Source organism: Sinohyriopsis cumingii, chromosome 15 (genome assembly GCF_028554795.1).
Source record: "Sinohyriopsis cumingii isolate HCF-2022 chromosome 15, ASM2855479v2, whole genome shotgun sequence".
Taxonomy (NCBI): Eukaryota; Metazoa; Mollusca; class Bivalvia; order Unionida; family Unionidae; genus Sinohyriopsis; species Sinohyriopsis cumingii.
The window spans coordinates 33024343-33096431 of record NC_142975.1 but is presented as its reverse complement, the minus strand read 5'-3'; the positions used below and the strand labels follow the sequence as shown (position 1 = coordinate 33096431).

At 36.2% G+C, this 72089-nt stretch overlaps 2 protein-coding genes across 2 annotated transcripts; both read right to left on the bottom strand.

Moving 5' to 3' along the window:
- Window positions 1-27079: 27079 nt before the first annotated feature.
- Window positions 27080-29168, bottom strand: LOC149781525 (uncharacterized). The gene has a single exon (XM_089934760.1). It carries the CDS (start codon window positions 28784-28786, stop codon window positions 27599-27601), a length of 1188 nt encoding a protein of 395 aa, XP_089790886.1. The 5' UTR covers window positions 28787-29168; the 3' UTR covers window positions 27080-27598.
- A 12762-nt stretch (window positions 29169-41930) lies between these two features.
- On the bottom strand, window positions 41931-51426 carry LOC149781524 (uncharacterized; the record flags this gene model as incomplete). Its single annotated transcript, XM_089934981.1, has 1 exon — window positions 41931-51426. A coding segment is annotated over one exon (897 nt), but the record flags the coding sequence as incomplete, so codon positions are not given.
- Window positions 51427-72089: the final 20663 nt, after the last annotated feature.

Here is a 72089-nt window from a genome sequence, read left to right as displayed (position 1 = left end):
TTGCGATAGTTGTATCAAGTTCAAACAGCAAGTAGATACTATGTAAGATATATATAATTTAAGTTGAACAAAAAATTTTGACAATTTTTAATGGTTGTAAAATAGAATAGGTTTTAGGGAGAAAAAAAATGAGCAAATCTTTTTAACAAACTAAAATTTCTAGATTTTCTTTAAAAGAAAATGGTCATACTTCATATATATATATATATATATATATATATATATATATATATATATATATATATATATATATATATAATGGTCATACTTCGTATATATATATATATATATATATATATATATATATATATATATATATATATATATATATATATATATATATTGCGCATTCTAATTAAAATACTATTATACATCACTGATATTCGTTCTCACTTTGAAAAACAAAATAAGTACTACATAAGGAAAAGGTGACCTCAGTAGTAAATGGGGCAACCCTAGGGACAATGGGAATTACCATTAAAAACACCCCTGGGCCACTCTAGGGACAATGGAAATTTAACATGGGGAAAATTGCTGGGCCACTCTAGGGACAATGGGAATTTAACATGGGGAATAGAGTTTGGGCTTGTCTAGGGACAAGGGGAATTGAACATGGGGAATAGAGTTTGGGCTTGTCTAGGGACAAGGGGAATTGAACATGGGAATAGAGTTTGGGCTTGTCTAGGGACAAGGGGAATTGAACATGGGGAATAGAGTTTGGGTCTGTCTAGGGACAAGGGGAATTGAACATATGGAAATTGAACATGGTGGGTCTGTATAGCGTCAAGGGGAATTGAACATGGTGGGATTGTCTAGAGACAATGATGGTAGAGGGTCAAACACAACAGAGACAGAAACATGCATACACTAGTACAAGCGTGAGATTTATATATAAAGCATTACCAAGACCTGAAATCTTGCTGGGGTGTTCAAAAATTTGCATAATTGTAATGATGCTGTAAATAGCTATAATCAAGGAAATGCTCAACGACAAAATGGATGTGACTAAAAGTAACGCTAAAATGACGAAATTGTCCCAGAATTTAAAGGAAAATAAACATATCCCCGAAAATTAAGTTACAATGGTTTAGACTAAAATGGATAAAATTAGTAACTACTTACAATATCAACTTCTGTGACGATCGTGAATAAATACCTATGTATCTATAATCAGCTGAAATTCCTATGAAATCCCACTATCTATTTATAGCTCCAACTTGTGGGTTTTTCCTTTGGAAAATCCCACTATCTTTTTATAGCCTCAGCTTGAGTGACGTTCCTGTTTATGAATTCTAGTATATATGTATAGCTACAAAATGTGGAAATCCCCAAGTCGATATTTATAGTCTCAAAATTTCCAGCGTCAGTGACGTCACTGTACTGAACACTAGGGGATAAATGTCAACAGTGTTGCAAGTGGCTGACCTGAATACACGCTACTGCAGGTAGGTAGGTAGAGTGTATCTGATAGGGATAAAGTGAGTTTTTATAGAGACAAACAGAGACCAATACACACACACACACACACAACGTACGCGCGCAGACATACGCACACACATACATACACACACACACACAGACACACACAGAGGGAAGAGGAAAAAACAAACCCCAAATATAATATCAATACAGAAGGGAGATAACACAAACCCCAAATAAACTATCAACACAAACGTACGCGAACGCATACAAACCCCAAATATACTATTCACACAACGTCGCTAACGCATACAAACCCCAAATATGCTATCCACACTCGGGAGGAAGAAGAAAAAACAACCAAATATACGATCTACACAACGTACGCGAACAAACACACACACACACATACACACACACAGAGGGAAGAGTAAAAAACAAACCCCAAATATACTATCAACACAGAAGGGAGATAATACAAACCCCAAATAAACTATCAACACAAACGTACGCGAACGCATACAAACCCCAAATATACTATTCACACAACGTCGCTAACGCATACAAACCCCAAATATGCTATCCACACTCGGGAGGAAGAAGAAAAAAACAACCAAATATACGATCTACACAACGTACGCGAACAAACACACACACACACACATACACACACACAGAGGGAAGAGGCAAAAACAAACCCCAAATATACTATCAACACAGAAGGGAGATAATACAAACCCCAAATAAACTATCCACACAAACGTACGCGAACGCATACAAACCCCAAATATACTATCAACACAGAGTGAAGAAGAGAAAGTTTTTTGAAAGCACCTAAGCCCTCACCTGCAATGACCAACTCTGCCAAACACCTACACCCCACCCCCACTCCCAACACTACAAAACCCATTTAACCCGTTATTTTATGGCATCAGTGTGTGATTTAGGAAACATCAAGACACAAAATGATGGATGAATAGACTGACTATTGTTTACCGACTTGCATGCCTAAAGAGCGTGCGTGAAGGAAAACATCCTTCCATTTCAATTCTAACTAAAACATGATCCAGAGGGATAGAGAGAGGTGAAAGAGCACAATTTCATAAAGTGTGAGTAAAAACAAAACACGCCATCCTTATTATACAATGTCAAGACCAAGAGACACTTACGTTTTCTTTCTGGTCTATTCTCTTTTAGAAGGTAGTATGAAATTTCACATCAGGGCCAACGCATCGGCTCACATTGTCAATTTTTCCATTTCCATGTCTTTACTGGCACAAGTTCTTCATCATCTTCAATTTCTTCTTCTTCTGAATCCCTCTTCTCTGTTTCGTCTTGTTTTTGTTTCTTCTCTTTTCTCGTAGGGCACTCTGAATTCCAGTGTCCTTTCTCCTGACAACGATATTAGGTATCTTGACTTTTGTCTCTCTTTCTTAGACGAAGCAGGTATTCTGGAGACAAATACCCATTTACCTTTGCAGATATAGCAAACTTCATTAGCACTTACACACTTTCGTATGACTCTCATCAAATCAACGATCAAAAGAGTAAGTTTTGTTGCCACTTTCGCATGTGAATTATGCTTTCGTATGACTTTTAGCAAATATTTGACCAGCAGGTCGATCTGTGCTGACTCTTCCATCTTCTTGATCGTTTGAGAGCGGAATGAATACTCTGACGCTAAGACACTCTCCTTATATACAGGGACCTGCTGCGTATGAAACCTAGTCAAATGTAATTTTGCAATAAGATGAAACGATTTCATTGAGGAAGTAAAAAGCAATGATGTACCGTATCGCCTCACACAAAACCTGAAGTGTTAGTTCAAATCCGTGTCAGCGATTTCGAAGACGACATAACTGAGCTTTAATCAATGCTCTCCAATTATGCCACAAAACCATGAGTCCTGATTCACGCCAAAAGAAATTATGTTCGGTCCATAAAAAATAGTATCATATCTGAGAAACGCAAAAAGGAGCTTCCAGAAAACTGAGAAAGACGGCTTACACCTACAACGTAAAAGTATGAGTTCAAGTAGTGCGTAAAACTTAGTCAAATTAAATTTTTATAGTCAAGACGAAACGATCTCTTTTCGAACAAGAAAGCAGACACCAAGCGACAATGACGATCCGTGTCACACAACACTTTTCAAAATGTATATTATCAGAGGTTTGTTCTAGCGATCTGCACGGTTAAATTAAATGTTGATGTATTTTGCAATAAGACGGACACAATTTCCATGGGATCGCCCATGGTACGAATGTTCGTGCATTAGTTTAATTTTTAAAAATATTTTTTTATATAAATCGCCTATAGGATAGACCCAGTAAAGCATGGCCATTCTCGTCACTGTCTGAATAGCTACTCAAGTCAATTCGAAGCGAACGCGGTAAGAAAATAAGTATAGCCAATGAAATGGCTTACAACGGGTGATGCATTGTTTTGTTCTAGGACTGTGTGGCATAATAATCCCTATGTTCTTGCGTTGTTACCATTACAGTGCAGACAGACTGAAATGTGAACTTACAAGCCCTCTTTGTGTGTGTTGTACCATTTCTTCTTACCACATCAAAATACTGAGCGTCACAGTATTGGTTCGCGTTTTCAAACTGACCATTTTTTTTATATCTCACTTAAACATTTCGACATAAACACTCACACTCACATCGGTAGAGTCAGAACAGACGTGTTACAGTATTGAGGGGCATGTTATCTTTTCGTTTTCAAACTAATAAATTTGGGGCTTGTATGAAGTAAAGAACCGAAAGTACAGTGAAACTCAAAGATGATGACCCAATCTGTCTGTCTATTGATGCGTGTATTTACTTAAGAAGAAATATGACCTCTAAAACACAAAGAGATACGGCAAGCATGATTAGATCAAACACAACGATGTTTTCCTTCACGCCCGTGTAATTTAGAGTTTCAATCATCTTTGAAGACAAACTTGGTCTCCTTTTGTAGGGCTTGAAATAATAAAAGAAACTGAAAAATCTTAAGCACTTTGCTATAGATAATTTCATCAACAGACTAAACAACATAAATACCGTTACAACAATAGAAAGCCTTAAATCTTCTATCAAAAAGAAATGCATGAAAAAAATTAAAGATTAACGATAACTAACCAATGAAACCGAATTTAACAAAGGCAATGACATGTGAAGAAATGCCTCTCACTTTGGAAAGGTAGGCGAATGTACTCTGTCATGAACCATCAACTTGAAAAAAATTATAAACAGAGAGAAACCTGAATTCAAAATTCAGTTGTTTCTTTTTCTTCAAAATTGTTTCGTTTCTTTTTTCTTTTTTTTTGGAACAAATCTAAGCACTAATATAGAGTGGAAAAGGGAAAATGCACATACAAGCTTTGATATTTCTGAAAAAATGAGGGGATATTCCTAACGTTCATAACCACCTATATATGCTTGGACTTGTCTGTGACTTATCCACAAAACAAGATGTACATATTTCTGGTCAAGCTGCAAGTGTGTGCGTGTTTTTGAAAATGGTAAAAATGGGATATACAATTTTCTCGTGACACTTATAAAGTGAAGAGTCTGTGCAAGTGTCAAAAGCCAAAGTCATATAAGTTTTGTATTTTGTACGGCTTGTAAAGATTTCCACTTTAGAAAATGTGAAGTATCACAAGTTATTATCACAAACAGAAGTGGAACATAGGGGCTTGCAAGAAAGAAAATAACCCAGACAGTTGGTGTCATCAAGAGTGCTAGAGACGGTACCCGAACTTGCTTGCTTGCTTACTTGAATTAAAGTGATTTTCGCTCTAATGGAGCATGTATCACTGGTTTAATAACGCACCGCGTGATTTTTAATTACTCCTGGGGAAGGAAAGAGAGCCTCATCCCCCCAGGCTTTTATGTACTCACAGACTACTTTTAAATTTAGCCAATCAGGTGTAGGACTAACTAGTCCTTAACAACCTGACTGAAAGGCGATCGCCATAGCTTCAAGTTCCCCAAAAAAATTGCACAGACTCTTCACTTTATAAGTGTCACGAGAAAATTGTATATCCCATTTTTACCATTTTCAAAAACACGCACACACTTGCAGCTTGACCAGAAATATGTACATCTTGTTTTGTGGATAAGTCACAGACAAGTCCAAGCATATATAGGTGGTTATGAACGTTAGGAATATCCCCTCATTTTTTCAGAAATATCAAAGCTTGTATGTGCATTTTCCCTTTTCCACTCTATATTAGTGCTTAGATTTGTTCCAAAAAAAAAAGAAAAAAGAAACGAAACAATTTTGAAGAAAAAGAAACAACTGAATTTTGAATTCAGGTTTCTCTCTGTTTATAATTTTTTTCAAGTTGATGGTTCATGACAGAGTACATTCGCCTACCTTTCCAAAGTGAGAGGCATTTCTTCACATGTCATTGCCTTTGTTAAATTCGGTTTCATTGGTTAGTTATCGTTAATCTTTAATTTTTTTCATGCATTTCTTTTTGATAGAAGATTTAAGGCTTTCTATTGTTGTAACGGTATTTATGTTGTTTAGTCTGTTGATGAAATTATCTATAGCAAAGTGCTTAAGATTTTTCAGTTTCTTTTATTATTTCAAGCCCTACAAAAGGAGACCAAGTTTGTCTTCAAAGATGATTGAAACTCTAAATTACACGGGTGTGAAGGAAAACATCGTTGTGTTTGATCTAATCATGCTTGCCGTATCTCTTTGTGTTTTAGAGGTCATATTTCTTCTTAAGTAAATACACGCATCAATAGACAGACAGATTGGGTCATCATCTTTGAGTTTCACTGTACTTTCGGTTCTTTACTTCATACAAGCCCCAAATTTATTAGTTTGAAAACGAAAAGATAACATGCCCCTCAATACTGTAACACGTCTGTTCTGACTCTACCGATGTGAGTGTGAGTGTTTATGTCGAAATGTTTAAGTGAGATATAAAAAAAATGGTCAGTTTGAAAACGCGAACCAATACTGTGACGCTCAGTATTTTGATGTGGTAAGAAGAAATGGTACAACACACACAAAGAGGGCTTGTAAGTTCACATTTCAGTCTGTCTGCACTGTAATGGTAACAACGCAAGAACATAGGGATTATTATGCCACACAGTCCTAGAACAAAACAATGCATCACCCGTTGTAAGCCATTTCATTGGCTATACTTATTTTCTTACCGCGTTCGCTTCGAATTGACTTGAGTAGCTATTCAGACAGTGACGAGAATGGCCATGCTTTACTGGGTCTATCCTATAGGCGATTTATATAAAAAAATATTTTTAAAAATTAAACTAATGCACGAACATTCGTACCATGGGCGATCCCATGGAAATTGTGTCCGTCTTATTGCAAAATACATCAACATTTAATTTAACCGTGCAGATCGCTAGAACAAACCTCTGATAATATACATTTTGAAAAGTGTTGTGTGACACGGATCGCCATTGTCGCTTGGTGTCTGCTTTCTTGTTCGAAAAGAGATCGTTTCGTCTTGACTATAAAAATTTAATTTGACTAAGTTTTACGCACTACTTGAACTCATACTTTTACGTTGTAGGTGTAAGCCGTCTTTCTCAGTTTTCTGGAAGTTCCTTTTTGCGTTTCTCAGATATGATACTATTTTTTATGGACCGAACATAATTTCTTTTGGCGTGAATCAGGACTCATGGTTTTGTGGCATAATTGGAGAGCATTGATTAAAGCTCAGTTATGTCGTCTTCGAAATCGCTGACACGGATTTGAACTAACACTTCAGGTTTTGTGTGAGGCGATACGGTACATCATTGCTTTTTACTTCCTCAATGAAATCGTTTCATCTTATTGCAAAATTACATTTGACTAGGTTTCATACGCAGCAGGTCCCTGTATATAAGGAGAGTGTCTTAGCGTCAGAGTATTCATTCCGCTCTCAAACGATCAAGAAGATGGAAGAGTCAGCACAGATCGACCTGCTGGTCAAATATTTGCTAAAAGTCATACGAAAGCATAATTCACATGCGAAAGTGGCAACAAAACTTACTCTTTTGATCGTTGATTTGATGAGAGTCATACGAAAGTGTGTAAGTGCTAATGAAGTTTGCTATATCTGCAAAGGTAAATGGGTATTTGTCTCCAGAATACCTGCTTCGTCTAAGAAAGAGAGACAAAAGTCAAGATACCTAATATCGTTGTCAGGAGAAAGGACACTGGAATTCAGAGTGCCCTACGAGAAAAGAGAAGAAACAAAAACAAGACGAAACAGAGAAGAGGGATTCAGAAGAAGAAGAAATTGAAGATGATGAAGAACTTGTGCCAGTAAAGACATGGAAATGGAAAAATTGACAATGTGAGCCGATGCGTTGGCCCTGATGTGAAATTTCATACTACCTTCTAAAAGAGAATAGACCAGAAAGAAAACGTAAGTGTCTCTTGGTCTTGACATTGTATAATAAGGATGGCGTGTTTTGTTTTTACTCACACTTTATGAAATTGTGCTCTTTCACCTCTCTCTATCCCTCTGGATCATGTTTTAGTTAGAATTGAAATGGAAGGATGTTTTCCTTCACGCACGCTCTTTAGGCATGCAAGTCGGTAAACAATAGTCAGTCTATTCATCCATCATTTTGTGTCTTGATGTTTCCTAAATCACACACTGATGCCATAAAATAACGGGTTAAATGGGTTTTGTAGTGTTGGGAGTGGGGGTGGGGTGTAGGTGTTTGGCAGAGTTGGTCATTGCAGGTGAGGGCTTAGGTGCTTTCAAAAAACTTTCTCTTCTTCACTCTGTGTTGATAGTATATTTGGGGTTTGTATGCGTTCGCGTACGTTTGTGTGGATAGTTTATTTGGGGTTTGTATTATCTCCCTTCTGTGCTGATAGTATATTTGGGGTTTGTTTTTTCCTCTTCCCTCTGTGTGTGCGTGTGTGTGTGTGTGTGTGTGTGTGTGTTCGCGTACGTTGTGTAGATCGTATATTTGGTTGTTTTTTCTTCTTCCTCCCGAGTGTGGATAGCATATTTGGGGTTTGTATGCGTTAGCGACGTTGTGTGAATAGTATATTTGGGGTTTGTATGCGTTCGCGTACGTTTGTGTTGATAGTTTATTTGGGGTTTGTGTTATCTCCCTTCTGTATTGATAGTATATTTGGGGTTTGTTTTTTCCTCTTCCCTCTGTGTGTGTGTGTGTGTGTGTGTGTGTGTGTGTGTGTGTGCGTATGTCTGCGCGCGTACGTTGTGTGTGTGTGTGTGTGTGTGTGTGTGTGTGTGTGTGTGTGTGTGTGTGTGTGTATTGGTCTCTGTTTGTCCCTATAAAAACTCACTTTATCCCTATCAGATACACTCTACCTACCTACCTGCAGTAGCGTGTATTCAGGTCAGCCACTTGCAACACTGTTGACATTTATCCCCTAGTGTTCAGTACAGTGACGTCACTGACGCTGGAAATTTTGAGACTATAAATATCGACTTGGGGATTTCCACATTTTGTAGCTATACATATATACTAGAATTCATAAACAGGAACGTCACTCAAGCTGAGGCTATAAAAAGATAGTGGGATTTTCCAAAGGAAAAACCCACAAGTTGGAGCTATAAATAGATAGTGGGATTTCATAGGAATTTCAGCTGATTATAGATACATAGGTATTTATTCACGATCGTCACAGAAGTTGATATTGTAAGTAGTTACTAATTTTATCCATTTTAGTCTAAACCATTGTAACTTAATTTTCGGGGATATGTTTATTTTCCTTTAAATTCTGGGACAATTTCGTCATTTTAGCGTTACTTTTAGTCACATCCATTTTGTCGTTGAGCATTACCTTGATTATAGCTATTTATAGCATCATTACAATTATGCAAATTTTTGAACACCCCAGCAAGATTTCAGGTCTTGGTAATGCTTTATATATAAATCTCACGCTTGTACTAGTGTATGTATGTTTCTGTCTCTGTTGTGTTTGACCCTCTACCATCATTGTCCCTAGATAATCCCACCATGTTCAATTCCCCTTGACACTATACAGACCCACCATGTTCAATTTCCATATGTTCAATTCCCCTTGTCCCTAGACAAGCCCAAACTCTATTCCCATGTTCAATTCCCCTTGTCCCTAGACAAGCCCAAACTCTATTCCCCATGTTCAATTCCCCTTGTCCCTAGACAAGCCCAAACTCTATTCCCCATGTTAAATTCCCATTGTCCCTAGAGTGGCCCAGCAATTTTCCCCATGTTAAATTTCCATTGTCCCTAGAGTGGCCCAGGGGTGTTTTTAATGGTAATTCCCATTGTCTCTAGGGTGGCCCCATTTACTACTGACCTCCCTTTATTTCATATATTACACTTATTATATTCAAAAAGAAAAGAAAAATAAGTAAGTTACCTAAAGCAAGGATTTTGAACCATACGGTAAAAAACATTGTATAAGAATTGTAAAAAATATTTTGTCTTAGTTAACTTACGCATATACAAGTTATAAATTACTGAGTATTTCTTACTGAGTATTTCCTTTTAAAAATAAATACTTGTTAAAACTATTGTCAGTTGTATTATAAAGTTGGGCCGCTTTGTCTTATAGTTTGGGCCGAATTGTCTTATTTTCGGTCCAAGTTGGGCCGAATTGTCCAATAGCCCTTTTATCTGATGATTGATTGTTGATTTAGTGTGAGGCGAGATGGCTAACGAAACATGCTAATTTTCTTGTGTTTTTCGCAGGAAGCTTTCGGGGACAGAACTACCGGGTAGTTAAGTCCCGAGTCTCAGAGAGGGTAGACAGGATATAACGAGGCAGTAGGCAGAGAACAAGCCTAGTCGAGAGAGAGAGAGAGAGAGAGAGAGAGAAAGAGAGGAGGGGAAGATTATAGGAAGAATCGTAGTACAGAGAACGCCGGAAGAGGAAAGGAATTGGCAGAGTAGAACACAGATGAGTAGAAACCAAGTACTGGGGAAAGCCATCTCACACTATAACCACGCGATGAAACAGGTTGTTACATGGTCGAGAGGAAGACGATTGGTTGAGAAATTAATATCGTTTAAATTGTATTAAATTGTTATTCTTTTGAATTTCACCTTTGTGTTCTTAATAATTTAATTGTCGGCATTGCTGACTGGAGGCTCGGAGCTTTACCTCTCTCTATCACTAATTTCACTTCCTACAAAAACCAGCCAGGGTGGGAGTTCCATAGTAATTTAAATATTGGGAGCACCCCACCCCAACTCATAGCAGACGTCATAGAACGCCACAGTGACCTTTTGTTTGTGCCCCCCTCTACCGATTGCAATAACGAAAATCTTTAATGTTATAAAAAGTGCACGGAGCTTAGTCAATTCATTCATTGATTTATAATTTCTAATATGAATGTGAACCAGAATGGCCCTAAAACTGGTATTCTCTGAGCCTTTCGTGCTTAACGGACTTTCCATACTCACGGTGCCATGTTGCGTACACTATGGACAAATTGGCACATGTATATATAAATTACATCGCTTGTCATTATTTTCCTTTGATTAGACATTGCAACTATCGGAAGCAGATGACCTAGTGTTTCCCTTCCATGTTCACGCATGTGTAGTTGTGCTTACACCCCTTCGCTGAAAATGGATTTGTCCAGAAACTGGCGATGACTGGCAAATACGTCTTCTTTTGCACTGAAAATTTCCCATGTGGAATGAAACGCCCAGACGATAACGGTGTTAGGGTCTCACCTGGGAATAATCAGGTTGAGTTATAAAGCAGCAAGTGAACTAAGTGCTGTGCATCTTTCATCTCATTTGTGCTTTTCGTTTTTTAAATTGGTAGGGGGTACAACCAAGCGAGGATGTATTGTAATAAATTTTGGAGTATGCGTATTTGTTTATAGCGCTCCTTTTTAAAAAATTCTTAGATTTTTGTAATTAGTTGTTTGCTTCTGGGAACTCGGTCCTGGGGAGATATTCATTAGACCTAAATAAGTAGCAAATTACTAGGGCAAACGTCACAGAGTGAAGTGTTACAGTGAGTTTCCATGTTACCATTATTTACTTTTGGTTAATTCAGGTCAGAGCCGCACGAGTGACCATAGAGTTCAGGAGTCCCTATTAAAATCTAGTTGTATACATCGGTTGTGTAACTCCTGGTGCAGTACTCATGATTTGAGACTTGTTAATTGCACACTGGGATAAACGAGAAGGTACTCTAACGCCTTCGGCAGGTACCATTTATGTTGCCATGTGGCAAACTTGAAATGTGGCAAAGTCACAGGCGAAATGTGGCTTCAGACCACGATTTGACTGGCCTACGGTGGCATAGTAGAAATAGACCCCTGCATAAGGGGATTTGTCTAGTTTTACTGTGTGAAATGCTGATTTTTTTAATTATTTTTTTGACTAATGAGTCTGTTGAGGAGAGCAGACGTGTTTTTTGTGTGCTCTTAACCAAGCAAACATCTAGGAAATCCACCGGATAAGTAAGCATTCTTTTCAGCTCTTACACCTTTATTTTCATTTTCCTTTTTTCTTTTCACATTTTTCAAATTTATTTCATTTCTTTTTTGTGCTTAGAAGGGGATGTTTTAGCCTTTTGAATTTTCATTTTCAGTTTTGACAATTTGCTATTTGCATTCTTACCTAGTCTGGGATTAGAAGAGAGTTAAATGCTTGTGTAGTTTTTTCATATATTATTCATATATTAAATAAATCATATACATTTACAGAAGCCCTGAAAAGTGACCCTGAAAATGAAAATGACGAAAATGACGAAAATGATAATGACGATGATGAAGATGAAGAACTGGAACTAATCAAATGCAAATTAAGTATGACGGAATTGGACAAAGAAACGGACATGGAAACCGAACAGGAAACTGAAACTGATTTTACAGAAAACAAAGCGGCTTTAGTTTGTAGAGTTTCTTCTTGTCGTTGTTGTTGGTGCTGTTGACATTGTTGATTTGGAAATTGACAGTTTTGCAGTTTTATTGTTGGTTGCTGTTCTTGCATTTTTATTGTCTTTGGATTGTCTTTGGATTGTCCCTTTCTCCGTTCTAGTTGTTGTTGTTGTAGTAGCTTCCCTTGTTTGGGGTTTTGTTCTTTTATTTACTCATCTTGTTGTCTTTGTTGTACTTTTTGCCTTTGATTTGAAGTTGGGTTTTCTTGCTGCTGTTGGTTTTGTACTGTCTGTTCCGTGTGGATTCGTTCCTCTTCTCGTTGTTTGCTTTGTTGTTGTTGTACTATTGGTTGTATTTCTACTCTTTCTTCATCTACTGATACTTGTTGTTGTTGTCGTCGTCTTTGTATTCCCCTTGTTGTCTCTTGTATTTTTGGGGCATCTGTGTGTTGTATGTCCGCTCTGTTGACATCTACTGCACTTTCTGTGATATATACACCCTCTGTTCCACGATTTGGTCAAAAGATCATGTAGGAAGAACGCTCTTTTTACTTCCATTAGCTTAATTTTCTCTATTTCCAGAATTCTATTGCCGTTGTATATGGATGTCGAAGGTATTGTTTCCAGTCGTGATAAGATAACTTTTATCTTCGATTTCTCTTCAAATTTTTGGACTGTAGCCTCCAAAGGTATTTCTAATGGAATGTCAGACAGGTGTAACTCTCCAGTTTGCTTTTTTATCTTTCGCAGAATTGGTGTTGGTAATTTGATTAACGCTCTTTCTCCAGCAGTCTGAAATTCTCCGTACGGTAGTACTGGTTTTGTCTACTTTGGGCGCACAATAAACCCTTGATATCCCTTCTGGTTTATTGAGTAGATTTTGTTCAAGCAGTCTGGGTATTGGACTTTAATTGCTATCATAACTGAGGCTACTCCCTTTACTCTATCTCTCGATAATCCTAACATGTCTATCTCTTGGGCTCCGTTTTTGTACGTACATTCCAAAAAAGATCCATCATTTGTTTCTATCGGTATAGTGTTCAAGTATTTTTCTAATTCCCTTATCTCTTTGCTCGCTCTGTGTGTCGCCATTTGTCCTCGTGCGTCTTGTGCTTGTGAAGATATTTCCATTGTATATGTTCAATTTCTTTCTTCTCAATTTGTAAATTTTCTCATCGGTGTGATTCTTGAGTCTTCTGTTGAAGCATTTGTGCAATGATTTGCAGGAATCTGTCTTAAAGCAGTTGACCGTTCAACTCTAACTTTCTCAGTTACAGCGAACTTCAAAACGTACACCCCACACTGTGTTTTGACGCGGCCATTTTCTACTACTTTCACATCGTCTTCTTAGTTTCCGTCATGTTTGAAAACTGTGTCGCATGGATTCCAGAATTGTGAATTAAATCCAAAATAGAATTAAAAGTTTTATCACAAGCCCAAATGTATAATGTTCTGGTTTTATATCCGTGAAGGTATTAAAATGTTTCATAATTGGTTATTGACTCGGAATACTGTTGTTATTATGTGTGCGATCATGTTCAACCAACACCTTTTGTCGGCTCATCTCCGCAGGACTGGCTAAAGGAATTTGTAGATTTATTATGAGGAGATATCTGATGATAGCCGGGCACTTGATTCGACGCTGAGGGTGTTAGGAAGTTAATCAGACTGCAGTCAGATAAGATTCAATGTGAGATGCGTAAGGTAATTCCAGAAACAACAAATGACGCTTTTTGGAATTTGTGCTTCGTGTTAAGCATTTTTCAGTAGTATAACGTTCGACACCTGCTGCTTCGGCGAGTTTACTAATCGCTGCTCTACCTTTCCGATATCCTCTTGGGCTATAATAAATCGACTCCATTATAATAATAATCGGTTGATTAATTACCAGCTCCTAATACAAGCTTATTTTTCATCACAGATCTCGCCAACCAATTAGCTAATGATTCTTTAAAATATTTATTTTTTATGGAATTTAACGCATGAATACTTATATACTTTCATACACTCAACATTTGACAAATTTACGAATTTACAGACAAACCATCGTGTCCGTCCGCTTTCACCGTTACATGAGTAAAATGTTTGATTCCGCTTTACAAAAAAAAAATCAAAAACGTTGCACACGACATTCCGTTTGCATATGGCACACTTGCTATCCGATTGTCAAAAGCCAGTCCAGTTTTACAGTTGATCAGAATGCTTGCTAGGGATGTCCGTAAGGGTGTTACATGACTATTACGTGAACCTGTAAGTTATGATAAGTGACAAAATAAGATAATTCTTTAAACGGGTAGAAAAATGATTTAACATCAACTGTTTATCTTTAATTACAAATACGTGTTTTCTACGTGTTTCCAGTATTTTCTAAGCAGTCTTGCGGTGGTCATTTATTATTGACACCAAAACGAGCCCACGGAACATATACGGACCGGAAATGTTCGTCCATGTCATGTTGTTGTGCACGAACAGCTGTAATTTATGTCAACATAACTGAAAGTCTACACATATTTATCCCAATGATGTGTATGTTAGTAGCTTTAATATAGCAGCAGAGAGGGTGAGCAGACCACTTGCAGGAAAGACCATTTTTGAAAAATAAAGCTTTCTACCAAAATGAAAATATAATGTCAATAACGCCAAACCGAAGCCTCTAACTGACCGAGAGTTTCTCTAATTGGGTTGTTTCTTTTGTTACTTAATTGTTGTCGTTTGTGTTTTTTTAAATTTTTCTTTACCTGTCGGGACACTTATTTGTGGTCGCACCCTCTCTGCTGCTATAGATGTGTGAGTAATCAAATCATTATTATATCAGTAATGGACTCTTATACTAGTAGGTTAGCTAGAGAAAGATTAGAAGCAATTAGAAGATATATTCCTGTTCGTGATGCTCTCAAAGAAAAACTGCAGGAACAACAAGAAGCACAAGTCGAATATGCAGAAGATAAAGAACTATTTTTTGAACCTGTTACAAAGGTTACTGAAAGAGTTGCAGAAACTACTGAAGATCTTTTTCCATCAGTAAGACAAACTGCTGAGCAAACTGCAAAAATAGCAAGAAGAACCAAACAGACGAAAGAATTTTAAGAGGTCTTCCTGGTAAAATAGTTCCGCTCAACTGCCTAGCAAGGAAGAAGAGATATTTGAAGGTATTGGTGAAATAAATAAAAAGAGATACTGAACCAAAGCTAAAACCTAAAGTAGGAAAATAAAATATTGTATTGATTAAAAATTTAGAGAAGGTGATGTTGAAGAATTTAGAAAGGTTAAGGAGAAAGATGAACCTGATGCTGCAATGCTAGGTTTTCTTTAAAAAAAATAATCTTTTAAAACCTAAGTATGCTGATGTAAGTGTTGATACATTTTGTAATGGGTATATAGCATATATTACAACAAAGGACAGATTGGATACTATGGAGACTATGTTCTGTATGTTCTACATCATCGATATATTACAGAGATAATTAGATTGTATGCAGAGTCACAAAAACAACAACCTCCTCAACCACCTAAACCTGAACATAAAATATAAAATAAAACCTAAACCTGAAGAGATAAATTGAATATTAAGCTTTTAATGCTATCGAGAATGCAAAAGTAGAAGATGCTTATGATATTCTGCAAATTATGATAATAAAGGGAAATATGTAAGAACCAAACATATTAAATCTTGGGGAAAAGATGCTTGAGTTAGAGATGTATATGTCTCACTCATGCGACAGAGATATCTGCTTGTTTTGCTAACCTTACTTTTCCTGTCTCAATCTAGTCATCTCAGACCAATCGTCTCAGTCAAGGTGTCCACGCGCTCAGAACTACTTTTAAAAAAGAAACCCTTCTTGTCTTCTGCTGTGCCTGACGTAGTTGTACGAAAATCAAACAACAACAACAACAACAGCAACAGATATATAACAAAAATATAGTAACTTAAGTTAAATCCATGTTTGAGAACACACCTTACAAAAACATTTAGAGAGAGAGACAAAGACTAACGCATATGATGTCGAGCTTTTTGGTATTGTGCTTGTTCGTTCCACACAGCATGGTCAGTTCTATCCTATATGCAGTCCTAGCTCAGTACAGTTTTAAATCAGCGTCATTAAATGTAGCTAAAGCTACCTAACTAATTTTAAATACTTCGTGTGAAACAAAGTATGTACTGTTAGCTACATTTAATGACGCTGACATGAAAATGACTGTGCTACAGATAGGATAAAATTCTCAATGCTGTGTGAAATGAACAATATAATAGGAAACACTGCTCCATGCATATAGACTATAGACCTATACACTTCATAGCCTCTCAACTCTCTTAACAACTACGGAAAACTTAGTAACAGCCAGAAAAGTGTTAAATAAAACATTTTTTTTTCTTCCTAATTTTACTAAGCATCTCCATTGTGCCCCGGTTGAATCAAAAAGGTACCTACAATATTTAATGACAAATAATACACTTACCAGCCAGAAGGAATCATTTATCCGTCAGCACATAATTTCATAAGCAAATTTCACTGTTGCACTTGTCATATTTCCAGGACAGAAAAATAAATCTTCAAAGAATTCGTGAACTTGAACGTTTAGCACATGGTTATCCGCTAGAGCCCGTTTTTGGAGGGTCTATTATTATACACAGAGGTAACTTTACAATCAATATTTAGGACAACACAAGTATGTCACACACAGTTTCACCTACTCCAAAGAAAAGAATAGTTATATACGATAGTTTCCCATGAATAATCTAAGGAAAGATGTTACTCTTCGTAACAGCTTGTACCAAGTATAACTAGAGTAGAGCTGAGTAGCCAATATCGTTTTATTATTTACAATATAACTTTTCAAAATTGGAACTGATGAAAATAAAAGTTTCTTGTAATAAATATTAATTATTTATTGTCAATTTCAAATAACATCAATATATTAAATGTGATAATACGTCATTATTATGCGACGATTTATGTTTTCATTTTTCTTTGCTCACGCGTATAAACTGTGTACTTCGGACGCAACGGTCACACCACAGCCCTCATTAAAATATTTATATTAATGCGCCGCATATAAACATTGGACGTGAACACAAGTGCAGAATTCTTTTTACTTTGAAGGAAAATATTGGGTGAAAAAAATAATCTACGTTGAGATTTGGACCGATACAAGGAAATCTCAGTCGCGGGTTTATATTATGTGTCTCCCCACTCGGACAAGCCTCGTGGAGAGACATATAATATAAAAACCCTTGACTGAGATTTCCTTGTCTCTGCCCAAACCCCAACATAGATTCTATATCTCACCTTTACTAAACAAAGATCTCTCAAAGCTGATGATCCTGATTTTCAAAAATGTAAAGACGAAGTAAGAAAAAGAGAACAACCTCGACCTCAACCACAACAACCACAACAATATCTAAAACATGAACAACAACGACGACAAAACTACAACAATTAACTGAAGTTAAATGTAACTTTACACCTGCGGGTTTATAAACTACTAAAAAAGCGAAATCATATAATAAACTAATATGCTGTAAAAAAAATGATAATTATTTAAATCCTGAATATAGATTTTTGTCAGAAGAAGGTTGGATTAAAATATATATTTTGCCAATACTGGTATTAATCCTGTTGAACATAGCAAAGTAAAAAGATGTTTCAACTATTTCAAGATAAAATAAATGAAATAAAAGAATAATTTAAATGAGAAGAAGAAGATCCTCTTAGCTGGATAGAACCTCCTGAACAAAAAACCGAAGTGGTTTAGGAATTTGTCCTGACAGTGTTCTTGCCGATGTTGACCGTCTAGAAATTCTGATCGGAGGAAAACGCGCAGGAAATAATTCTCCAGAGATTATTAATGGAATATCTGATACTTGCCGAAGATTATTTACAGGCGGTGTTATGGATCGTAACAATTATCACTCTCTCATTAATGAGATTGTTAATGATTATAGCGACTGAAAAACGATTATTTAATCAACATGTAATTTAAAAAATAATTATACACAATGCTCAACGTAGGCATGTAATAGTTAGGGTAGTAAACTCACGATTGCCAACGTACAAAGCGATTTACGGAGATGGACTTGGTGATGTTGTTCAAGGTTTATTTACGACAATAGCTTCAAAAGCAATACCGACTGCAAAACAATTAGGAATGAAAGCTCTTTGACGCTATTCGCAATAAAAGTATCATTGCTGTTGGTAATGTTGCCGGTAAAGCATTTTTAGCAATCAAAGAAAGATTAGCTCGATTAGTACGAAGAAAACCAGAGCCAGTAAAATTACCCAGTACTGAAATTACGCCTGCAAATATCAGTAAAATAATAAATCAAGCTGCAATTCAAAAACTAACAGAGTTAGCTAATATACCCCAGTCAGAACAAGAAAAAAGAAAGCAGCAAGTTTAACAGCAGTAAATGGTCTTCGTGTTAGACGATAAGAATTATAATAAAATGTTTAAGCGTATATCCGATCAAGCGTTTGATATGGACAAACCAGTTCTCAAAGATGAATCTGTTCGTGATTATAAGTATTATGCTTATGGCGCACGACAACCGGATCAACGTGGTCGAATTGTACTACAAGTTTAAGATACAAGCAGACATTTTCTCTGACCAGCTTAAGCGTTTATTGAAGTAAAGGTAGAATTTTGCAAGATGATGGTACATGCGTTGCAGTTGGTGATGTTAACAATGGCAATATGGCCTTGTTTGACAGCGCTGCGTACATGATTGACGGAATATTGAAACAATTGAAAAAGACGTTGGTGTTGCTACAGCAATACTTGGTCTTGCAAAATGTTCAGATCATTATTCAAGATCAGCCAGCCCATCAATGATGTTTGCTAAAGATGCATCTAATCATCCAGAACACAGAAACGCAAAATTAAATGCAGCCCGAGTTATATCGATGAACGCAAATTTAGCTTAGGCTTTGCTACACGTCGATCAATGTTAAATGACGAAGAAGCTTTTTCATGCGCAATTCCACTATCGCATATATTTGGATTCTGTAGAAATGTCAGAAAAGATATATTTGGAGTTAAACGTACAGTTGTACTTGTAAGAAAAGCCATTGACAATGAAGCAATCTGGCGTCCTGCTTCTGTTGCCAAGTGTATGGTAAGACTAACAAAACTTTCACAGTTGATGCCAGTAATGATGTCAACAATTGCTGAAGAATAAACGTTAATCAGTTTTATGAATTCAGGTGGAAAATCATTGTTATCATGGTTGACAATGACCACAGATAGCGTTCAAAGTAATGTTGCTGGGTTATTTACATGGCATATTGCATCATAACATGGAGTTTCTGCGCCAATACATATATTTATTGCTTTACAACATGTTAATCGACTAAACTCACAAGAACGCAGTCATGTGATATTTGACGCATTTGCAATTAGTGGAGTATCTTTACGGATAAATAGACATCAATTACCATCTGAAGATATATTGTTACATTTTGACCGAAATCATGTAACACGTGCATACTTTCTTTTTAATGACATTTACGGGGCGTGATCAAAATATACGGTAGATACTGGTTTACAACTATCTCAGCGAGTTTTACAACACTATATCTGATCTATCATTTTTCTTTGGAGCATTTAGATTTATTAAAACACTCTGTTGTTGATATCAATTTTCGAGCTCGAATAGGTGTATTACCCGCTGCTGGTCTTGGGTTTAGAGCAATTGCAGTATTACTCAGCGATAAAGCGATGTAGCTTGACGGTACTGGTGGACGAATGCGAGTTTTTGAAGCACCAGTAGAAAATATATAATTAAATCGCTCATCATTTTATAATGTCATATCGCCATGTTAATGTCAGTCTCACTCCTGGTCAGATTAGAAAGCTTCAATCAAATTTAGCAAAGAACTGTGGAATAAAAATATCACTAAAAAACGATCAGATCACATGTGGTCAAAATAAACTAACATTGTCAGGACGTCAACTCAGACATTTCAATAGCGACAAATAATCAAAAGAAGGCGTTAAACTCAATCTTTCTGCTGCTGCGGTTAAAGACTCGATTAAAGCAGGCGGTATATTAACACTTCTTGCAGCAATACCATCGTTAATAGCCGCTGCAGCCCTAGCTTTTGCAAAAGCAGCTGCATTTGGTGCTGTTTGAATTGCTGCTCAGATAGCATTAATGAGAGCAACAGGACAAGGATTTTAAGAAAAGGGGAAATGTGTAAGATTACCAGGAACTCCTTATCGATACGGAAAAGGTCTGAGACTTCCAGTAAGACTTCGTTAATCTTTCAAATGTGAAATTCTGATTTACTTGATGCTGATAAAAAAAAAAATATCCAAACTTTCAAAGGTGTTATAATGCATAATCAATTACCAAAACAACCAAACAATATTGAAACAGGTATCATTAATCTTGATAAAAGTTCCGGTCCTGGTACTCATTGGGTTGCAAACGCGATTGATCAGCGTGGAATTATTTATTTTGATTCTAATGGGTAGCCTCCACCAAAAGAATTTTAAAAACCGTAAACACAATAAAAACTCCAGTCCGTTATTCAACATTACCAACAGAAGCAATAACCGATCCGCCAATATACGGGCGTGAAGCAATTTCCGAATTCGATGCTGCGTCATCATCAACATTACCACTTCATAACGTCGTACATGAGTGTACAAGTAGCCGTTAATCGTTTTAAACAGATTGTTGTTCTTGTTGTTGATGTGGGGTGCAACGCCATTTTCAGCACAAGATAGGCTACATATGACGGCCAGTATAAATGGTGGAGGAAGAACCCGGATAAAGCCCGGAAAGAACCACCGACCCACGAGAAGCTACTGGCAAGTACTCCCACGTACCCACAATGGCCGAGTCTGAGACCACACAGACAGAGGTGACATAGCAGTGATCCGTAACGGTGAGCGCTTTAGACCACACGGCCACTCAGGTACCCCGTTTTAAACAGATCTTAAAGTATAATGGCTGATATTGTGTTTGATAATAACGAAAAAATTAAACCCGGTGTTATTATGTCAACGACATTGATAGTATTCATGATTGAGTACAAAAATCAGGTGATACAATGACTGGTTCTCTCAATATTCTAATAATAAATTACTCGTCTTGGAGAACCAGAATCAGACAATGACGCTGTAACGAAGAAATATATCGATAATAAAATCCTTCCAATGATGAACTCGTTAGTTTCAGTTAATAATGAAACGGCTTCATTTAAAACTGATTATCCTACTCAAGTGAACATATCTGTGAACTATCGCAAAAACATAAATGGATCTACTGATGAGTTGTTTGAAAAACCAGCATTTGTTGATATTAAACTCTCCAAAAACAAAACAATTAACGAGAATGTGGTATATACAGTAGTGTCTGGAAAAGCATTATGGTCACCACTTAATAAATCTATCAAACCGGTATATGCAGGCTCTCAGTACTTGGTGTTACAACATTTATAACATCTACCACAATTTCAGGGCGTTATCCACTAAATGGAAACTCTGGATTTATGTTAGTGATGTTGGAGCAAACCGATGAGGAAACGTTTACTGTGGAACCCAAAGAAAAAAACTCGGCTTGATTTATTATTGATCAGTCGATAAATTCCCACCTAAGTAAAATATAATGAACATTCTGATCAACGTGCAACATTATATATACAATCAAGCACGTGAATGGCAAACAAAACTAAAAAATATTGTTGACGAATATACAGTAAAAGTTAAAACATATCGCAGACGTGTAGTTGCTGTTGACATAATTTGTATTCGGCGTCTGCTGTTATCGCTTGCACCGGCGTATTACAATCAACAATAACACCATCGCAAGTAATGGCACCAGCAGCTGTACCAGTTTGTGTTTCAGCTGCAACAATTGCCGGTATTCTTAATATCATCACAAAACAATATGCACGTGTACAAACACAAAATTGCATGATTATATAATAAAATTACATACCGCGACGCTATAATACTCCAAATTATCCTCGTTATTATCAATAAAAAATTTGGTGATGGAATAATATCAGATTTTGAGTTTACAGATATGATTAAAATCTACAAAGAAGCAATGACTGTGATAGAATCCGCTCCTGATTGCGAAAATCTGGATTTAAATAATGTCAACGCCGAACGAATTACTACAAAAAATTGTCGTTAACACAAGTCCGACAAAAACAACGATGATATCGGTAGGTTTAACTAATCCTGAATTTAATGTTAATTTGCCAACTGCAATTCCAGCGAAAGAAATAGCGCTAGCACATTTACGAGTATATTACAGCTGACCAAATGTCAGATCAAGATCATTCGGTTGATTACGAGCAAATAATTCGCTTGTATTTGCAAATAAAAATAAAGATGTTGGAACACCCTATTGGCAAGTTGTCAGAATTCCAACAAGTAATTATCAGATTTGAGAAAATCAACAATGAATTCCAGCACAGAATCAAATCTATAACTAAAAATGCTATCACTGTTCACGAACCATCATTATCAGCTGTGATAGAAATCTATTCGCAAGATTATGTTGTAGATATTTATCAATTGTCAATCCGGTATGTTGGCCAGAAATTCCACCATAGTATAAAAAAAACATGAGAGCCAAACTTAACTGAATTCCTCACAAATGAAAAAAAAAAAATGCAACTCCAAAATGAAGATAAAAAGAATCTCCATTATATCTTAATCTTCAGTATTTATATTTTGCTAGTATCAGTAGAATGATTTTATGCTGTTAATGAAGAAATATTCAAATAATTAAATAATACAATTAGAAATATAGATATAAATATATCTACATCATTAGTAAATCAATTTTAAAATTATATTCTGGAGTATCCTAATGATGATCTAAAAACAAAAATCATTGAAACAATAGAACATTTAAATCAAGTCGTATCGGACCTTGACTATATTAAACAAAAAAAGTATTGAGCATATAACTAAGGCAGAGATTTACAATACCACAATATAATAGAAAAGAAACTTATAAAGATATATTTCTCAATTATTATAGATTAACCAAAACAGAATTACCAACGTTTGTAATACCAGTACTTGAAACTGATGGACTAAAAACAAAACTCAACATCATTATCAATGAATATTTTCCAAAAATTGTTGAGTCATGTAAAAAAAACACCTCCACCATCAAAAATTCTCAAACATAACAATGATCCATATGGTTGAGGCAAACATATTTTACCAGGAATTGTTAATATAACTTCAAGAATTGCAATCAATCTTGTATATGATGCAATTGATGGCAGCTATCAAATAGATCTCGAAAAATCTAGTCAGGCTCAGCAGGGATATTTTTTTTAGCTACATTTACACCTCAAGTACCGCCTGAATATTTGATCGAACAAGAACTGATTAATCCTGTTTATCTACATTGTTATAATTCGTTATTATCAAGGATACATTTCAAAATTACTGACCAATATGGACACTTAATTGATTTAAGAAATGAAAATCTGAATATAAATCTCTATGTAAAATCTTAATGATTTCATGGGTATATTCGAATTACTGAAACAAAATTGCACAAGCAAATTATTTTTTTGATTTTGTTTCTCAGGTAAAATAAAGTCAGAGGATAATTAACCAAGACCCTCATTGCCATAATTTTCATTTTCATCAGTAACATTCTCACTACTTTCACTTTTGTCATTGTTATCTGACAAAAAATTCAACTGTCTCAACTGTCAATATTTGTTTTTGTTTCGTATTCCTGAGCTAATTCTGATCTAATTTTCTCAATCACGTTTGAGAGAGGTACAAATTTTTAACTTCTGTATCTTTCACAGTAGCCAAAGATCAGAACATACAAAATTTAATCTTATTTGCTGTCCGAGCACTTGTCTTATTTGTACAATAGTTTATATATATATATATATATATATATATATATATATATATATATATATATATATATATATACCAATGAAACAAATACAGTTTGAAATATGTTCTAAAAAATTGTCTTTGTGTATTATTAACCCCATTTCTGCAACTATCCTATATCCCAAACTCTTCCTCCAATAGTTTATGAAATAATGTCCATTTGCTTGAAAGCATACATTAGCCAACCAGATGTGTACTATGTACTGTTAGCTTCTACATTTGTAGCATTAACCAGTAATGGAAATCAATAATGAATACATAACTACTCTGAATCATGCGGAATCATACTTTTGGGTGATCTAAATTTAATTTTTTTTCTCCAATCTGTCCGTATCATCAGTAGAGCAATTATTCCAGTCTTGATAAACATATTCTAAAATTTGACGTATAAATAATATATATATATATATATATATATATATATATATATATATATATATAAGTTGACTAAAGCTTCCAGCGAACAGAATTTGTAGTCACGTACAACATAGATATTTCTATGTGTTCTGAATAATCATACAAATATGATCAGTTCATTTAGCGTCAGTGGATAATGTTAGTTCAAATGTCTATGACTCAGGCCGGGAAACATTTGCATATTGTCAAAAGAGAACTTCAGATACAACAAGTTTGTCTGCCTGTTTGCAATTAATGTCCATGTTTGAGGTGTTAAACAAAAAAAGAATGTCGTTTGTCCATGCAGTCAACTTAACCTGATTTAGGCTTTCCTAGCTTTCAAAGCGTTCGAGCCAACTAATATGTAGGCCAATGAAACTTGAAAACAGGCCCACTTCTTTTGTGAGAATTTGTATTAGAGAAAATGCATCAGGGTAAGCAAAGTCTGACAAAAACATTATAACTTTACTTAGTAGAAAAGTGTCGTTATTGGTTGCCAGTTGTGTGTGATATTTCTGAAAATTTTACTTTCTTTATACTGTTAGTCAGCAAAAAACATGACACAGCGGCATTAGTTAGGCAGTATCATCCCCCAGAACAAAACTATCGGGTGAAGTGTCTTACGTTGTAGAACAACTGTCATGGTGGATATGGTACGGTTAGCTTAAACATTACAATATAACATAGCTGATCTATGTTTAATAATTTTATCGTTGACCAATGTCAAAAAAAACAAAACATAAATTAGGTAATAGATTTTAAGTACATTCATCTTTTGGTCCTTGACAATAGTTTTATTTGGCACACTGTAAGCTATAGTATCAGATAGCCACTCCGAATGAACCTTCCATCATGTAAAAGGTTTCTTTCCAGTATGTATCCTCAAGTGCCTCTTCAGATGTCCACTCCCACTGAACGTTTCATCACATACTTCACACTAAAAAGGTTTCTCTCCAGTATGTATACACACGTGCTGCTTTAGACTTCCATGTCAATTAAACAAATTTATCACACACTTCGCACTTAAATGGTTTCTCTCCAGTATGTAGCCTTATGTACCTCTTTAGACACCCTTGCAGGTACACTAAACATTTTATAACATAATTTATACTTAAATGGCCTATCTCCAGACTGCATCCATTGTGCTCGGTGCATAGAAACACCAAAATGCACCAAAATGCAATAAAAACACCAAAACACCAGAACGCAATAAAAACACCGAAACGCACTTCAATTATATCGGATGCATATTGTCAAAAGAGAACTTCTGATACGACAATTCAGTCTGCCTCTTTACGATTAATGTCCAAGTTTGAAGTGTTAAACGAGAAAAGAATGTCATTTGTCTATGCAGTAAGTTTTTTCAAGATCATTGTTTATAATCCTTTGTACTTGTGACAGGTCTGTAAAAGAAGGCGCAACTGAAGTAATAAGTATCATGAGCAAAATAGTACTGCTTGTGAGTTGAATTAGTCTGCTTTATCACAGGCATAAAAAAATAGTAAAGGCTCTGGCACAGAACTTTGGGGAACCCCAGTTACTTGATATTTTGATTATACTTATGTTCTGTGAAAAAGAGCTCCAGGTGTTAATAATAACAGTCCCTATACCCCTTTCCTACCTTTATGTTATCGTTTTATGCACAAATTAATAAAATAATTATTCTAGTTAGAACCATGAGAAACACCTATGTGTGTGTGTTTGTGTTTCTATATGTGTATGTACGTGTCTGTGTGTACAAGTATGTAAGTATGTATGTATGTATGTATGCATGTATGTATGTATGCATGTGCAATCAAGCTGGGAAGTTTTGTGAATATGGACTCGTATGCATTTTGTTCTGTTTCACTTTCTCCCTTTCTATAATTTATTTTGTTCTTCATATGACAGAAAGAAAGAGAGAGACTTGCACACACGGACACACTCCATCAAACATACATAGTCAATTTCAGATTTATAAATCTATTAATAATATCAACAATTACTGACAATACATGAATATTACATTCTAATATAAAATTCTACACAAATACCTTACATTTACACTACAACAATATTTCCCATCATGCTGTCAAATAAAGTTAACAGTACAATACAGTATGCCATTCTAGAATAACAGCTGCCAACTAACACCAAACTATACAAACATGCATAAATAGGATTAGGTATTCGCTTTTCAACAAGAAACCTTACACCACAACAAAATTGCACCCAATCACTGTCAAAGTTAATAGTACCAATCCTAGGATAGCAGCAACAGATAAACACCATACTTTAAAAACATGCATACTATAAGAACATCTATATATAAATATTCATTTTTCAACAAAAAACCTTATGAAACAACAAAATTGTACACAATGGCTGTCAAAGTTATCAATTCAATTTAGGATGCATTCCTAGAATAACAGCACACATTTATTCATAATTTCCATGCCTTTGTTTTCCTAGTGTAGATCACAAGACATACAAGAGCTGGATAGAAATGACTGTTGAACACAGTGTTACAACTTGTGATTAAATATGTGGCATTCAGAAAGTCTCATAAGAACAGGCAATTTTACTGGACATTCAAGACAAGAAAACAATCACATATAAATCTTAAATTCATGCTTGAAGACAAGTCCAATTAAGGAACTGTATGTGTGATGCAAAGTTCAAACAATTTGATATAATACTACATATAGGGTCAAATGTAGTTATTTCAGTTTGCTGTAATTTTATATTGTATTGACAACTGTTACATGGATGTTTAGTGCAACTGAACTTCTGTAAGAAAATTACATGAAAGCAATTGAGCTTCTCTCCACTCTTGGTCCAAAGAAGCTTAAGTTATTAGACACATAAGTAATTGCCTTTGACAGAAGATGTATTTTATTTAAATGACTTGATGGATGAACATTTCAAAGACTTGAGAGGTCTATTAATAGGGACTGGTGAATACTGCCTCGCTGACAGTCAGTCATATTTCAGAGATGGAATGGGTGGCACAAACTACCGAACAAAGTAAAAAACTGTACAAAAAGTAAGGTATATGTAACAAAGAGCAAAAAAATGACACTTTTTACTGAATTAGTCCATTCTGAATTCCCAGAGTTCCACTGTCACTAAGCATTTTATTACATGCTTCAGACTTAAATGGTTTCTCTCCAGTATGTATCTTCATGTGCACCTTCAGAGATTTACTCTGACTAAACACTCTATTACATACTTCACACTTGAATGGCTTTTCTCCAGAATGAATCCTCATGTGGTTCTTTAGATTTCCACGTACACTAAACATTTTATCACATATTTCACATCTAAATGGGGTTTCTCCAGTATGAATCCTCATGTGCACCTTCATACAGTCACTCTGAGTGAACATTTTATCACATACTTCACATTTGAATGGTTTTTCTCCGGTATGAGTCCTCATGTGCAACCGCAGATAGTCACTCCGACTAAACATTTTATCACATACTTCACACTTGAATGGTTTCTCTCCAGAATGAATCCTCATGTGGTTCTTTAGATTTCCATGTACACTAAACATTTTATCACATACTACACATTTAAATGGATTTTCTCCAGTATGAATCCTCATGTGAACCTTCATATATTCACTCTGAGTGAACATTTTATCACACACTTTACATTTGAATGGTTTTTCTCCAGTATGTGTCCTCATGTGCACCTTCAAATATTCACTCCGACTAAACATTTTATTACACGTTTCACACCTGAATGGTTTATCTCCAGTATGAATCCTCATATGGTTCTTTCGACTCTTATTACAAGTAAACATTTTATCACACACTTCACACGTAAATGGTTTTTCTCCAGAATGCAATCTCATATGCAGTTTTAGTGTTCCCTTCCGAGTAAACCTTTCATTACATACTTCACACTTAAATGGTTTTTCTCCAGTATGAATCTTCATATGCAATTTCTGATTGTCCCTACGACTGAACATTTTATCACATACTTCACATTTGAATGGTTTTTCTCCAGTATGTGTCCTCATGTGCACCTTTAGATATCCACTCTGAATGAACAGTTTATCACATACTTCACACTTGAATGGTTTCTCTCCAGTATGTATCATCATGTGTGTCTTTTGTCTATTATTGCAAGTGAACATTTTTTCACATACTTCACACTTGAAAGGTTTTTCTCCGGTGTGTGTCCTCATGTGCACCTTCAGATATCCACTATGAATAAACATTTTATCACATACTTCACAATTAAATGGTTTTTCTCCAGTATGCATTCTCGTATGTAGTTTTAATTTCCCCTCCCATTAAACATTTCATTAGATAATTCTACATAACGATATGTCATTTCTGTAAACATTGGATCACATGTTGTTTTTGGTCGAAAACCCAATTTGTATCTAGAAATGACGAACGTACGATAATAAAGGATTTTCATAAAGAGTACAAAAATATCTTACATAGCCATTCTAAATGCATATGAAAATGTGATTTCTAAATGTCATCACGAACAACCACTCCGTGACCGACTTAAACCCGTAACCCAGAAACAACCTATTTAATATGTATCTTTTAGAATAATAAAAATTAGAATAATAAAAATAAATACATTATTTAAATGTTTACCTTAGAACAACACTGCATCTTAATCCAAGTGTCTAATTTGCAAAGTTGTCCAACACTTATTCTATAGCCTGCAATCCAACTTGTCAACTTGACGCTCGAACGGATCTCAAAAAATTCCCGGGGGGGGGGGGGGTGGGAGCGGGAGGGTGCTTATCCTGTTTGATCTTTCCAGACCAGTTATGGAAGCTCTCCTGTCCTATTTTTAAGTGTTGTGCTATATTATATGTGATGTTATTCTGTATGTTTTTGCAATTGAAAACGCATATATATATATATAATAAAATAAACAACACCAACACGCAGTGTGTGTGTGTGTGTGTGTGTGTGTATATATATATATATATATATATATATATATATATATATATATATATATATATATATATATAATTCTAAACATTTGTCATTTTGCAAGAGGTATTCTTCAGCCATCCTCTCGTCTTCTTCTCTTTGCCGTCTTCTTTTTTCTCCTGTTTCTGTCTCTTTCTATTTTGTCTTCTATTCCCTTTGTTGACAAGTCAGCTGTTTTTGTCCCTGTTGTTGTTGATGTCTTGGGTATTTGTTTGTCCTTGTTTGTTCGCCTTGTGGAGTTCTTTCCTGTTCTTTCTTTTGCTTCGGCTTAATTGTTACTTCTCTGTTCTCTCTTAACAGTTTGTTCTGCTGTTGTTTCTATTTTAATTGTTGCTGGTGGGTTCCCTGCTGTTGTTTGTTTCTGGTTATTTCCTGCTTGGGTTGATACTGTTGGTTCTAATTGTGAATATTATGGTTTTTTTTACGAACCCTGTTGTTGTTGATGGCGTTTGTACTTTCTGGCTATGATTCATTTTCCCTTGTTGAGAGATTTCTTTTGTTTGTTTCTATATAGGTTCTTTTTGCTGTTGCTTTTGTTGTTCTTTTTTGTTGTTGTTGTTGGACTTTTGTTCCTGTCTAACTTGTGTTCGCTAATCTTTCTGCTGTTGCTTTGGAGTTTGCATTTCTTCATCTAGCTGCTTCTTTCCGGGTACTTCTTGTTGTTGTTGTCGTTGTTTCTCTTTCGGTATTCTCGGTTTTCTCTGTTCATTATCTTCTGTTGGTGTCTCTTGTTTTTTTAAAACTTTTATTAGTTGTGTGTGTCCGGTCTGTTGACATCTATTGCATTTTCTGTGGTAAATACACCCCTTATACCACGATTTGGCCAATAACCCGTGTAATAAAGAAAGCTCTTTTCACTTCTGTTAATTTACTCTTTTCTATCTCCAAGATTCTTGTCCTATTGTAGATGGATGTCATGGGGATTGTTGCTAGTCTTGATGAAATGACCTTGATTTTCAACTTTGCCTCGAACTTTTCGACCGTTGCTTCCAGAGGTATCTCCAGCGGTATATCAGAAAGGTGTAATTCTCCAGCTTGTTTCTTTATTTTGCGCAAAATGGGTATAAATTGTTTATCTGTTACTGTTTCCCCTGCAATATTTAGTTCTCGAAATGGTAGTACAGGTTGAGTTCCTTTAAGGCGTACAATGTAACCGTGATACCCCTTTGAGTTGATTGAATATATTCGTTGCAAGTATTCGGGTTTTTAACTTTTATTGCCACCATCACTGATGTTGTTCCTGGTACTATTTCTCTGGGTATCCCTGACATGTCAAGCTCATGTGTTCCTTTTCTGTTAGTACATTCCAGGAATGATCCCTCGTTAGTTTAAATTCGTCTTGTCTGACAGTACTTTTATAATTCTCTGACTTCTCTATTTGCTCTGTTGGCCGCCATTTTTCTCACTAGTCTCGTGAAGCTTGTGAATAGTTTTCCATGTTGAAATCTTGTGATTTATCTTCTTAATATTGTAGTTATTTTGTTTATTATATGATTCTTAACTCATCTTTTGAGGTGTCTTCGAAAGTGACTTGCATGGTTTATACTTCAAAATCTGGTGGACTTTCTCGTTGTTTGCTTTGTACGTGCCATTGCCAATGATAAAGTAAGACTTTACTTCTCTAGATGGAGGATCAACTTTTATAGTCTGTTTCTACATTCTTTAGTGATGTTTTCCCTTAAACGAGACGTTGTAAACACATTACATTCTATTCATTGTTGTTTGTCTTCAACATACTAGTTTATTTTTTTTTATAAAATGTCGAACCTTTACTATAGCCTGACAATACCTCCCCGTTTGTTTGTGCCCCACTCTATCGATTGCAATAACGGAAATATTTAATGTTATAAAAAAAATGCACAGAACTTAGTCAATTCATTGTTTTATAATTTATAATATGAATGTTACCAGAGTGGCCATAACACTGGTATTCTCTGGGCCTTTCATGCTGAACAAACTTTCCATACTCACGGTGATATGTTTCGTACACTATGGGCAAATTGATTTCTTCAGACAATATTGTGACGTAGTTTATCCTATTCGGTAACTACCGGATAATTTCGTAAATTACCGTAAAGTTGAGAGTTTACAGTTATATCATTTGCACACACGTACATATAAATTACATCGCTTGTTAAATCTGCTTGAAATGCAAACTGGTACTTGTCATTATTTTCCTTTGATTGATTAGACATTGCAACTATCAGAAGCAGACGACATAGGTTTTTTCCTTCTATGTACAGGCATATGTAGTCGTGCTTACACCCCATCGCTTAAAATGGACTTGTCCAGAAACTGGTAATGACTGGCAAATAGGTCTTCTTTTGCACTGATAATTTCCGTTTGGAATGAAACGCACAGATGATAACGGTGTTAGGGTCTCACCTGGGAATAATCAGGTTGAGTTATAAAGCAGCAAATGAACTAAGTGCTGTGCATCTTTCATCTCATTTGTGCTTTTCGTCTTTTAAATCGGTAGGGGGTACAACCAAGCAAGGACGTATTGTAATAAATTTGGAGTATGCGCATTTGTTTATATCACTCCTTTTTAAGGAATTCTTAGATTTTTGTAATTAGTTGTTTGATTATGGGAACCCGGTCCTGGGGAGATATTCATCAGACCTAAATAATTCGCCCATTGCTAGAGCAAACGTCACGGAGTGAAGTGTTTGTGAGTTTCCATGATGCCATGATTTACTTTTGGTTAATTCAGGTCAGAGCCACACAAGTGACCCTGGAGTTCAGGAGTCCCTTTTCAAATCTAGTTGTATACATCGGTTGTGTAACTCCTGGTGCAGTACTTATGATTGGAGACTTGTTAATTACACAATGGAATAAACAAGTAGGTACTCTTCCGACTTCGGCAGGTACCATTTATGTTGCCATGGTGGCAAATGTGGCAAAGTTACAGGCGAAATGTAACTACAAACCATGATTTGACTGGCTTAAGGTGGCATAGTGGAAATGTGATTTGTGATTTGGATTTTAACGTAGCTTTTAACAATTTCTTAGTCATATCGCTACGATGTCTGCAATGTGGCAGTTTTTAGTGTCTAGCACTTGGGCATCATGCCGCAGACATGTAGCATGATGTCCACCCAGTCACATTATCCTGACACCAGGCCGACCAGTCCTAACACTAACCTCTTAATGCTGAGCACCAAGCGAGGCAGCTGTTAGTACCATTTTTGTAAGTCTTTGGTATGACTCGGCCTGGGATCGAACCCACGACCTCCCGCATCGGAGGCGGACGCTCTAACCACTTGGCCACCAGAGCGGTTATAGTAGAAATAGTCCCCTGTATAAGGGGAGTTGTGTAGTTTTACGGCGTCAAATGCTGACGGTACATTACGGAATGTTAATGAAGAGAAACCATCCAGATGTGACGTTGATGGACAATTGGAAAGTTGTGAGATCTGTGGTCTTGTATTAACTACAGTAAAATTATTATAGAAAGGACACGTTGGACTTTACAATTTGCAACAGAAGTTGTACAGAGGTCTTTGGAATTAAGGGAAACATACCTCTAGCGGAATCGCGCAAGGTTTGACATAGCTTGGTCAAATAAAACCCTAGGATTGTTACGATATATTCAGACTATAATTGTTTGGTGCAAGATCGGGTTAGTTTGCTTAATATATCTTGCCATTTAGTGGCATTGTTATGTTGAATTTTGTACAATCAGCTATAAACCTGACTAGTTCAAAGGCAGAAATGCTGACAGAAAGAATCCAGAGTAATATGTTTCATTTCCATAACCTTATGCATTAACATTACATCTTTTCAAAGCCATGCGCAGAATCGGCAAACATATCTCGAGTCATGAAAACACATGGGCGGTATCCCGTGTGTCCAAAATTAGTATTATTTTGAACATTATGTGCTGATGACAATTACCAGTTTCAAATGGCAAGCATTGCAGTGTTTTATTTTCGTCAATCGGTCGAATTCGGTATGCGTTTTGTGCCAACGTTGGTGACGGAAATCTTAGATGTGCAGAAAAGCCCGACAGCAGTAAATGGTTTTCTCCAGTATGTGTACTCATGTGCACCTTCAGATATCCACTCTGAATAAACATTTGATCACATAATTCACACATGAATGGTTTCTCTCCAGTATGTATCATCAGTGGCGTCACTCGGGTTGGTGTCATCCAGTGCGGTAGCTCATGGTGTCACCCCCATGGTCCTACTTCCGTAACAGACCATGCAGAATCCTTAGTAATGTCATTTTGGTGTCACCCCCTCTGATGGTGTCACCCGGTGCAGTCCACACCGACCGCATCCCCCTAGCGACGCCACTGCTGTACCTGCTAGTCATGTATTTAACTATGATCGGTTATCCGCTTATGAAATCCGACTAGACCGAGCAGTGTGTGCTCTGTAAAATTTGCAATTTTTCATTCTGGTGTCACCCCTCTGAGATAGTGTCACCCAGTGCGGTCCGCACCCCCCTAGCGACGCCACTGTGTATCATCATGTGCGTCTTTCGACTATTACTGCAAGGAAACATTTGATCGAATTCTTCACAGGTGTTTCTCCTGTATGTATACTCATACACGTGTACCTTCAGATATAGGAAACATTGATAACCCGCCCCAACGTACCTGGTGAAGTCGCTCCATGGTGGTTGGAGAGAGAGAGAGAGAGAGAGAGAGAGAGAGAGAGCTTTTGTTCTTTGTAACTGTGCTCTTTTTCTCCGAGAAAAATGAATGGCCACGGTATTGTTGTTTGAAATATTTTGCAATGTGGCAATTTTTCAATTTTTTTATTATAGTTCTTTCTCCAGTTTTTAATCCTCAATAAGTCTTTGACATAGTTGGGGGGGTTGGGGAGAGGTAGGTGCTGATTGCTGATGTACTCCAGTGAAGTTATTGGACGACAAGACGGAGTAAAGCCCTAATATAATCTCCACGTACTTTAGTTATTCTATCCCAGGTTCGTTTCTATTAATTAGGAATTTGGTGATATAATTTAGATATTACTTTAAAGAAAACCTGAGGCAAAGATTAAATTACAATGAATCTAATAGGGTTCGTTAAAAAGAAACAGTTCAATAAACATGTACAATGAAGGATGTGTTTTTAATGATGGAGACAAAACTTATGAGGGAAATTAGAAAACTATAAAATAATTTTATACATGATGTAATAAATGGGGCCGCGCTGAATTGTTTTACCATCTTGGGCACCATACAAATGATTGCATCGTCTTGTTTTGGATAACTTTCAAACAAACAGGTCTGATATGATGCCACACAGTGGCGACAGTAACAAACAGCATTAACAACAGCAAGCAGTTAATTCCGCTATGACCTGTAATAATGGTCCGACGTAAACAGTGTCTAAGTAAACACTTGCTATAGAAAAGAAGAGGGGGGTGTGGTATATCTGAAATGCAGTATGAATAAGTCCTACATGAAGAGGATCGTATATTAAAGAAATACTTCAAGGAAATTCCATATTAAATTTCCATCCACCATCACAATATTTTAGACTTGAGTATAGATGACTCAATTTACTATTGGTTTGCAGAACACTGATCATAAATGTACTTCACCATCAAGGATAGTCTCAGTTATAGTCGGAATATACCTCCCCTTTTGTTTATATCCCCGTACCGATTAAAAAAACCGAAAAGCACAAATGAGCTCTTGGATATACAGGTATTACTCAGTTCATTTATGGATTTATAATTTCAAACCTGATTATGCCCGAGGAAAGGGGGCTAACACCTTTATCGTCTGCGGGTTTCATTCCAAACGAAAGTTTTCAGTCTAAAAGAAGACCCTGCTTGCCAGTCATTTCCAATTCCTGGACAAGTTCATTTTCAACGAAGGGGCATATAAACTACACATGTATGCACATAGAAGGAAAATGCTACGTATAGTGCTTCGATATTTACAATGTCGAATCAAGCAATGAAAGAGAATCACAATTAAAATTTGCCTTTCACGTGGATTTAATAAGCGGCGTAATTGCTTTGTTCATATTTGCAAAAGGATATAACTCAATGTCACAGCATATGGTATTTTAAGGAATTATCCAGCAGTTACCGAAAAGGATGAGCTAGGTCACTCTGTTTTTCTGGGGAAGATAGACCCGCCCATTGTGCACGCAATATGGCGCCGAGTTAGTATAGAAAGTCCGTTAAGCATGAAAAGCGCAGCGGATGCCAGTGTTAGGGCCACTATGGTCACAGTCAGGTTAGAAATTATAAATCAATGAATAAATTGACTAAGTCCTGTGCACTTTTTATCGCATTAAATATTTTCGTTATTGAAATCGGCAGAGGGCCATCTGAGATGACTAGTTAAACGAGTGAGTTCCATGGGGCGAGTTCTCCGAAGACGAGTTCTCTACCATTTGGATTAAACATTTTATCCCACTTCTCACTTACGTGGCTTTTCTCCATTAGGTATCATTCTGTGCTTCTGTAGACTTCTGCATAGATTAAATATTTTTTTCGCTAGTGTGTGTTTACGTTCTCTTTCAGTTTCTGTTTATTGGTACTATGAAAAAAAAAAAACTTTATACTTGTATTTCTGCAGCAATATTTGCACCTTCAAAGGTATAATATGTCAAAATAATTCACCAAATAAGATCACATTTGAACGGTTTCATTTCAAGATTTTTCATCTTATATACCTTTCACACGCAATCTGATTAAAATCAGATCTCCGCTGCCTTAGTGAAGATGTGACAGCGACCGCTTAGGGGTCATGTTCTGTTGACCCTTGAATTAGCAAATGGAAATGTAGCTTTCAGAAATTTGAAAATGGATCAAATCGTTAGGCACACATTGATACTCTTCAGCGATACTACTCAGTCTCCCAAATGCTAAGGTATAGTACTATCTGAATCGCTGTAAAATTAGCGATTATGGTTATAACATAGGTCACCATAACTGAGTTATTGAATATATTGCTTGACCATACTTCAGATTTTCACATATTAAAAAAATATTAAAAAATCATAAATTAACTTTGCAAGTTTTAGTGTCATGATCGTTGCTGGAATACTGATTATCATTAAAAACAAACCGACATGGTCGACAGTTGGTTTGCAATAGATTTTCATGCAGATGTTTGCACGATAGTCCTATAAAACGACATTGTTACATTAATCAGATTTAGCGCTTACCGACGTCACGTGAAATGGAAATATACGCACAATTCTACCCAAATAGGGGCCCCGAGTGGCCGAGTGGTCTAAAGCGCTCTCCGTTACGGATCACTGCCATCTCACCTCTGTCTGCATGGGTACGAGTCTCGGATTCGGCCAATGTGGGTATGTGAGAAAGCTTGCCAGTAGCTTCTCGAGGGTCGGTGGTTCTTTCCGGGGATTTCCCTGGTTCTTCCTCCATCAATAATCCTGTCCGCCATGTATAGCCTATCGTGTGCTGAAAAATGGCGTTAAACCCTACAACAACAACAACAACTACCCAAATACAATTTAATTTCTGGCGCTTTATCTGTTCTCAGTCTTACTGGCACTTTTAATTTTAAAAAAAAAACACATCCTGAACAATTAATTGTCACAGTAACGGAATCGCGTGTACACGTTGTCGCCAGTATCATAACTTCTGCATGTGCATTTGATTAAATTAAAGGTCTCCTAAGATGCTTTTACGTTATTAAAAGTATCTTCTTTCTCAACATTATCAAACAAAAGTAATCTACAGCCAGCCATGCATATTCACGGGTTACGGAGAAGTGGTATCTACTGATATACGGAACATTCATGAGATAAAACTCAAATTGCAAATTTCCTAACCTCGGCGTGTTGTGATTTGTTTCAATTTGGGCACATTTTTGACTTGGGTACGTTTTGACTTGGGTATGTCTTGGCTTAGCTAAGTTTTGACTTGGGTACGTTTTGACGCGGTGGGGGTCAGGGTTCGCTATTAAGAACTTCTGAGAGTGACATATATATGTACTAAGGTGAAGTTGTTTGCCTTTGCAACATGCATGATGGAGAGAATGTTGGCATATAAATATGTTACTTTCATGTGCTGTGGCTGAAATTTCTTTGGATATTGTGCTTGTGTGGATTGTACATGATCTAAGCACACAGCTAACCCAAATTAATGTTCCCATGTACTCGAAAAATCAGCCTGAATTAGTGTGAAGTACATTATCTCTAGCAGTTGTTAAAATTGAGAAAACTAACTTTGTCAGACTAGACAATACCAGGTCCTGAAGTGCAATGAATGTGTTATGTATATTTAATTTTTAATATTTTTTCTATAGCTAAAATGTTCTCTATGTGGATTAAATATTCTAATCACTAGTAATGTAAACATGTTTACCTGAATTTGAGTTAAAAGATACAGTCGCGAATCTGACCTTCGAATCTTCTAGAATGGAAAATTCCATTAAGTGACAGATTTTCCCCCCGAAATTGTTAATTGCGATCACGGTCAAGTAGAAGCGTATATAATATTTTTATGTACAAATTACTTGTTCCTGCCTTAACATCTTGAAGCAGAATCAGTCTTATTGTTGTGCTCAGTTTTTCGTTTGGATGGATTTATTTATTCAAATTATTATTCACTGGAATTACAGAGAGCTCAGTAACATTCCTGGACTGAAACATTAATTAGGAATTATAGTGAATTCAGACAATTTTGATTATATTATTGTGATACATCAAAAGACTGTTAGCACACCACCAGACTCCAGGTCACTGGCACATTGGCATGTTCGAGACTGCAGGCACATCAACAGATTCAATATTTATTTGTAATACCAGTGAAATTCTGATTGAACATTATACATTTGGACTTGTGATAAAACTTTTAGGACTATTTGGGATTTATTTCAAAATACAGGAAATTCTTTTTTAAATTTTCACGTTGTCTTCCAGGGAAATATTTTTAGTTGTTGTATTTTACAAAACTTGTTGGTGTTTGCTCTTTCTATTACAATACATTAGTAACAAAAAGAGGGCTAGTCCTAGGAACAAAACCCTTATTTTTGATATTTAAATTCACGTTGCTTCGGAATTTTCTAATCCCAGGTATTAATTCATATATGTGAGAAATTTATAGTGAGACCAACAAGCTTTCACGATGGCATCTAAAGCAGAAAATTTTATTTTAAATCCCACCTAGGAAAGGTTGGTGTCCTTGAAAAAGATGAGTTACTCCAGCAGACAATATCATCTTCCTGAGGCAAAGGCTTCTTTAACCAAGCAAGAAATAAAAAATATTTTGGGTCGAATATTTGGTACATGATAATTGGGGGGGGGGGGTAAATGTGCTTTGGGTATGAATAGCTAGTCTCTATCTGACTCTGGCATGAAAGCAGTAGAACTCAGATGAAAGCACCAGATGTAAATAGAGCTAAGGAAGGACCAGATTCAAAAAGAGAAGGGAGAGAAGTGCAGCTACAGAATGGAGAAAGAGAACTGCAGTTGCAGAAAAAGGAGAGAGAGACAACTGCAGATACAGAAAGAAGAAAGATAATTACAATTGCAGAAAGAGGAAAGGAAGAGAGAAAGCCTTTGCCTCAGAAAAGATATGCTAATGCAAATGCGAAATGAAAAGGAAGTACAGATGCAAAGAGAAAGAGAAAAGGAAGAAAGGGAATTTTAATTTAGATTAAAAGAAACAGAAGTGGTGGCAAGTGCCCCCGTCCCGTTTTTACAAAATGCAACCATTTACAACGATAACACATCAGAAAAATATATTACCGATGACAAATAATAGTGGACATTTTCAATAAAGTAAATCCATATACAAGTCCTGGGTAGGATTTAAAAAAAAAAATTCTAATTTAGATGACATTGTCAAACCTTGTTGGTCTCACTATAGATTTCTCAAATGTATGAATGAATACATGGGAGCTAGAAAATTCCGAAGCAGCGGGAATTTAAATTTCAAAAATGAAGGTTTTCTTTTTAAATATTTTAGAGAAATTCTTATCCTAGGACGAGCACCTTATTTTCTGTCAGGACTCTGTGGTAATAGAATGTTGTTGTTGTTGTTGTGGGGTTTAACGCCATTTTTCAGCACACGATAGGCTATGCATGGCGGCCACTATTAATGGTGGAGGAAGAACCCGGGAAAACCCCGGGAAGAACCACCGACCCACGAGAAGCTACTGGCATGCTTTCTCACATATCCACATTTGCCGAATCCTGGACTCGAACCCACGCAGACAGAGGTGAGATGGCAGTGATCCGTAACGGAGAGCGCTTTAGACCACTTGGCCACTCGGGGCCCCCGGTAACAGAATGAACGAAAAGTATAAAGTTTTGTAAAATGCAACAAATAAATTTTTTCCCTAGAAGACAAAGTGAAATTTTAAAATAAACTTCCAGGATTGTGAATTAAATCCAAACAAGAATTAAAAGTTTTATCACAAGCCCAAATGTATAATGTTCTGGTTTTATATCCGTGAAGGTATTAAAATGTTTCATAATTGGTTATTGACTCGGAATACTGTTGTTATTATGTATGCGATCATGTTCAACCAACACCTTTTGTCGGCTCATCTCCGCATGACTGGCTGAAAGAATTTGTAGATTATTATTAGGAGATATCTGATGATAGCCGGGCACTTGATTCGACGCTGAGGGTGTTCAGGAAGTTAATCAGACTGCAGTCAGATAAGATTCAATGTGAGATATTGCGTAAGGTAATTCCAGAAACAACAAATGTCGCTTTTTGGAATTAGTGCTGGCGTGCTAAGCATTTTTCAGCAGTATAACGTTCGACACCAGCTGCTTCGGCGAGTTTACTAATCGCTGTTCTACCTTTCCAATATCCTCTTGGGCTATAATAAATCGACTCCATTATAACAATAATCGGTTGATTAATTACCAGCTCCTAATACATGCTTATTTTTCATCGCAAATCTCACCAACCAATTAGCTAATGATTCTTTAAAAGATTTATTTTTTATGGAATTTAACGCATGAATTAATTTTACATCTGCAATATGTCTATCTTGTAGGTTTTTACTTTTATAAGCTACATCATGAGGGTAACACGCTTTATCAATAGTGTTTACTGGATACTCACTGGGTTTTGGTTACCTTGGCTGTCAAGTCGGATACCAGGACCGCAATAGTTATACCCGGGAAGGTGTTTTTCTCCTGGATATTTAGCCCATGGTGTTCCTGGTAGTTTTGCTAACTGAGCGGCAACACCACCTCCTGTTTTTTTTTTAAATATTGTTTGGATTAGAAATAAATTTAAATTTTTGTGTACCACATTGTTCACACTTACCTGTAACTGCTGATGTTATTTTTTGTTGTAATGTTGTTAGTCCACTTGTGGGAGTACGCGTCCTACATTTCACACAATATAAATCCATATTATTATATTTCTACATCATGGATGTAATTGATTTTTCGGCAATAAAAAAGTGAGAACCGGTCAAGCATCATCCAGCATTACCAAATTCTATCCGAATGATTGTAATTTGGCCATCTGGAAGTGGTAAAATGCAACTACTGCTTAATCTGATAATGAGGTGGTTGAAATGGGATAAGTTGTATTCAGTTGCTCCGTCTGTGGATGATCAGAGATGTTACGAAGAAGTTAAGGATTTTAAAGAAAACGCAAAGTTGCTGGATGAAAACGGGGATGATGTTATTGAATTTATTACTGATATTAATGAAGCGCCGTCTGTAGATGATATTGATGGATTTATTAATAATTTAGTTGCATACAATAATGTGACGCTGGATAAGGAATCAAATCCTGCTAGAATATTTTCACGTGGTAGACATAAAAACACAGATGTAATTCATGTTATTCAGCGATATATACAAATATCAAAAGTGATCAGAGATAACTGCAATATTTTAGCTGTATTTAATGGAGTTGATACACTCGCGTTATGAAATATTCATCAGACTTGGTGTAGTGGTGATATGGAAATAATTAAGTTTAGAAATTTATTTAGTCAGGCTCAGTCGACCCGCGTGGATTTATAACAATAAATTTACATGACCCATGATCGCGCTATCGTAGAGGTCTTGATAAAATTTTTGGATGAGAGACAGCAATGAGGGCGCTGTCTTGGCACCACAGTAACAACCGTGATTTTTTGTGATTTTCAGGAAGGCTTATTTTTGCGATTCGAGAGTGAGTCAATTAAAGTTTTTGCGATTTTCAAGGAAGGCTTATTTTGTGATTTGACAGATAAGTCAATTAGAGTATGTTCACCCTTTCTGCTGCTTAAGTATTTGTATCAAGAAGTCTGCATCAGAAAATGTGACTGATCTTGACTACAAAATGGTAACCATCGGTACATACTATACATCATAGACAAAATAAACTGGCTAGTTATGTAAAAGATGAATGCGGTCCTCATAAACACTAAATAAATGCAATGATATACTCTGGTAAGATTTCAGGGCATAAAAATACAGAAAATACAGTGTTACAAACTAACCATTACCCCTTGTCAAGAAAAGAGCTTGCACAGAGATACAGTAGTGTTTTATATGTAAAAGAAGCATGCGGTACATATAAACACTATACAGAATTAATGATACTTGTATACATAATCTTGTGAGATTTCATGGTATGCAATTAAAACTGAATAATATAAAGCATTACAAACCAAACATAACCATGTAACAGAAGAATGCAGTGCCTATAAAACTAAATAAAGGTAATGATATACATACTCTGCCGACATTTTAAGCAATAAAATTGCAGAATAAAAAGCATTACAACTTAAAATGACCCATTGTCAGTAAAAGAGCTTGCACAAAGCTACAGCAGTGTTTTATATAATATATTTTACCCAGACAACCAACATCAACAAAATATCTTGGATCTCACTCTCTCAATTTTTTTAAATATTTTCCCATGGGCATGTGCCTTTCAAACTTAAGCATATCCAAGCCAGAACTGAGCTTGTTCCATGACTTGGGCAAGTGAATTTGTAAATCCCTGAACATGTGCACTCTGATGAAACAATTCCTCATAAAACGTAGCAATTAATGATTGTTTCTCCAGTATGAAAACACCTGTACATTTGGAGACTTTTACCTTCATCAAATATTTTATCACAAACTTGATACATTTGCTGTAATATGTATCTTCATATGTACATTCCAGTTTTCACTATAACTAAACATCATATCACATAACACTTAATTTGACTGTCTCCATTGTTTCCACTTATGCATTTTTTAGATCTCCATCCTGGCAATACATTTCAGCATATATACATCATGTGATTTTAACCAGCCTGGGTCCTCACTTCATATTTAAATAGAGTATATTCAGTATAGGTCCTCACTTCATTCTAAACTATTTTATCCCATAATGGGTCTTTAGTTCATACTGTACTTAAATGGTTTATATCCAATTAGGGTCCTCACTTCACATATCAATGGTTTTATCCAGTATAGGTCCTCACTTTATACTTAAACGGATTATATCCAGTATGGGTCCTTATTTCATACTTAAATATTTTATCCAGTATGGGTCCTTAGTTTATACTGTACTTAAATGGATTATAACCAGTATTGGTCCTCACTTTATGCTTTATATCCAGTATGGGTTCTCATAAGCCTCTAAGATATTGCAACAATTGCACCTTGTATCACACACTTCAAAGTTATATGTTTTTTTTTTTTGCAGTGTGAATTCTCATATACTTTGCTACTAGAGTTCCATGTTAATAAACATTTTATCATATACTTCACACTTAGATGGTTTCTCTCCAGTATGTTTCTTCATCTGTTGGTATAAATTTCCACTCTCAATAATCATTTTATCACATACTTTACATCTAAAATAATTTCTCCAGTATCCTTGTCTGGTTTTAAATTTCCACTATAATGTTACATTGTATCAAACATTTCGCAGTTAATTGGTTTTCCTCCAGTATGCATTATCATGTGCAATTTTAAATTTCTTCTCTGACTAAACACTTTATCACACACTTCACAATTAAATGGTTTTTCTCCAGATTGAATCCTCATATGGTCTTTTAGACGTCCACTGTGACAACATATTTCACACTAAAATGGTTGTCTGTTTAGCATGCAATGCATCCTCATGTGCAATTTTAATTTAGACTCCCACTCCGACTGAACATTTTATCGCATATCCCACACTTAAATGGCTTCTTTCCCATGTGCGCCATTCAGATATTCACTCCGAATAAACATTTTGTGACACACTTCACACTTGAATGTTTTTTTTTTCTCCAGCACTCATCCTCATGTGCAGTTTTAGGTTTCCACTCTGACTAAACATTGTATCACACACTTCGCATCTAAATAACTTTTCTTCAACATGAATCTTCATGTGGAACTTCAGACTTCAACTGAGACAAAACATTTTATCACATACTTTACACTTTGATAAGTTTTCTCCAGTATGAATCTTCATGTGCAGTCTTTGTCCACCACTGCAACTTAATGTTTTATTACATACTTCATACTCAAATTTCTTTTCTTCTGGCATGCATCCTCGTGTACTGTTTTTGATTGTTGTTGTTGTTGTATGGTTTAACGCCATTTTCCAGCGCACGATAGGCTATATATGGCGGCCAGTATTAATGGTGGAGGAAGAACCCGGGAAAATCCCCGGAAAGAACCACCGACCCTCGAGAAGCTACTGACAAGCTTTCTCACATACCCACATTGGCTGAATCCGAGACTCGAACCAACACAGACAGAGGTGAGACGGCAGTGATCCGTAACGGACAGCGCTTTAGACCACTCGGCCACTCGAGGCCCCGTACTGTTTTTGAGTTCTACTGCCAGTAAACATTATATGACATCACTCTTAATTAGCAGTTTTAAACTTCCACTTTGACTAAACATTTTATCGCACACTTCGCACTTAAATGATATCCATCTGGTACATCGTTGCAGTTACCCTTGACTATTACAACATGGTGCATGGGAGAAAGAAGAATGAACAGTATTAAAACCTGTCCTGCTACCACGACGGCAAAGAAGTATACTTCCGCTAGCATAGCTTTGGGATCATTAGGTCCTACTCGTAGCTGGCTTACACCCTAGAAGGTGAGTTGAGATAGCTCCTGCTTTAAGGATACCATGCTAGGAGCTTCTACAATAGTGTTTGGTAAGTAGTTTCAGGTCCCAATGATACCGGGGAAGAAGCTGAACTTATTGTTGTTTGTAGAGGTAGATAAGTGCTGATATTTCCTGTTGTGGTGTGCTCTAGTTCTACTTGAAACAAGAGTCAGATAATGGTCAGCAGGAATATCTACAAGGTTGTTGGCGATCTTTTATAGCATAGCCAACCATGTTTTGATCCTTCTGGATTCTAGAGATTCCCAGTGGTCTGACACTGGGATTGCGCTACTGGTATTCCTATACCTATTAATGGTATATTTAGCAGCCCTTCACTGTACCATCTCCAGCTTGTGAAACTGATCCTTGGTATGGGGGTTCCCAGTGGTTCAGCATTTTTCGAGGCCTGGTCTCATGAGAGAGAAGTATGCAGTGCTCTTTATTTGCTCATTACCTATTTGAAGGTTGGGTCAAAGAATCCACAAGGTACTGATCCCTTTGTAAACTATCTTGTCAACATGGTGTTTCTATGAGAGGTCCTTGCAAATCTCCACTCCTAGGTACCTTTTAACATTCTCTATATTAAGCATGTGTCCCTTGAGCAGATAGCTGGAGATAATATGAGACTTCCTTCTGTATACTCTAAGATGCTACATTTCTCAGGATGGAAGGCCATACCCTATATTTTATCCCCTTCTGCCAGTTTAATCAGGTCATCTTGGAGGATCTTACACTTGCTCTCAGCATTGATCTGAAGATAGACTATACAGTCATCTGCAAACAACCTTATATTCGGACTGAACGGTAGGTGGAAGGTCATTAATGAAGACCAGAAGTTGATGGGTCCCATTACACTGCTTTGAGGCACACAGCTGATGACTAGAAATGGTTCAGATGTTGCTCCATCAACTGTAACTCTCTGCAAACTGTCAGGAAGTGTCTGATCAATGACAGCGTGTTACCCTGAATTCCATAGTTGTCCAATTTCTGAAGAAGTCGTTCACATAGGACACAATCAAAGGCCTTACTGAAGTCAAGGACCACAAGGTCGTACTGTTTCCCTCTCTTTAGGCCTTTAAACAGCTCTTCCACAGGTCTCACAGTTTCTGCTAGCGCTGACAGTCTGTTAGGATGTGGTGTGCATCCAAATGCCAGTACTAATCCAGTTGAAGGGCATTTTTGGAATATATCGTGCAAGCAAAGAACACACTCTTCTGCCAGTTCTTTCTTGCTGGTTAAGAAGAGGTCAAGGATATTTGATTGTTCCAACATTATAACAACAAAAGCATCATATTTTTACTTGATTAATCAATACATTAATTTTGGAAAAGCCTCAGGCTCACAAGTAAATGCCAACAAAACTGAAATCTTATTAATTGATAACCGGAAAAATAACTCTACACGACTGCCAACTACACAAATTAGACACAAGGTCAATGCACTTGGCATAACTTTTGGGAAAGACAGTAAAATGATTAATTTTTTACAAATTTTTTTACAAATTAAACAAAAACTAGATCAACAAAAAGAAATATGGACGGACATAAACCTTAGATTTAGTCATAAGATTCAAACAGCTAAACATATTTATACAATACATTATGGTTTATATTTGATGTTATAGAATCTGAAAAATTATATCTTGACAAGATAGATTAACTAATAACAAACTTTGTTTGGAAAAGAATTCATAAAGTGTGGAAAAAAAACATTACAAAAAAAACAGAACTTGGAGGGCAAGTTCTTCCCAATTTGATATACAACCAACAAACAAATATAATGTATAGACTAAACAACTTAACTCCAAAACCTACCTATTATTGGCAAGGTCTATATATATACTGGTTTGGAAAATTATTAAATAATAAAACTGAAATCCAAAAAAAATAAAAATTTATAAATATCACTAAGGAACCCCCCTAGATGTACATATAAAATAACCATGACAATTAAAAAATTTCAATCTAATATAAACATATGGCAAACTTTGGAGAATAAAACACTAGAAAGACAGATATCAGAAGGATCCAACCCTAAACCTAACCACATAGAAACAAAAGTACCTAATGTAGATTGGCATAACATATGGAGACACTGTAAAGGGATCAAAGAGCCCAACAAACAAGGAAACATCTTCTTCTATTTACATAATGCCTGGTGGACACAAGAAAATGCCTACCGTAGAAATATTATACACTATTTACCCAAATGTCCGTTATGTGACACTGCAACTGACAGTAAAGAACATATAATTTTAAAATGTAGATACCTAAACAATCACAGACAAAAAAAATAAAAATAAAATTATTAATGAACTAGGCAATTTCAACCTGCTAAACCTACTCTACACAGCCCAGATTAATGACAAACAATTATACTGTGCAGTAATTAACTTTATTTATATGGCCATCATTGAAAGAAAAAATAAAAACTGGAAAACTGAATTAGAATAAAATATGGAAAGTCTAATGGCTAGTTAAAAAAACACCAGACCCATTATCATTAATACTATTATTTCACAGATGCTCAAACTTCTGAAAAACCCTAAATAGGTTTAGTTTAAATAACATCAGAATAGTCCAGAAAGCCTGAAAGGCTAGTTCAAATAACACTGGACTTACAGCAATCTAATCATAAAACCAGGTGGCTACCACGTGGCCCACTTCACACGCGATAGGAAATGTACATGACAGACATTCCTTCCATTAATCAATGAAGTTTACTACAACTGCGGATAAACACCATCCGCCATTGTAGCTTCCATAGTGTACTTGTGTTTTAACATGTACTAAACAAAATTTGCTTCAATAACTATAAATAAAAATAATTTGACTTATTTAGAAAACTTATGATGACGGGGTATAGTGAAGGGAAAGTCGCACTGTAACATCTCAAAAGAACCCTCATGGACCTCTCCATCAACAACTAAAATTAACAACAAATATGATTAACTCTCAAAATTTTAGTTTTAAAATTTCTAAAATTAAATATTAAAATTCAAAATCAAAAGAAAAAAAAGAAAAAAAATTAATCATGATGGGCCCGCACTAGGTAGGTCAATACTGACACCTGTAAAGGACCGTAAGCTGCGAGCCTCCCATGACTTAATATAATATATATATAAATATCAATAACTTTTCATTAGCCAAAATTGTATAAATACAAAAACATAGTGGAGGAGTACAAAAAAGGGAAAGTCATCATCTGACACCTGAAAAAGACCCAAATGTGCCTCTCCGCTAATAACCCAAAAAGAAAAACAAATATTTTAACCTTATAATCTTTGGAATTTTTTTTTACCTTTGGCTGTTAAGAAATACAGAACAAGAAATCGTATTCTTGGAAAAATATGATGGAGGTTTCAAGCAGAGAGTATGAATAAAGATTCTGTTCTTGGACTCTCTGTCATAATACAAATATTCAAAATTCAATACAAAATTCCAAACAAATCACTGGAATGTACATCCTGCCTTCAAACAGTGAAATTTGAGTCTAAATACAAGATACTCAAATCTACCAATCAAAAACGAAGATACATCCCATGGTCGGTATAGCACCATGGTGCAAAATAATAGAAAGCACTATAAAAATCCAACTTATATTTCAGATACTAAGACACTAATATACCTTTTAACAATGGATTAATGAGTAATTTCACGGTATAGCTTTCAATTTGCCGAGAACTATACCAAAATGTTTTAAAATGAATAAAGAGTACAAAAAAGAATAATGCGTGGTTGAATGTTTTCAATCACATCCGCGCCTACAATGATTTCAATCCATTTTTCTTGTCAAGCTCCATTATGGACAAATGACTATTGAATACTCAGACCATGGTTGAGGTTTCAAGCGGAAGGTCAAACTTGACTCCCTACAAGGGATCTGCACATGGAACCTCAGCCATAAACTCTGATTTGTAGATTAAGAAAGTAAATCAAAACCCAAAATGACTGATGTTATCATCACATCCATGGAAAAAATATTTTAAAAAAATTCAAACATAATTAATCCAACCATATGCTATGGCATAAAACAACCAAACTTAATAAATATGGACTTCTTCATTTATGCTTGCATAATGAGGAAATTCCACCCTTATTTGACTAACACAAGTGCTAAGGCACAATCAATTAAAAACTAAAACAACAGAATAAATTTTCCACCACTATGAGTGGAAAAATCTTCCAACATATTATATGCCATGGCACATACAGACGCACTTCATACACTCAAAAAACAAAAATACAACTCAAACAGCTATTATTTTTGGGATATAGATAGAAACAAAAGACTTGACAAATTTGAAATAGTTATGCTGTCCGACATCAAACAAACACATACAAGACACATCTCTTAATAAAAAATTAAAATACATAAACAGATATTTGACTCTGGCAAAGTCACTTATAAAAAACCTACACAAATAGGGAAAAGGGAAGGAAATTAGCCCATGGCAATAATTTGCCACTGGGGTAATAGTACAACCCTAAACCGAAGCAAATTTGTTGGAAATCAGGCCCACTATCAGCCCCGACAAAGGGAAGAAAGTACACAGATTATGCTTCTTGGGATAAATAAAACTCAATACGATTTGATGGATAAAAAATAAATCAACCCTGCTAAATTCAATAATACCGCATTATTGGTTTTTAACAGACACACTTACAGACCTTATGGGATGACAGGGGAAACCCACACCACACTTTTAGAGATAAACAGGGTGTCACTTCTAAGTCCTAACCAGCTATATATGCTGGGATGGAGCTAAGGAGTGTCAACTAAAAGAATATTTGAGGAGTATTCTGTGATTCTTAAACATTGTACGATGGAAAATTTTGGTCTGGGACCCACCTAATGTACAATGCTCTTTCCAGAGTTTGCTTGGTGAATATGCTTATAGTCTTACCCCGGGAAGCATTGACAAAGCAAAAATAAGCAATATACAGACCTTCTAACATTGAAAAAATCAAAATCAGGAATTTACCCCCAAATCACCATTAAAAATAACGAGGCAGGGTTACAGTAAGATGTATATATCATGATAAAGATGTTTACTTTTATTATTTTAGTCCATTGTATGTTGCAGATTTGCATTTCTGCAAAAGTTCCTTGTTGATTTGTCCTTGGGTGCCAAATTTGCTAACAAGAATAGCTTCCAAGGCTGATCCTCACAGGTTGGCTCTTTCGCTGGTTCTGTTTTTTCTAACCATTGAGAATGCTCTTTCAGCTTTGATGTTGCTGTACAGTATTGAAAGTATTGATATCATTATTCTACCAAGGGTTGGAAACAACAGTTGGCCAAATCCCTCCTTTTTTTTCTGAATGCAACCCACTAAAGGACGACTTACTTATTCGTGCAAACACTGCAGATGTGGCTAAACAATCTGTAGTATCATTTAAGGGCCTGGCCTTTTTCTCCAACCAAATGGAAGGAATCCAAACATGATCTGCAGAGTTTCAGCTTTACCAAATCTACAATTTTGATGCAGAATTGAATGTGGAAATAGCCAAACATCAGTGGTGGAATGTATGGTAGGCCCAATGAGTTGATGGACAAATTTTTATCCCATTTCTTTTTCTTGTCTGGTGAAAAGTCATCAGTTACTTCCTTCTTTCTTTCACTTCTTGCTGAGAAACTTATCCATTATGATACTGAGATTTCCTGAGGGGGTTGGAGAAAGAGAACCACACTGCAAGACAATCACTTTGTATTGGTGGATGAAAACTGGAAATCAAGCCAGATATAGTCAAGTACTAAGAAACATATCCGACACAGAAAAACCAGAAACAGAAACAGGGAAAAGTAAAATGTTTTTGTTAAAGAAAATATTTTTTGTTTAAAAATCCGAGATAGGTCCATAAATTGGGATTTTCCCAATCTTTTCAGGAGGGTTGGCAGGTCTGAACATGAATCTTGCAAATCTTCTGTTAATATAGAAAAGTCTGGTGAGAGAAATGAGGAAGTAGCTACCATGCGACTGGATGTTATCACTAACCTCAAGTTGTTTTAGACTTCCACTCAAATTAAACATTATCACATACTTCAAACTTGAATGCTTTCACTCCAGCATGTGTCCTCATATGCAGTTTTAAACTTCCACTCTGACTAAACCTTTTATCACAAACTTCACACTTAAATGGCTTCTCTCCAGTATGAATTCTCATATGGTCATTTAGCCCTCCACGGTGACTAAACATTTTATCACACACTTCACATTTAAATGGTTTTTCTCCAGTATGCATTCTCATGTGATGTTTTAAATTTCCATTCTGACTAAATAGTTTATCACATACTTCACACTTAAATGGTTTTTCTCCAGTATGCATCAACATGTGCTTTTTTTGAGTTCCACTATCAGTAAACATTTTATCACATACTTCACACTTAAATGGTTTCTCTCCAGTGTGTATCCTCTTGTGTTTTTTTAGACTTCCTCTCTCATTAAACATTTTATCACATACTTCACACTTGAATGGTTTCTCTCCAGTATGTATCCTCATGTGGTCATTCACACTTCTACTGTGACTAAAAATTTTATCACATACTTCACACTTAAATGGTTTTTCTCCAGTATGAATCCTCATATGGTCATTTAGACTTCCACTGTGACTAAACATCTTATAACAGATTTCACACTTAAATGGTTTTTCTCCAGTATGTATCCTCATGTGCAGCTTTAAATTTCCATTCTGACTAAACGTTTTATCACATACTTCACATTTAAATGGTTTTTCTCCAGTATGCATCCTCATGTGTCGTTTTAAATTTCCATTCTGACTAAACATTTTATAACAAACTTCACACCTAAATGTTTTTTCTCCTGTATGCATCCTCGTGTGCTGTTGTAAATTTCCACTTCGACTAAAGATTTTATCGCATGCTTCACATTTAAATGGGTTTTCTCCAGTATGTAGAATTCTTGATTAAAGTTGTTTTTGCGTAATATATGTCCCATGTGCTCATCCTGCATTTTACTTTTACCAAAATTTCATATGTATACTATGTTTAAAATTAAAGTGTGTTTTAAAGTACGTATTATCATGTGCAGACCTATTCATCACAAAACATTACATTTAGAATATTGTCCCTGTAGCCTGGATCCCTGTATTATCGCGGTACTTGATGTTCTTATCGGCACATATTAAAACTGTTTTGCTGCTTGCTTATCATTTGTAAAGTTTCATTGACTTTCCCTCTTTCTATTCATATCGTCAACAAAACAATAGTTGTCAATCGAAGCTCGTAAATGTAAATAAAACAGCATATGGTGGTTGACCCAGATTAACGTATCATGGGGCAACAACTCTATTATCGCGGTAGTTGCCTAACTGATCATAACATATAGGACTCACGGTACTAATTCAACTTCAATAGTAAACATATGGAAACACTATCATATTCAAAATTCAATAACTTAAAATTTCTGGGTGCTGATAATGACACCTATAATTCTTCATGCACATCTAACCTTTGTGCAAGCTTATGTGTGGAGAACACCATATGACCCGCGGCACTTTGTTTACATACATGTGCATGAAACACGTGTTATTGATTCTGCACCAAATGAATCAGGTGCTACTTTCAGTATTGAGTACTCCTGAGTCAAGCCTGTAAAAATATTAAAATTGCATCAGTAGAAATTTGTCAATATTATTTTTACATTACATATAGGATAAGCTCTCAAAAGATATTTTTCTTAAAATTTTGATTTTCATTATTAACCAATTATGGACCACCAAACCCGTAAATACTCTATCATTTCTAGACTGGTTCACGGTTCTTCCGTAATAATTAGTACCGTGTGTCCATAAAATACAACTTGCCCATGAGAAGAAATGCCCAGGCGTGTACTGGAATAATATTTCCACAAAAAACGAAAAGATCCAAAGATAAAATCGAACTCACACATGTAACTCAAGTGTAAATCCATGACTAACAATTAAAAATTACAAGCAATTATTATTTAACTTTATATTTATTTTAAAAGTGTGTGTGTGTGTGTGTGTGTGTGTGTGTGTGTGTGATTTGGATTTTTAACGTAGCTTTAAGAATAGTTCAGTCATATCGCTACGATGTCTGCAGCGTGTCAGTTTATAGTGATGTCTAGCACTGGGGCATCATGCCGCAGACATGTAGTAATCTGGGCAAAGAAATGTAAATATATAACAACTATTACTGAAATATTACTGACTTCAAGAAAGTTAAACTATTATTATATTCTTTTTTCGTACGAGAAGCATGATCATAAGCAATATTTTGTAAATTTTGGTCCATATTGGCTACCATGCAATGAAATTCCTACCGTAAACCTTGTAAGGACATGCATGTCACCATCAGTATATGACTATACTCATCAAACATCAGCCGATATACTGAATATATTTCGTAATCAAAGCCAATGCAGGTATAGCAAGTTCGACTGGAGTTTTTTGTATGATGATCAGCGTAAACACATGCACTTTTACAAAGAGTGATGCTCATTCTTTTTCACTGTATGGTTCTGTCCGCACAGCATCGCAAACTAGATCTGTGTCTCTTTCTCGTTGAATTTTAAACTCATCATCTTACAGAATTCGTTTCGTGCACGAATGATTTAAACATGTTTCAACCTGACTTACGGATCAACACTATTCATTCAGTGCAAACTTGTATTGGGCTCCAAATCGAAATTGGCCATTCCTCAAGAAATCGCGCGCAACAACTTAGAATTCCAAAATGTTGCGCTCTTTCTCAAGCAACTGCATGGTCATTGGGTCGCGCAACAACTTGGGGATATTAATCGGTGTGTGTGTGTGTGTTTGTGTGTGTGTGTGTGTGTGTGTGTGTGTGTGTGTGTAGATTATTAGCGGAGACCGCACAATCCTGAATCGTAACAACACCGGCGCCATTAAAGTTAAAATTGATAAAGGAATTGAAAATATCGAAATGTTGGAGAAATACACCAATGCAGGATCTGGATGCACTCTCGAAAGATGTAACTACGTCGAGGTACATATCTCACCATATCAACCGTTTCGTGAATCCACTAACATAGCAACACCAAAGTGGGTTCTGCCAATGTTATTGAAATCGCAAAAACTTCGGATAAACGATGCTTTCAAATGGCAATTTTATCAGTGTTATATCCGCCTAGTGTCATTAAAGACCTGCCTCTAAAACACCAACAACACCTTGGCAAGCTCAGATTTGGTGAGATCGAATTTCCTATCCAGGTTACTAAAGACACAGTGAACAATTTAAAATATTTTACTATCGCTGTTAATGTATTCACTTGGGACGAATGATTTTTTCTGCTTGAACTATCCCCACATGGGCAATATGGACAAATCCAGATTGAGTTGTTTAGTGAATGAAATGAAAGTATTAAAATATCAGTATTGCACTAAGTACGGATAGAGAATTTTGTTCGGTTACTTAACCAACACATAAGTCATCACAGTAAGAAATATCCATGCAGACAATATATGCATGTAATGAAGACTCAACAACTGCTCACCAACCATGGTTTTTAGTGTGGTACGTTTAGTGGAAAACAGCCGCGAACAACGTCAGAACCTGGTAAAACATACTCGTGTTCACTGCACTTCAACGAAAGATGAAAGTCGCTTATATCATCTACGCAGATTTTGAATGTCCGAACGTTTCAGTAGAACGCTATGCTTTCAAAGATGCAAATGTTATCTCTTGAAGCTTACATTTAATTAACACGATTATGTACATCCTAATGAAACATTCATGTTGTACAAAATGTAAATTTCTTTAAATAAATTTAAAATACATCGAAAATGAAAGAATTTAAAATAGCTTACAAATCGTGGTATGTAATCCTATTAAACCTAATTGTACTATCAATTTATCATTAATCTGGAAACTGTTCTAAGGTATTCCGAACGAACCTTTTATAACACGTATGTGTTACCGCGATACCACTATTGAATTTAGCAGAATTATTAATCCAAATGCTTTTATTTCCATGTACTTTTGTGAACGAAGAAAATCAAGGAAGTCCTTGAAAGCTAAACATAATCCGAGCGAATTAGCTAAATATTCAAGTCGTTGATTATAATTACGTAATCCCAAGGTACTGACTGTGTAAATCAAAGAGTTATATCCAGCAAACATAACGTAAAGAAATCACTATTTCCATCTCAACGACTCTTAAAAATACTAGCACAACTGTGCAATAAGAGGTCAAATAAGTGGTGCATTGGGTCATTATATTGTGTCCCATTTGCATTTCAAGTTTGCTGAGTTTTAGTTGCCACCAATCGAAGTGTTTTATTCATTGCTGTCACATAAATGCATTTCAAAAAATGAATACGAACACGCAAAGAAAGTTTGGTCCGCATTCAAATGCAAAAACATGGATACCTATCACGATCTGTATCTGCACCGATGTGTATTTGCTCACTGATGGGTTTGATACATTTCATGATGCTGTCATGCACGTGTACAAGTTTGATCCTGTACATTACTTCTCATCACCAATTATGGCCCGGGATGCATTATTGTCGAAAATCAAAATCTAGCTGGATTGCTCACTTACACTGACCAACATCTGTTTCTTGAGCTTTCACTTGAACGTGAAAGCCTTAAAGGCCGCTACTGTGTTTTGAACTTCTGTGAACTCTATCTACTCACAAACTGGGCTATCAAAACCACGAAATACACGAACGTTTGCGGAATATAGTATGTGCAAAACAGATCTATTAGCTACTAATTGCAATAGGTGTAATTTGAGTTAGTTTACCACCAAGTTCATATTTGAAGTAATGGTAAGAATATATATATATATATATATATATATATATATATATATATATATATATATATATATATATATATATATATATATATATATAGCCAGGTGATCAACAATTTTACAAAGAATGATCACTGTGAAAGAACCATTTTTTTGAAACAGTGAATATTGTACTATTGCACACTAAATAGAATCTATTGGAAATTATATTCTAATAGAATCCAGTGATCCAGAACAACTTGTTTTCGAACTCTTGTATAGTGCAGATTTTAAGAATGTGTACCAAAATCACAACTTCCAAAGTATCACTTTCCTAAATGTGTACTAAGGACATGAACATGAATGTTAAATAAGTCAACAAAATTAAAGTTCAGGAATTTTTTAAATTATTTTGAATTCATATTACGCTGGGTTTGCTATATGATGTACTTCATATATCAGTGCATAAGAATAACTAGCAAGTTCAATTATTCTGCAATAAATACAAATTAATTCAACTTGTGATGCTGATAATTATAGGTTACTGCATTTGTATGGGAAAATATGAACGAGTTTTCTTGGATGGAATACTGCACTAACTTGTGAGTGCAGTATATCCTTCCGACAAAACGAGTTCATATTTTCCCATACAAATGCAGTAACCTTTTTATTATATGCTCATTTTTTTATTCTACCTAAGGTTTAATTATATAATCAAAATACACTACAAGAAACAACGTAAATGAATGAATGCCGTATTCCAAACTAAATACACAAGAGCAGATTTGTCATTACACAATGACATCATTATTAATGCGCACATAACTCCGCCCAGATAAATTTGAACTTGGTCGCGCGCTCGACATAACTTTCGAAAGAAAATGGCGTGTCTAGTTAAAATTGAAATTTGCAGTCATATTGTGAATGAATGCGCATTGCAACAACTGTTCCATTTGATCTGGAATGAATCTATTTTGGTATTTTGTTTCGATTCGACGAAAGTTTGTGATTTTGGACTGGATTCATCTGTGAAAATTATACATGAAATACATCGGATTGAAGTGGCGTGGAAGAAGCGTGTTCACGTCTGCAAATGTATCTGTTTCTGTCATTGAATGTTTGAAATCATAATGTGGGAAAAAAATTAAGTCTTTCAATTGCAATTATCAAAAAGACGCTAAGGAATTTAATGCTTATTTCATTTTGAGTGCAATAAGGAGGATGCAATTGCACTTATCATCGAAATTACAGCAGAATTTCGAAATGTGTAATCCAGATTGAAAACCGATGACATGGCTCATTTAATTCGGATTTGCAGAATTAAGAAAATACATTTTGAGGAAATTCAGGATTTAAAACTGTAAGTAGATTTTATTTTGCCATTCTTATCACCAGCTAAAGAAAACAGTATATGCCTTGTCACTTGTATGTTATTTGTAATGACCTAATCTTCCGTCATTTATATAATGTAGCTAGCCTAAATCCGAAGCATTGTATCAACTCGGAATGTGCCAAAACAGCTGGGATTTTTTTGCAGTCCGCGAAACATGTTTTAGTTCATTCAGAAACAAATTTAAACCACAACGTAAAGAGCCTTTTACGCGAGTGTACATGATTTGTTTACAAATCAAAAGTGCTGGTGTCTGAGTCCATTGTTTGTTTACAAAAGAAAGTAGTTCCTTTATTCACGTGAATGCTATATGTGTATTGTCGCGCGCGTTCAGTATCGGGGAATATTGAACGATTCTGACAATGTAAAGTTAACGGGGGAAAAAATGAGCATATAATAAACAATCGTACCTAATTCATCTACGTATAATTTAGTCCAGGTCAAAAGCACGATCAAATTATAAGCTGTCCTAATGTGCACAGACACGTGTGTGTGTGTGTGTGTGTGTGTGTGTGTGATTTTTTTAACGTAACTTTAATGCTTAAAGAGTAGACATTTAAAACTACACATGAGGAATCATACTGGAGAAAAAGCATTTAAGTGTTAAATATGAGATACAATATTTAGTCACCGTCTAAGACTTTCAGAGACTACCAATAGAACTTTACAAAACACCTGAACATACTAGAGATAAGATATGCGTCTGATAATTTGTGTGATTTGTCTAGATGATATCAGCATTTTCGATTGAACCTATGAAGAACATTGCAAACTGTGGAAAGGTTCCTAACAAGGCTTAGCGAGTGTGGTTTGAAGTTATAGCCAAAGATGTGAAAATTCTTGAAGGAAAAGGTCACTTATGTTGACCATGTTGCATTAGAGGCAGGCGTTGAGGCACACCCAGTCAAGACTGACAAGGTTATGAACTAGCCAGCTCCACACAGCTTTGATGAAGTAATGCAATTCCTTGAATGTGCTGTTACTATCACAAATTTGTGAAGAATTCTTCAAAGATAGCCAGACCATTATCGGAATTAGTGCCATGCACTTAGAATAAAGCAGGTAAGCATCAGAAAATTCATTACACACCAAGGAACAGGATGAAGCCTTTCAACAGCTGAAGCATGCACTCCCTTCACAGCCTGTTCTAAGCTACGTTGACACTGGGCAAACTTTCGAGCTGCATACATATGCCAGTCAATACAACCTTGGTGCACTTCTATATCTGATTCATGATGTCGTCAAGCGAGTAATTAGCCTTGCCAACAGAGGCTTAACTGACCAAAGAGACCTTACACGCTCTCTGTAATTTACCTGGTGCCCATCCATTTGTGGAGGAAAAGATACAATATATAATATATAAAAGAAATCATGTTATACTTTTTAACGTTTTGTTTCTTTTTACCTTTATTAACCTTAAAACAATATCCTCATAATTATTTTTTATATAAAAATATAGATGTCAGCAATACATGTAGATAAATATGAAAATGAGAAGGAATTAGAATGTAGATATAGTTCAAAGTGCAAACAGAGCCGTGTCCATGTATTTTGGTAGAAAATGGATTAGTAGAGAAGGGTTTTAGATAGATATATGAGAGAGAGAGAGAGAGAGAGAGAGAGAGAGAGAGAGAGAGATTTAGGTGAAGACCATGAATTGACATATTAAACAACCAATATTAGAACTGCGTTAATTTAATTTTATGGCAGTGTAATGCATAACATTTTTCTTTATCTACTTTTCCACTTTAGATCATGTAGATTAAGTAAATATTTACCCTTATTTGTTACAATTTTCTTAACAAATAATATATATTTGTATTATCACTTCTGGGAAAGACAATATGGCTTACCTTGACAGTGACTTTGAAATGACACATCATAAATAAAATAAAATCTGTGGTGTGTTATGTTGAAGAAGAATGCAGTGCATATAAACACTTAATAATGGTTATGGTATTTGTACTCTCTTGAGATAACCGGATATAAAAGTATCAAATATCAAGCCTTAAAAACTGAACATGTCTCCATGTCAGTAAAAGAGTATGCACTGTGAACAGAGCTACAGTAGTGTTTTCTGGGATTTATAATCTAAACGTTAGCCTGCATAGATATATATGCTGATTTAAAACAGTTCCAAAATGCATAGTTGGAAGATAGAAACAAGAATAGGTAGAAAAGATTTTATAAACAGCTACATTCTTCAGACGGAGAGAATCAATTAAATGAAGACTAATTAATATTTTATACTCAAAACTCAGGGATCTCTTAACGTTTATTTCATCACTGTTTAAACAGTATCATATAGTTGCCTTCAAATCAACGATTTCCATGAACATACTTGAGAATCCAGCTTCTGAGAATGAGTAGGAAACACATAGTATTGTCCATTTAATTGTTTGCCAGGCAGTATGTATCCAATCTCCTGTAATTATTACATAAACAACATATCATGAACACTGCCTGTGGATGCTTATTTGTAAGTCATAATCACTTTTTCAACAAAATCCTTATTGTGGTTAATCATTATATTTTATGTTCAAAAACACACCAGTCAAAGAAACCTTATGAGCTGTACAATCAGCAATTGACAATATGCCATATAAAGGTGACATGCATGAAAATAAACTCTCAAAATCAATGAGAAAACCCCCGAAGCTAACTTAAAACTTGAAAGTCATCAAATCTATGACACAACACATATCATGATTACACTGTAAATGATCTGTTAAGATATAAATATTTATTCCTTAATTGTCAAAACATGCTATAAATTGTAAGCATTCTAATTATCATGTCTTGGGTGGGAACATACTAGAACGACATAACATTGACTAGAAGACTGAAATAATACATACAATATATGAAATAAACTGTAGCCAGGAATGCATAAACAGAATACACTGCACATAAACGCTAAATAAAGGTGTTGATATATGCATTTTGGTGAGGTCACAGAGTACAAATCTTGTAGAACATAAAGCAGAAGGAATTGAACACGACCCGTTGTTGGTAAATTAGTTACTGCATTTCAAGCAGACACTGATGTTGAATAAATTTTCTTGTATCTTGTATCCCACATTAAATTTTGTGTACTTACCTCTGGGAGAGTGCCTTGCAAATCTGAGTTTGACCAATTTGAGCTTGTCTCATGAGTTGTTTCAATTGGGTTTGCAAATCCCTGCTTTTATATACTTCACCCTTACAGCCGACATTACATAAAGTATCTTGGATCTCACTCTCACACAGCTTTTGGACTTGCACAAGCTGAAAATTAGCTTGTTCCAGGATCTGAGCCAGGAGATTTGTAAATCTCTGAACATGTATATTCTGAAGTACAATTCTTCATAAAATTTAGCAATTAACGATTGTTTCCTCAGCATGAAATATCTGTACATTTGGAGACTTTTACCTTCACCAAACATTTTAGAACAGATTTCATACCTTAATTTTTCTCGTCCCTTATGTATCTTCATGTGTACATTCTGATTTCCACTGCGACTAAACGTCAGATCACTTACATAATACTTAAACTGTATGTCTCCATTATGTTTCCTCTGGTGCAATTTTTGATCTCCACTCTGACCAAACATTTCAGCACATTCTTCATATTTAAATGGTGTTTATCCAATATGTTCCCTCATGGTAGGAATCCGTTAGTCTCGAAAGACGATGGAAGTGCGTCCCGGTTGGTGGTTGTGCAGCGTCTGTTGTGGTAATGTAGCCCAACACGGGAGTGCCAGCCCTTGCTGCACTTGCTACACTTGAAGATTGAGACTGGTGTGGGTTTTAACTGCTCCTTTTTCCTCTGAGATCGCTTTTCATCAGCTAACAAGCGTAGCTTGTCCTCGCCGTCTTTCATACCAGTGATCAGAGCATCTCGCCAGCTGGACCTGTCTAGAGAACAAGCTCTTACCAGGTGTTGACATCGATGTCAAGGGCTTTCATGTCACGTTTGCACATATTCTTGAAGCGGAGATGTGGCCGTCCGATCGACCTTTTGCCAGATGCAAGTTTCGAATAATGAATGTCTTTAGGGATCCCTTCATCCATCCAACGTACACGGCCCATCAATCTGATGAGACGTTGGTACAGGAGTGTGACCATGCTGGGAATCTTGGCACGTTCAAGCGCCTCGTTGTTTATTACTCGCTCTCTCCAGATGATCCCGAGTATGCATCGAAGGTATCGCATGTGAAAGTCGCTCAGTCTTTTCTCTTGTGAGGTGTACATAGTCCATGTTTCACTGGTGTACAGGATAGTGCTTGGCACGCAGGCACGGTACACGGAGATCTTAGTGTTCTGGGTCAGCATGATGTTGTTCCCCACTCTCTGCGACAACCTGGAGAAAGTTTTTGATGCCTTTACAATCCGCTTGTTGAGCTCAGCATCGAGCGAGAGGATGTTGGTGATGGTAGAGTCGAAGTACGTGAACTGAGTACCTCAAGTTAGTAGTTGTTGATGGCGATGTTTGAGGGATCCGCTTCCTGGGCCATCACGTTTGTTTTATTTAGGCTGATGGTCAACCCAAACTTATCACATACTTTAGCAAAGCTGTCTATCAGGCACTCTAGCTCAGCTTCTGTGTGAGTGTCTAGAGCAGCATCGTCTGCGAAGAGCATGTCCCTGATGGTTGATTCACGCACTTTGCTTTATGCTTTTAGTCGTGCCAAGTTGAACATTGTACCGTCTGATCGCGTGTGCAGGTCGATCCCTTCTGTGGAAGGCGTGCTTGAGCAGGGCAGCGAAGAAGATGCCGAAGAACGTGGGGATAAGGACACAGCCCAATTGCACTCCGCTGCAGATGTCGAAAGGGTCGGACGTTGAGCCATTGTACTGCACTGTGTCTTTCATGTCATTGTGGAAGGACTGCATCATGCTTAGCAGCTTTGGAGGGCATCCAATCTTCGCCAGGATTGTGAAGAGTTCGTCTCTGCTTACCAGTTCGAAAGCCTTCGTGAGGTCTATAAAGGCCATGAAGAGAGATCTGTGTTGTTTCCTATCATTTCTCCTGCAGTTGCCTGACGTAGAAGATCATGTTGATTGTGAACATCTCTACGCGGAAGCCACACTGTGACTCTGGATACACTCTGCATGCAAGCGTCTGCAGTCTGTTCAGGATGATGCGTGCGAAGACTTTACCCAAGATGACGGGAAGGGATATGCCTCTGTAGTTGTTGCAGTCACTTGTGTCGCCCTTGTTCTTGTACAGGGTTACGGTGTTGGCGTCTCTTATGCCCTGAAGCACTGCACCCTCATCGCAGCACTGGCAAAGGAGGTCGTGCAGGCGTGTGAGCAGCACGCTGCAGCCGCACTTGATGACTTCTGCGGGGGTGCCATCCATCCCTTGGACTTTACCTAAGGACAGTCTTTAGACTTCCACGATGACGATACATTTTATGACATACCTCACACTTGCACAGTTTCTCTCCAGTATGCATCCTCATATGCAGTTTCAAATCTCCACTCCCACTAAACATTTTATCACACACTTCGTACTTAAATGATTTTTCTCCAGTATGCATTCTCATGTGCCTTTCCAGATATCCAGGTCGACTAAACATTGTATCACAAACTTCACACTTTGTAAGTGACTTACATAGTTGTTCTCCTGCGTGAAACCTCATGTGCTGTTCTAAATGTGCAAAATGACTAAAGCCTTTATCACATACTTCACACTGAAATGGTCTCTCTCCAGTATGTATCCTCATGTGCTGTTCTAAATTTCTATACTGACTTCACACTTAAATGGTTTTTCTCCACTATGTATCCGCATGTGCTGTTTTAAACTTCCAAATGGACCAAACACTTTAACACATACTTCACACTTAAATGTTGTTTTTTTTTATCACTGTGCAGCGTCATGTGCTGTTTTATATTTGTACTATAACTAAACAATTTCTCACATACTTCACACTTAAACGGTTTATCACCTGTATGCACCCTCATGTGCAGCTCCAAATCTTCACACCGACGAAACATTTTATCACACACTTCACACTTAAATGGCTTTTCTCCAGTATATGTCTGAAGTGCTGTTTTAGACTTCCAGATTGAATAAATGTTCCATTACATACCTCACACTTAAATGCTTTTCTTTCTAGTATGTATCATCATGTGCTGATTTAAACTTCCACGGTGACTAAATATTTTATGATATACTTTACACTTAAATGGTTTTTCTCCAGTATATTCCCCATATGTATAGTTTTAAATGAATGCTGATCTTCTCGGTCAGTAGCATAGTCGGCCCATTAACGAACTCGGCCTACCCAAATCGACCCATAACGTACTCGGCCCATAACACACTCGGTCCACGTAAAGAATTCTGCCCATTACGTACTCAGACCATTATATGTTCCCTCAGCTTCATGATTTGTTCAATGAACATTTCATTTTTATACTGTTTGTGCGTTCTGTCAATGACCATTTATTCTGCAATAGAAATATAGCGGACAAAAATCATATTCCCAGATTATTTAAATTATATACTGCATAGTCAGCATTTTGAAACTGTCTTTGTTCTGCCTTTGTCAATTGTTAATTGAGTTTTACTATGGCACGTTCCTCTATTGTACTATTTGTAATTGTAAACATGGGTTAACATGCGTGAATCTGATTACAGTCGCACTTCCCATTCATAAACTGTAAAGTTTGTATCAACAGGAAATATTTTCCATTTTTCTACATTTAATTTGTGTTTGGGAGACGATAGTGTAGCTTCCGGGTGGGCTTCCAATGTGCACCTTCGCGAGCGGCTGAAGAGTCTGACCCTAGATTGACAGTCTCTGTTGCACTTACTGCAGGTAACCGTCGATGCTTGTTGCGGCTGTTGTTGTTTCGCCTTCCTCCTGGCTCTCTCTGCAGCGAGGTTTGTGGTTCCTCGGCTTTCTGAACGCCCTGTCTGACAGCAAGGCGCCAGGCGGAGCGGTCGTCAGCACAACTCTACCAGTCGTTAACGTTAATGTTGGCCGCCTTCACGTCCTTCTTGCAGACATCTTTGTAACGCAGACGTGCCCGTCCAGTCAGTCGTGCGCCTTCTGCTAGCTCGCCATATAGCAGGTCTTTCGGAATGGGTCCTGGGTCCATTCTCTTGACGTGGCCGAGCCATCGAAGGCACCTCTCGCCGAGAATTGAGAACTTGCTGTTCATGCTGGCGTGTTCCAGAACCTTTGTGTTGATTACTTTATCCTACCATTGGATGTGCAGAATGCGCCGCAGGCATCTCAGGTGGAAGCTTTTGCGTTTCCTCTCTAGTCTATCAACATCGGCGAGGATGTTATTGGGACAAAGTATACCTTGAATCAAAGGCGATTCAGCGATCATATTACTACCTTGTTTTTACGACGTCGATCGCGAGTGGCAGGGTTACTTCCTGTTTTTCCTCAAGGTGGTTCATCATGTGGATCTGGCTGTGGTTCTATAGAACTCTGCCGGGTGGGTGTTTTACTCGGTTTACCGAGTTACGTTTTTTCGAATTTATTTTTTTACACCTGATTTTCCTTCTTCTTCTACTATCGATCGATCAGTGAAAACACTTTATGAGTTCGATTCCAAAATCGAAAACTGCGGTTGTTATACTGTCATTGTCTGGACAGATGTTATTATAGAAGGGGGTACCCGCGATGCAACGAGAAGAGACGAAATGTCGTTAAATGGGTAATCCGAAACTTACAAAAATAAAACTTATCCAGGTGAAACTTGCCTAGGCCCTCCCGATCCCCAGAAAAGGTGTTAATTTTAAAGCGCCTTGGGTTCACTAAGTGTGTGTGTGTGTGTGTGTGTGTGTGAGAGAGAGAGAGAGAGAGAGAGAGAGAGCTTGAGCTTCATTACAAATTAATGAACCCAAAACCCTCTTTCGCAGTTGGCGATGCAAAAATTGCAATTGAAAAGGAAAATGTGGAAAAAGACTAATGAATAAAGAACTATCCTCTGAATCTTTAAAAGTTCGCATTTAGCGATCCAACAATTGCAATGGGAAAAGAAAACTATAACAATTACCCAAGGTCTAACAGATATCCAGCGTAATTCAACCTGGTCGCATGCATTACTTTTTGGTATTTTTTTTTATAGTTCACCACTCTCAGGCTCGGAATAGTTTAATGAGTCAACACCACTTGCCTGAATTTGTTTTTAGCTCCCAACCATGCAAAACTGGGCCTTGATGAAGGGAGCCCACAAAAATCGACCGCCATTTTTTTCGGTCTGCTCCCGCAGCTCCGCTGATGCATTTCAATAAAAGTGTAAACAACGAAACCTTTAAATAATTTTTCTAATAGTTCAACACAGTATTGAAAGAGGTGCAACATGCAAATCAAATCTGTCTGAAACGTATGAAGGAATTTATATACTAGTATTCATGTTTTAATTAGGCACAATGTATTTTGCAATTTTACATAATTAACGTTCAACCTTCAACCAAGATTGCCTGTTTAAGTTTAGTTCAATCTGAGGAATGAGGCTACCTGATTACTGTTCATGCTAATTTTTTCTATTATAGGACAAGTACTAAGCAACTTTCCTATTGCTCAGTTTACAACTTGGTTGTAAATCAACATAGAATAAACAACGCATTAGTGATAAACAGTCAGTCCAGTAGATTGTTTCTGAAGTGTGTTGGTGATAGGATTGCAGTATGAAGAATGTCCAATGATTTTGTTTGAAGGAGAAAATGTGACCTTAACCATTGTCTTATATGTTAAATTAACCATTGTCCTATATGATAAATTTCTGCTTAATTTATGCGCTCAAACTAATCGTTGTGTGAGCATTGTCAACGATAATCAGCGGATCGTTCAAACCTTGTGACTGATAGTGATGTTCATCACGTGCTTACACAGGCTAATATTTATGTGTGTATTCGCTGACCGTTCCGGTGTCCTAGTTGTTAAAGCATCCGGCTCCATGCAAGAGATCGCGGGTTCAAACTCCTGTCGAGTCATATCAGACTTTAAAAAAAATGGTACTATCAGCTGCTTTGCTTGGCGCTCAGCATTAAGAGGTTAGTGTTAAGACTGGGCCGACCGGTATCAGGATAATGTAACTGAGTGGAATTTCATGATACATGTCGGTGACACGAGGCCCCAGTAATAGACATGTCTATAATCTGCTACACTGCAGACATCGTAGCGATATGACTGGAAATATGTTAAAGCTACGTTAAAAATCAAACACACACACAAACACACACTTATATCGGCTCATTAGGACACCTTATAATTTGTGAGTGCCTTTGTCGTGGACCAAATTATACGTTGATGAATTTGGAAAGATTGTCAATAGTGCAAGTTGAATTAATTTTTCCTTATTGCAGAATAATTGAACTTGCAAGATATTGTTGAGTATTTATTTCTGAAGTGCCTCGTATAGCAACCCAACGTAATGTAAATTCATATTAATACAACTTTCTTCCTGAACTTCAATTTTGTTGACTTGTATAATTTTCTTAGCATTCAGTTTCTTGTCCTTTATATACTTTTAGAAAATTAATACCCTGTAGGCTGTGATTTTTATTTATTAATTATCATCAAGGTTTCACCCCCTCCCAGTTTCCTATGCGTACGTACATTATCAGTAGCCCCCCCCCCCCCACGCAAGCGTATGCATTTGGGTTACCCCCTCCCCCCTCCATGCGTACCTACTAAATGGACGGCCCCTAAAAGATCACTTTCACTAGTAATTGCTAGCAGAGTAATCCGTGAAACATGCTCTTTGGGTCAGCAATATTGGTTTATTAAGGAAGAAGGATGGAAAATTTTGGATGTGTCTTATGTTCTGCAGTTGAAAAAGATGACAACAAGGATTCATATGCCTTGCCCAGGACTGAGGATATTTTAGTCGTTTTTGGCTGGATCTAAATATTTTACGGTGCTGGATCTGAAGTCGTGGATATATATCATCATATTGAATTAGAAGACTCACATACGGAGAGGACAGACTTTAAATTGGGTCCATTAGGGTCTAAGACTTTCAGAGACTACCCATGGAACTTTACAATGCTCCAGCTACATAGTAGAGATTGTTGGAGGAGTGCCTCAGAGATATGCCTCTGACCATCTTGTGATCTATCTAAATGATATCATTTTCGGTAGAATCTACGAAGATTTCAAAATGAGGATAGGTTCATAACAATGCTTAGAGAGTGTGGTTTGAAGTTATCCCCAAAGAAGTGCAAATCCTTCAAGGAAAAGGTGTTTTATGTTGGCCATGTTGTATCAGAGGAAGGTGTTGAGGCACACCCAGTCAAGACTGACAAGAAGATGAAATGGCCAGGTCCACACAGCCTCGATGAAGTGAGGCAATTCCTTGGATGTTCTGTTTCAATCCATAGATAAAGTCGATACAGCTGGAAGTACAAACAAAGCCATATCCATGTATGTTGATGGAGATGTGGATTAGTAGAAAAGGATTTTAGATAGATTCATAAGTACGAGAGAGAGAGAGAGAGAGAGAGAGAGAGAGAGAGAGAGCGATTTCGGTAGAGACCATGAGTTGACATTGTCACAAGATGAAGCCGGGTTGGGACTGGATTAGTGAAGACACCCAAAGCAACTGCGTTAATAAGATTTTTATTTATAAACGCAAATTCAATATTAACAAATCTGATACCACTTTAAACAAAAAAGATAAGGAAAATTATAAAGTTTCTAACATGATCAACAAATAACTCAACCAGAAAACTCAAACATGAGTTTAACGAATGGAATTTCAAACAAACGTGAATTAAGTCCTATCACCGATCAAAGTATTGATCTACACCCCAATATAAACAAGGTCTTATTAAACACCAAGGGATATAGGGATATGTATAAATTTATGAATCTATCGCTCATATAACGATATTGAAATGGGAATGCATGTAAATTTGAATGTATCGTTCATATAACGATGTTGAAATGGTAATGCATGTACATTGGAATGTACCGTTCATATAACGATAGTGAAATGGGAATGCAGGTAAATTTGCTCAGATAGCAATAGTGAAAATAAACATGGAACACATAATATATATAACTATCGTGGGCCCATTTAACGTCCAAGATGTATCTCCGGTTCCACTCGCTCTAGTTAATGGTCAGAGAAGCGCCCAAGCATGTTCCGCCCCTCTCAGTCTGTTGAAGGATCCCTCGAGAGCCCTCACATTTAACACAGACCCGATGGTCGCGAAGCCTTGGTCCCTCTCATCGAGAATACCAATACACTCTTCCGAACCAATGTCACCAGACACAGTGTACACGTCACAAGAAACCACACAGAGTTATGTGACTCCACATCGAACCATGTATAAGGCAGCTAAAATTATAACAACTAAACCGTGTAGTACATATGACACGGTTAAGTACTTCTGTACTGATATATGTTGCGCATGCGCGCACATGAATTCGTTACCCATTACATTAATCGTTCAATGCATGCAGCGTATAATTAAATTAAATTCGTCTGTTCAGTTACAACAAATAGCTAACTCGAACCAGACTATAGTATTTCTAATATGGCGTTGTATAACCTAGGTATTGACTCTCTGTAGAATTTAGAATAAATTCTAAAACATATAAAGTATGAAATAATTCTGTCATATAAAACGATTAGTAATAAAGAATACTTAAATTGCATTACCTCTACAGCTGGATATTTGCTCCCGTAAAGAGGTAAGCTTTCTGACAAGACACGTCCTAATGTAATTCGTTTATAGAGAATTTGCTCTATATGTATATTAGCTGTGACAGATATGCGCAGCTAAGTAGTTAGGTTTTCGCTGCAGGCAATTTGCACATGCAACATGGATTGAGTTTCGCTCAGAATTTCGAAATAACTAGAGCCGAAAATATATAACACCCTCGGGTACGAAACCCCGAGTACATTTTTGATATAACTCATACACAATTCCGTGACAGACATATTAAGCAACCAATACCTGTTTTAATTTAATTTTAATCAGTGTAATGCAGAACATTTTTTTTATTATGCACATTTCCACTTAATAAAAAATCCACTTAGATCAAATGATCATATAGATAAGGTAAATTTTAACTCCTTATTTGTTCAAACTTACTTTACAAATAGTAAATATTTGTATTATTACTTTTGGACAAAACACGTGCCTGACCTTGACAATGACTATGAAATAGAAATGACACATGTCATAAACAAAATAAAATCTGTGGCATGTTATATAAAAGAAGAATGCAGTGCATATGAACACTAAATAAAGGTGATGATATATGTATCTCTTGGGATTGCAGGGTATAAAAGTGTCTAATATGAAGCCTTACAAACTGAACATGACTCTGTCTCAGCAAAAGAGACTGCACTGTGCACAGAGCTTGTTAAAAGTCTATGCTCTTAAAATAAGTAACAGAAAAGAGTGAAAACAAGCTTTTAAAAATTCAACAACTAATTTATTTTCCTAGACTACAAAGTCAAACACGATTTTTGAAAAAGAACTTATGGTTTTACGAATTAAATCCAAACTGTAATCCAAAAATTAAAAAACAGAAGTCCTATCAATGAAAAGTTCTAAGTGTATCTCAGTTCAAATCCCAATAAAATTCAAGATGGAAGGTGATGGCATCTGTTGCAGTCAGTGTTGTACTGATATGTCAACAATCTCTTGCTGAATCACATAAAATATTATTCCAGTTTTTAATTCCATATAAATTCCAGTTTAATGTCTTTGTCCAAGAATTAATTTAAAGCACTTTTGTATCTCCAGGGAAAAGAATCACTTGAATTCAAATAATTTGAAGAAAATAAAAATTCAACCCAAACTGGTCACAACATAATACAACTTAATATGTCATGTGTTTTAAGCCCAACTAGTAAAATTCTCACAGTCACAAGATAATACAGTTCTTTGCTTGACCTCATGTCACATTTTCTAAAAACAACCATTACCTGATAGGAAATAACTTTCTAGAATGATCTTTGTTTACTTAAAACAGAATAACCTAATGAATTCCCTTTGGAATCTCCAAAACACTGACCTAAATCAACATGTTAACATAAATGAAATTAAAATAAAGTCATTCAGGGCAAACAAAACTGAACTCAATTTTGGAAAAGGTCGATCCCAGTAATTAATGTTACATTATAATAAAATATAATGGAACAATAAAACAAATTAAAACTAACAGACAAATAATTAAATTAAATATACATAACACAGTTACAGTAGTGTTGTCAGGGATTTACAAACTCTATAAAAGTCAACTTGCATAGATAGATTTGCAGATTTGAATGAGTTCAAAAACGCATAGCTGGATGACAGAAAAAGGAATAGGTAGAAAAGATTTTGGAAACAGCTACATAATCTCAGAGGGAGAGAATCAATTAAATGAAAACTAATTATTTTTTTAACTCAGAACTCAGGGATTTGTTAACATGTATCTCATCAATTTATTTAAGAATGATCATATACCTGCCTTCAAAACAACAACATGCACCGACATATTTGAGAATCAAACTTCTGAGAATCAGTTGGTAACACGTAGTATTGTCCATTTAATTGTTTGCCAAGCAGTATGTATCCAGTCTCCTGCAATTATTACATTGATAACATATCATGAACGCTGCCTGTGGGTACTAAATTTTCCGAACATAATCACTTTTTAACGAAATCCTCCTGTAGTTAATCATTAGAGATGAATGCCTTTTATTTCCAATGAATAACACACCCCCAAGGCTAACTTGGAACCTGAAAGTCATCAAATCTATGATACATGCAAATATTAAGTTATAAATGATATATTAAAATATAAATATTTATTGTTTAATTGTTGAAACATGCTATAAATTGTAAATATTCTAATTATCACGTCTTGGGTGGGAAATACAAGACCAAAATTAACATTGACTACAAGACTGAAATAATACATACAATAGATGAATACATTGTTGACAGGTATGCAGAAGAAGAATGCAGTGGATGTAAACGCCAAATAAAGGTGTTGATATGTGTATTTTGGTCAGATCACAGAGTACAAATTTTGCTGAACATAAAGCAGAATGAATTGAACACGACCCATTGTTGCTAAAGTAGCTCTCATGTATTTTAACCAGACACTGGTGCTCAATAAATTTTCTGTTATCTTGTATCCAACTCTTAATTTTGTGGACTTGTCCCTGGGAGAGTGCCTTGCAATTTGAGCTTGCCCAAACCGAATTTCAGCTTGACTCAGGAGTTGGCCAATGGATTTGTAAATCCCCGCTTTTAGATATTTGACTCTTACAGCAGATATCAAATCAAATATCTTTGATTTCACTCTCACACAGCTTGTGGACATGTGCAAGCTGAAAATGAGCTTGTTCCAGGGTCTGGGCCAGTGAATTTGTAAATACTTGAACATGTACAATTCCTCATAAAATTTAGCAATTAATGATTGTTTCTCCAGTATGAAATATCTGTACATCTGGAGACTTTTACCTTCACCAAACATTTTAGCACATATTTCATGCCTTAATTTTTCTCCTGCATTATGTATCTTCAAGTGTATATTCTGACTTCCACTGTGATTAAACATCAGATCACTTACATAATACTTAAATTGTGTGTCTCCATTATGTTTCCTCTTGTGCAATTTTACATCTCCACTTTGACCAAACATTTCAGCACATTCTTCATATTTAAATGGTGTTTCTCCAGTATGTGTCCTTACTTGATGATTTCACAGTTTCTATGATGTAAGGGCCCTCATGAGCCTCATAGATATTAACTCTTATTGTACCTTCCATCACCATCGTTGCTAGCCTTGGTATGATGTGTTACGCTATTTGCACCTTGGCAGATCTATCAAATGTTTCAGTCCTACATGTCTGTGAATTTCACTGGATGCAGCACCAATCCACAGCATCCAATCAAAATCAAGATTTTCAAATTTGTCCCATGTGATCTAGACAACTGGAGGCCCACAGCTGGTATGGACTTGTAAATAAATTTTCCACTGACAGATGTGTTTGCACAATGAATCTTTTCCCTCCAATACACCTGTAATACTTGCAATGTTAAATTTACATTTATCCTTATGTATTTCTTCAGATATCTTTTCCCAATGAAACTACCATCATACTTAAATATTTTTTCTCCAGTATGCATTCTTTTGTACTTGTTTCAATTTCCCTTTTGTGCAAATCTTCTATCACACATTTCACATTTTAAGCAGATTTTCTCCAGTATGAGTCATCATGTGCTGATTTAGAGTTGCACCACCAGTAAACATTCTATCACATACTTCACACTTAAATGGGTTTCAACCAATAGGCATCCTCATATTTATTTAGAAACCCACTCTGACTAAATATTTTATCAAACACCTCACATTTAAGGTGGGTTTCTCATGCATGTACCCTCATGTGAACCTTCAATATCCACTGTGACTAAACATTACATCACGTACCATCACAATTAAATGCTATTTCTCCTGTATGAATTCTTATGTGCCTCTTACCTCAAATAA

What these genes read in the sequence shown, in the direction of transcription:
- LOC149781525 (XM_089934760.1), bottom strand. Translation starts at nt 28,786, where the DNA reads ATGCATACTGGAGAAAAACCATTTAATTGTGAAGTATGTGATAAAATG.